The sequence below is a fragment of the Coregonus lavaretus genome (genome assembly GCF_964263955.1).
Source record: "Coregonus lavaretus genome assembly, chromosome: 2".
In the NCBI taxonomy this organism is placed as follows: Eukaryota; Metazoa; Chordata; class Actinopteri; order Salmoniformes; family Salmonidae; genus Coregonus; species Coregonus lavaretus.
The window spans coordinates 53,503,677-53,575,765 of record NC_139989.1 but is presented as its reverse complement, the minus strand read 5'-3'; the positions used below and the strand labels follow the sequence as shown (position 1 = coordinate 53,575,765).

Here is a 72,089-nt window from a genome sequence, read left to right as displayed (position 1 = left end):
GCTACACACCAGACCGCGCTGACCGGGGGGGAGAGCACAGTGGTCACAGACAGCCCCGAGGAGACAGAGACCACGATCGGGACAGGGAGCACGACCGTCGCTGGTCACGGTCACCCAGCGAGGGCAGAGAGTGCATGACACACAGACAGGTGGGCTTCTATGATGCGTGTCAACATTGAACCACCTTCCTAACTATTTTAGCCTCAGGTTCTCCTTTGAGTTCTGCCTTGAGTGTCTCCCCCATCTCCTTGGCCTAAATACCTTTAGGCGGCTGACTGTCTCTTATGTTTCCCTTTTTGACACTTCCATACATTGTCTATTCATGAACTAACAAAACTTTGAAAGATCAGAAGTTTGTTTATAGGATTCAGCAGTTTAGACACACACTTACACACAGAGGTGATAGGTTTACAACCTAGATTCAGATAAGAGACAGACATGTGTGCTGAACAAGGCAACAACACTGAAAGAGTGCATTGTGGGTATCTTCGCAATCACCGTTTTGATGCCTACTGTGTCAGATCTGATCTCTTCTTTTCTTTTCTCCTGTTGTTTTTGTGTCCTCTCTTTATTCTTCGCGACTCATCGCTTTTCTCTGTTTTCTACGGTGTATGCTGACTCCCATCATTTTCTATATATCTCTTCTCTTTCTTTGTTGCTTTTTATGTCTTTCTTTTCCGCCATCCTTCCTTCCCCTCACACGCTCCTGATTGCTCTTCTTCTTCTTCTTCTTCTTCTTCTTCTTCTTCTTCTTCTTCTTCTTCTTCTTCTTCTTCTTCTTCTTCTTCTTCTTCTTCTTCTTCTTCTTCTTCTTCTTCTTCTTCTCGTTGCTGTTGTTGTTCTTGTTGTTATTGTCTGTTGTTCTTTCTCTCCCTCTCTCTTGATCTATCTCTCCTTGTCTTTATCTCTTTCCCTCTTCTTCTCTCTCCCTTTCTTTCCCCTCCCTCCCCCTCTCTCTCTTCCTACCTATCTCTCTCCCCCCTCCCTCCCTCTCTCTCTTCCTCCCTCTCTCTCTTCCTCCCTCTATCTCTTCTCCCTCTCTCTGTTCGTGTCGTCGTTAATTTTGTGGTTCTTTTTTTATTTGCCTTCAATGTTCGTGTAGGGCAGTAGTTCGGTGAGCGAAAGTCCCGCCCCCTCCACCTCGGGGACCAGTACCCCGAGACGAGGCCGTCGGCAACTCCCCCAGACCCCGGCAACGCCCCGCCCACATGTCACCTACTCTCCCGTTGTCCGTAAAGCTATGGCCACACCTCCCGGAGCCCAGCCCCAGGGGCGCAATCCCGCCCCCGCCCCCGCCCCTCACCGCTTTTCCCCCGAGCCCCCCCAAGGACCTCCCCCGCCACACCATGGCTCACCCCGCCAGGCCCGCCACCCCCCTCCCCGCTGGGGGGATGGAGGAGGAGGAGGAGAGAGTGGGTCGCTGGAGGGCGACGGCTGCTTCTACAACCAGGACTACCAGGATTACGACCGTGAGCACCACGAACCGCCTGCCTACGAGCAGAGCCCCACGCAGGGCAACCCTCACAACCCTCACCCCCTCAACCACCCCACTCTGCCCCCGCAAAACCATCCCCCAACCCCACAGCAGCACCCTATCAACCCGCACCCCAACAACCCCCACCCCAACAACCCCCACTCCCGCACCTCGCCGAGGACTTCACACCACGCGCCCCCACCCAACACCACCCCCATCCCCCAAGGGCAGCAGCCTCCTCCCCCTCGACGCCTCCCCAACGGGTACCGCGCCTCCTCCCCCTCCTCGCAACATCACCACGGCCCCACCCACCCCGGGCCCCACAAGGTCCCCCCTCCCCAGCCCAGAGGGCCCCGCACGAAAGGCCTGCACGAACCCTACAACAACACGGATGACAACAGATGCTAGCCTCTGGGGACCATGGAGGGATGGATGGAGGGAGGGCTCAACCACACTGTCTGAGTTATCAGTCCCTACCTCCCAGCCCAGGAAAACACACAGCCAGAGCACTGACCGCCATGAGACAGGGGAAACCAAGGCATGATTCTTTCTTTCTTTCTTTCTTTCCTTCTTTCTGTTTGTTTTTCTTTTTGTTTCCTCTGCTGCTCAGTGTTTCCCAGGGATGGAGGGAGTGAGAAAGGGTTTTTTGGGATAGAGGGATGAGGAGGAGGACCACTGAAGGAGGAGTGGAAACTAGTAAACGGGGTATGGAGGACAAACCAATTCCTCCTCCAAAAACTATGGAACCCAGCTCACCGGATGCAAGGAGACAAAAATTCAAAATGTTAAGGGGGGGTGATGCTACTGGATGCTACTGGAAACAAAATTAAAAACCGCCACAACGACCAAGACATCATCACATAATCAACGCAAAAAACGTTGATATTGCGGAGAACAACCACGTTTTTTGCTTTTCAGAACTAAGTGGGGTTGCGTTAGTTGCAGAAACCACCACCAACCCCAATGACGGGGAGATATTGATGAGTTTTATCATCTGTGTTTACTGTTAATAATGACATCAGTGACGATGAGCCTTCCACCTGAGTGTGTGTGGGGGACACGGGGGGACACACCCTAACTCTGAAGGAGAGAGGGGGTTATGTAGGAGGAATCTATCCATTACAACCCCCCAACCCAAACAAAAGATTCCGCCCCAACCCAGTAGAGAAGAAACAGTAAAAAGTGGATGATACTAAAAAACAAACATTTTCTTCAGTATTTCTTCTTCTACTCCTGCGGCTGCTTCCTCTTCCGCTTCTTCTTCTTCTTATTTTTCCTCTTCCTCTTCTTCTTCGAAACATTGAAGCTTGATTCTTCTGTTGCACCCGCTCAGCTTCGTTGGAACTTGCAGAGTTTAAAAACCTGTGGAATCCTGCATGATGGATACAAAAAATACTGATAACAAAGAGAAACTAGTGTAATGTGGGGGGAAACTATTCCTTGGTCCGTTCTATATTAGTCTGTGGGGTTCTCTCCTTTTCCTGTAATGCCTTTGTTTCTCTTGCTCTTCTCCCTGAGGTGTCCCTCTCTCTCTCTCTTCCTGTTCTGGAGGTATAATCAGGATAGTTAGGATGGATGGAGAGATGTGGCGATGAGGAAGAGAAGAAGAAGGTCCAATACTTTTTTATGTGGAGGGACAGGATGATCTATTTCCCACTTTGTTCTTATTGAAATGCTCTGTGCCAAATTATAACTGTTGATGTGGCTGAGATTGCACAATCATTTTCAAGGAAGTAGATATTTTGTTACTAGGCCTACTTTTATTTCATGGAAGGAAAGAAGGCAGGAAAGTAAGAAAACGCAGACCCCACATATTCTGGGTTCATATTAACAGGGAGTTGAAATTGGGGGAGGAAGTTACAAGCAAGCTCCATGATCCTTATAGGCTCTTCATCAGCTGACACATAGCCTCATTCAAACCAGAGATACGTCTCTAGTCTTCCAGTGTTAGTGTTTGAAAGAGCGATAAAGAGAGAGAGAGAGAGAGAGAGAGAGAGAGAGAGAGAGAGAGAGAGAGAGAGAGAGAGAGAGAGAGAGAAAGGCAGATGAAAGGAGGGGACCCTCTTCATCTTTCGTTTATTTGTTATGAATAGTGATAATGGTTCTATAGATACTGATAACAATACTAACAATAATGATGAATATGATTGTGATAATGATGATGATGATGATGATGATGATGACGATGTTCATGCTTGTGAGAGAGAATAATTTTAGTTTTGTATTTGTTTGTTTACTTTCGAATCGGTTGTGCTCGGCGCGTCACCATCTTTGTCTAGTGAGACATTCTGTCCGGCTGGTGGTCCACTGGTTCGGCTGGTGGGCGGAGCTTTGTCAGAGAGGTGCATTGTGGGAACAGGAGTAATCATAGTAATGACTCTGATACAGTGTAATAAGGTGGGGAAGGGGAAAGGAACTTAATAATAAAATAGGCATAGGAGCGTTCTTTGAGTTGACAGCCTTCTAATGTCAAAAGTCATACAGGAAATCATGTATCTGACCTGCATACTTGTTCATCGGACAGTTGTTTACATATGTTAAGCATTTGGGTAACTATAGGGCAGCTAAATGGTCGCTCTTGCTAAGGTAACGGGGTCTACAGACTAAAGCAGCCCAAATTAATCAGTAATAAGAGACAGAGCTCCTCTACCAGTTTGGCCCTCTAGGTGGCACTGTATGCAATACATTACAGCCCTGTCCTATTGCATCATTGTACATTGTATCACCCCTTCTCTTTTGACTGTCTGATTCCAATGTTTTCATATCTTTCTGTAACTGGGAGTATAAGGTTTAAGTGTTGTCTGTCACTGGTGGAGCACCTCCTTTGTGTTCAGGACATGTAACACAGCCAATCAAAAATGCACAGGACATGAAAATGCATGGGAGAAACAATGACTGGGTCTTTTCTGCCAAACCTCTGTGTCCTGTGTCGCCCTATTCTCTTTTTTGTGTGTCTTTGTGTGCCTCAACCTAACATCCACCCTAATACCCACCGCTGTCCATACAGTCTCTCTCTCACAGTTGCCGGACGTTAGGGATTGCCATAGTGAACCATTCATTTATTATAATTATGTCATTATTATTATTATTATTATTATTATTATTATTATTATTATTATTATTATTATTATTATTATTATTATTATTATTATTACACCCCATGTCAAAACCATTCACGTCAGGTAACAGTGTTTGTTCACTGCTGCCATAGATATAGCGCAGTTAGATCTGCACATATCTGTATTCTGATGTACTGTAACGACATATCCCATGATTCTATGTACCACACTTTGACCAGAAAGTGCACAGGCACATTGCCTTTACAGTGTTCATCTAATGTAGGAATGTCATAGATGTGTATAAGTCACATCACAACACAGATAAGATAGAAATACACAGATACACTCTCAGCATGTAGCTCCTGGCTGTAGCAAGTGTGTGTGTGTGTGTGTGTGTGTGTATGGCGTGTGTGTGCGTGTGTGTCTGTGTATGCATGCGTTCTTTTATAGCAAGAATGTGTGTGTATGTTCAATGTGTGTGTACATCAATAGCAGGCTGTTTTCGTTAGATATTTCATTTAATTTGTTTATTTGCTTTGAATATTTTGTCAAAGCACAGTGATGACATTTGAGTTGGTGAGTGTTTGTGTGTGTGTGTGAGTTAGCCTGTGTTTGTGAGCAAGTGTTTGTGTGGCTGTGTGCAAGATGAGATAAGATGTCAACCACCTTCCAAATGAAACTATGAGAGGCCCTAACATTCACTGTCATTGTGTCCTATACTGACCAACCATCCACTAACAACACATATGTTAAATAACCCCACCGTTACTTCAAAAAGCAATGTATGAGCCGCTATGGAAAAAAAAGAGAAATAAAAGCATTTTAAATACCAAAAAAAGACCAAAAAAAGGGAAAATATCTACTTCCATAACTGCATGTGCTATGTGCATGCCACACCGTGGGTGAACAGTCATCTTCAGGAATAAAAAAAAAGAAGAATATGAATTCAGATAAATATATAAATATAGATAGATGTTGTTACTAAGCAACGGTTCCTTTTTCCTTCTATTTTTGAGAACAAAAAAGGTTTTAAAAAATATATTTAAAAAAGAACATGTCAAAAGAGCGACGTGATGACTTTGTTGAGAATCAAAGTTGGTTTGTTTCTTTATGTTGCCAGCTGTTACCTGCAAACATGGAGGTGAGACACTACACAACCATGTTCAGGACACTACAAAAAAAAAGAGAACTCCTGTTTTAAAGAAGAGAATCCAGTAAAAAGACATGGAGAGATATCCCTGCCTACTTTTGGGTGGGGTCAGGAGATAGCCAAATCTGATGATGTAACCCTTAAAACTCTGGCTGTGGGGTCTTTTGTCTCTCGCTCACTCCCTCTCTATTTCTCTCTTACTCTGTCTCTCTCACTCTTATCTCTCACACTCTCAACCTATCTCACCGCTATTTCTACCAGTGCATTTTGTAATTCCAGACAGAATTCTTCATAATGAATAAAAACCAGAGAGAATGCACACTGTTGGTCTGGAGAGACTCTTGTTTATTTTTTCTGTGTGTGTTGGTGCTAGTGTATGCTTGAATGTGTGTGTGTGTTTGACTGATAGAGTGTATTATAGTGAGAATGAGAGTGAGTTTGCGTTGGGGTTATAGATTTGGAGAAGTAGAGGCATTTGATGTGTAACAGAGTGTGTTGTTGTGTGTAAGGTAGTGTGTGTGTATGCGCATTTAGGAGTGTAATTAAGGTGTCTGTTTCTAGTGTTCCCCCTGCCTGCCCTGTCCCACTGGGAACAGATTTCAATTCAACCTCAATTCCAACGTAATTTCATTGAAATGACATGGAAACAAAGTTGATTCAACCAATGTGTGCCCAGTGGGGTGTGTTCTGTTCTGTTTCTAGTGTTCCCCCTGCCTGCCCTGTGTGTTCTGTTCTGTTTCTAGTGTTCCCCCTGCCTGCCCTGTGTGTTCTAGTCTGTTTCTAGTGTTCCCCCTGCCTGCCCTCTGTGTTCTAGTCTGTTTCTAGTGTTCCCCCTGCCTGCCCTCTGTGTTCTAGTCTGTTTCTAGTGTCCCCCCTGCCTGCCCTGTGTGTTCTGTATACTTTGGAGAGGACAGCTTCAGATCAGATTGCTGCCGCATGTCACATTCCACACCTCTCCTCCCCTCCACAACTCCCCCCTTCCCTAAGCCCACCACATTCTTTCCCTCAACCGACCTCTCTCTGCTCCCCCATCGCCCCATATCCTTCCCTCAACCCTTTTCCTGGCGCTGCCTGTTGGCCAGATGTGAGCCAGGCGGATGTGTGTGAGGTGTCCTGTTCTAATGTCTGTTCTATATATAACCCCCCTAATACTTTATCCCACACACACATCCTCTATCCTCCCCCGCATTCTGCTGCCAGCTCCACTTTCTGTACCCTGTCCCCCTCTATTTCCCCCGTTCTCTCCCTCCCCCTCCCTCTCTCCTTCATTTCTCTCCCCTACTCCCTCCATACCCAGGCCAGACCAAACACACAGCTAGGATGGAAGGCAGATGAAACAACATTGTTCACACTTCATGTGCTAGTATAGCCTACTCTCCAAGGGGCCGATTCTGATTTAGGAAATGTATGCCTTTCCTACGCACACCTTTCAAATCAAATCAAATCAACTTTTATTGGTCACGTACACAGTTTTAGCAGATGTTATTGTGGGTGTAGCGAAATGCTTGTTTTCCTAGCTCCAACAGTGCATTTTTATCTAACAATTCACAACAATATACACAAATCTAAAAGTAAAATAATGGAATTAAGAAATATATAACTATTAGGACGAGCAATGTCGGAGTGGCATTGACTAAAATACAGTAGAATAGAACACAGTATATACATATGAGATGAGTAAAGCAGTATGTAAACATTATTAAAGTGACTAGTGTTCCATTATTAAAGTGGCCAGTGATTCCATGTCTATGTACAGTGAGGGAAAAAAGTATTTGATCCCCTGCTGATTTTGTACGTTTGCCCACTGACAAAGAAATGATCAGTCTATAATTTTAATGGTATGTTTATTTGAACAGTGAGAGACAGAATAACAACAAAAAAATCCAGAAAAACGCATGTCAAAAATGTTATAAATTGATTTGCATTTTAATGAGGGAAATAAGTATTTGACCCCTCTGCAAAACATGACTTAGTACTTGGTGGCAAAACCCTTGTTGGCAATCACAGAGGTCAGACGTTTCTTGTAGTTGGCCACCAGGTTTGCACACATCTCAGGAGGGATTTTGTTCCACTCCTCTTTGCAGATCTTCTCCAAGTCATTAAGGTTTCGAGGCTGACGTTTGGCAACTTGAACCTTCAGCTCCCTCCACAGATTTTCTATGGGATTAAGGTCTGGAGACTGGCTAGGCCACTCCAGGACCTTAATGTGCTTCTTCTTGAGCCACTCCTTTGTTGCCTTGGCCGTGTTTTTGGGGTCATTGTCATGCTGGAATACCCATCCACGACCCATTTTCAATGCCCTGGCTGAGGGAAGGAGGTTCTCAACCAAGATTTGACGGTACATGGCCCCGTCCATCGTCCCTTTGATGCGTTAAAGTTGTCCTGTCCCCTTAGAAGAAAAACACCCCCAAAGCATAATGTTTCCACCTCCATGTTTGACGGTGGGGATGGTGTTCTTGGGGTCATAGGCAGCATTCCTCCTCCTCCAAACACGGCGAGTTGAGTTGATGCCAAAGAGCTCCATTTTGGTCTCATCTGACCACAACACTTTCACCCAGTTCTCCTCTGAATCATTCAGATGTTCATTGGCAAACTTCAGACGGGCATGTACAGTGGGGAGAACAAGTATTTGATACACTGCCGATTTTGCAGGTTTTCCTACTTACAAAGCATGTAGAGGTCTGTAATTTTTATCATAGGTACACTTCAACTGTGAGAGACGGAATCTAAAACAAAAATCCAGAAAATCACATTGTATGATTTTTAAGTAATTAATTTGCATTTTATTGCATGACATAAGTATTTGATCACCTACCAACCAGTAAGAATTCCGGCTCTCACAGACGTGTTAGGTTTTCTTTAAGAAGCCCTCCTGTTCTCTACTCATTACCTGTATTAACTGCACCTGTTTGAACTCGTTACCTGTATAAAAGACACCTGTCCACACACTCAATCAAACAGACTCCAACCTCTCCACAATGGCCAAGACCAGAGAGCTGTGTAAGGACATCAGGGATAAAATTGTAGACCTGCACAAGGCTGAGATGGGCTACAGGACAATAGGCAAGCAGCTTGGTGAGAAGGCAACAACTGTTGGCGCAATTATTAGAAAATGGAAGAAGTTCAAGATGACGGTCAATCACCCTTGGTCTGGGGCTCCATGCAAGATCTCACCTCGTGGGGCATCAATGATCATGAGGAAGGTGAGGGATCGGCCCAGAACTACACAGCAGGACCTGGTCAATGACCTGAAGAGAGCTGGGACCACAGTCTCAAAGAAAACCATTATTAACACACTACGCCGTCATGGATTAAAATCCTGCAGCGCACGCAAGGTCCCCCTGCTTAAGCCAGCGCATGTCCAGGCCCGTCTGAAGTTTGCCAATGACCATCTGGATGATCCAGAGGAGGAATGGGATAAGGTCATGTGGTCTGATGAGACAAAAATATAGCTTTTTGGTCTAAACTCCACTCGCCGTGTTTGGAGGAAGAAGAAGGATGAGTACAACCCCAAGAACACCATCACAACCGTGAAGCATGGAGATGGAAACATCATTCTTTGGGGATGCTTTTCTGAAAAGGGGACAGGACGACTGCACCGTATTGAGGGGAGGATGGATGGGGCCATGTATCGCGAGATCTTGGCCAACAACCTCCTTCCCTCAGTAAGAGCATTGAAGATGGGTCGTGGCTGGATCTTCCAGCATGACAACGACCCGAAACACACAGCCAGGGCAACTAAGGAGTGGCTCCGTAAGAAGCATCTCAAGGTCCTGGAGTGGCCTAGCCAGTCTCCAGACCTGAACCCAATAGAACATCTCTGGAGGGAGCTGAAAGTCCGTATTGCCCAGCGACAGCTCCGAAACCTGAAGGATCTGGAGAAGGTCTGTATGGAGGAGTGGGCCAAAATCCCTGCTGCAGTGTGTGCAAACCTGGTCAAGACCTACAGGAAACGTATGATCTCTGTAATTGCAAACAAAGGTTTCTGTACCAAATATTAAGTTCTGCTTTTCTGATGTATCAAATACTTATGTCATGCAATAAAATGCAAATTAATTACTTAAAAATCATACAATGTGATTTTCTGGATTTTTGTTTTAGATTCCGTCTCTCACAGTTGAAGTGTACCTATGATAAAAATTACAGACCTCTACATGCTTTGTAAGTAGGAAAACCTGCAAAATCGGCAGTGTATCAAATACTTGTTCTCCCCACTGTATATGTGCTTTCTTGAGAAGGGGGACCTTGCGGGCACTGCAGGATTTCAGTCCTTCACGGCGTAGTGTGTTACCAATTGTTTTCTTGGTGACTATGGTCCCAGCTGCCTTGAGATCATTGACAAGATCCTCCCGTGTAGTTCTGGGCTGATTCCTCACCGTTCTCATGATCATTGCAACTCCACGAGGTGAGATCTTGCATGGAGCCCCAGGCCGAGGGAGATTTACAGTTATTTTGTGTTTCTTCCATTTGCGAATAATCACACCAACTGTTGTCACCTTCTCACCAAGCTGCTTGGCAATGGTCTTGTAGCCCATTCCAGCCTTGTGTAGGTCTACAATCTTGTCCCTGACATCCTTGGAGAGCTCTTTGGTCTTGGCCATGGTGGAGAGTATGGAATCTGATTGATTGATTGCTTCTGTGGACAGGTGTCTTTTATACAGGTAACAAACTGAGATAAGGAGCACTCCCTTTAAGAGCATGCTCCTAATCTCAGCTCGTTACCTGTATAAAAGACACCTGGGAGCCAGAAATCTTTCTGATTGAGAGGGGGTCAAACACTTATTATTATAAATACTTAATTTATAACATTTTTGACATGCATTTTTCTGGATTTTTTTGTTGTTATTCTGTCTCTTACTGTTCAAATAAACCTACCATTAAAATTATAGACTGATCATTTCTTTGTCAGTTGGCAAACTTACAAAATCAGCAGGGGATCAAATACTTTTTTCCCTCACTGTATATATGGCAGCAGCCTCTAAGGTACAGGGTTGAGTAACCGGGTGGTATGAAAAATTTATGCACTCACTAAAACTGTAAGTCGCTCTGGATAAGAGTGTCTGCTAAATGACTAAAAATGTAAAATGTATCCGGCTAACGATGGCTATTTAACAGTCTGATGGCCTTGAGATAGAAGCTGTTTTTCAGTCTCTCTGTCCCAGCTTTGATGCACCTGTACTGACCTCGCCTTCTGGAAGATAGCGGGGTGAACAGGCCGTGGCTTGGGTGGTTGATGCCCTTGATGATCTTTTTGGCCTTCCTGTGACATCGGGTTCTGTAGGTGTTCTGGAGGGCAGGCAGTGTGCCCCCGGTGATATGTTGGGCAGACCGCACCAACCTCTGGAGAGCCCTGTGGATGCCGGCGGTGCAGTTGTCGTACCAGGTGGTGATACAGCCCGACAGAATGCTCTCAATTGTGCATCTGTAAAGGTTTGTGAGGATCTTAGGGGCTAAGCCCCTTCTTGAACACTAAAGTGACAGTTATAAATGTATGTGGGTATTACTGAAGGTGGCTCCCGATAGTGGCTAATATTTAACATGATAAAATTGTAAAATAAAACAGAGAAAAGCCCAGGCATATAATTAAAACATTCTAAAGCGCATACATCAACTGGGCTGGTTTGGCCCTACAGAAGCCTATAGTTTGGTTCTCCAAATTTAATCCATTAAAAAAAATGTATGATGGTACAGCTATTTATAGCCTACTTAACTGTGGAAAAGGGGCAGCAATACATGTCATGTTGATATGATTTTCAGTTTGCTTCCACATGACTGGTTTCACATTCGTCTCCAGGGATCATAAGGAAAAATCATATATTTTTTTATTACAATCCCTTCTCCAAATGGATTCCTCATTTACCTAGCTTTTATCAACAGCTCTTACAGTGCATTCGGGAAGTATTCAGACCCTTTCCCTTTTCCCACATTTTTTCCCCTCATCAATCTACACACAATACCCCATAATGACAAAGCGATAACAGGTTTTTAGAAATGTTTGCAAATGTATTACAAATAAAAAACAGAAATACCTTATTTACATAAGTATTCAGACACTTTGCTCTGAGACTCTAAATTGAGCTCAGGTGCATCCTGCTTCCATTGATCATCATTGAGATGTTTGTACAACTTGATTGGAGTCTACCTGTGGTAACTTCAATTGATTGGACATGCTTTGGAAAGGCACAAACCTGTCTATATAAGGTCCCACAGTTGACAGTGCATGTCAGTGCAAAAACCAAGCCATGAGGTCGAATGAATTGTCCGTAGACAGCCGAGACAGGATTGTGTCGAGGCACAGATCTGGGGAAGGGTACCAAAATATTTATGCAGCATTGAAGGTCCCCAAGAACACAGTGGCCTCCATCATTCTTAAATGGAATCAGTTTAGAACCACCAAGACTCTTCCTAGAGCTGGCCGCCGGGCCAAACTGAGCAATCGGGGGAGAAGGGCCTTGGACAGGGAGGGGACCAAGAACCTGATGGTCACTCTGACAGAGCTCTAGAGTTCCTCTGTGGAGATGGGAGAACCTTCCAGAAGGACAAGCATCTCTGCAGCAATCTACCAATCAGGCCTTTATGGTAGAGTGGCCGGACAGAAGCCACTCCTCAGTAAAAGGCACATGAAAGCCCGCTTGGAGTTTGCTAAAAGGCACCTAAAGGACTCTCAGACCATGAGAAACAAGATTCTCTGATCTGATGAAACCAAGATTGAACTCTTTGGGCTGAATGCCAAGCGTCACGTCTGGAGGAACCTGGCACCATCCCTAAGGTGAAGCATGGTGGTGGCAGCATCATGCTGTCGGGATGTTTTTCAGTGGTAGGGACTGGGAGACTAGTCAGGATTGAGGGAAAGATTAACTGAGAAAAGTACAGAGAGATCCTTGATGAAAACCTGCTCCAAAGCGCTCAGGACTTCAGACTGGGGCGAAGGTTCACCTTCCAACAGGACAAGTCTCTGAATGTCCTTGAGTGGCCCAGCCAGAGCCCGGACTTGAACCCGATCTAACATCTCTGGAGAGACCTGAAAATAGCTGTGCAGCAACGCTCCTCATCCAACCTGACAGAGCTTGAGAGGATCTGCAGAGAATGGGAGAAACTCCCCAAATATAGGTGTGCCAAGCTTGTAGCATCATCCCCAAGAAGGCTCGAGGCTGTAATCGCTGCTGAAGGTGCTTCAACAAGTACTGAGTAAAGGGTCTGAATACTTATGTAAATGAGGGGGGGGGGGGGGGGGGGGGGGTATACATTTGCAAACATAAAAAAAAAAAAAAAGCTGTTATTGCTTTGTCATTATGTGGTAATGTGTGTAGATTGATGAGGAATTAAAAAAAAACATCCATTTTAGAATAAGGATGCCAGCATAACAAAATGTGAACAAAGTCAAGGGGTCTGAATACATATCGAATATACTGTATCGATTAATAAATTACAGTGCATGGATAATGCTGATATTTCTATAGGAAAAAGAAAGTAGACGTTTTTTCCACTTGGAACCGGCAGGTTCGCTCGAGCTTATTTATGGTTTCCTCGCACATAAAGGTGGTGGAATTATGAGGGAATTAAGTTAAGGTCATAATACAGCATATCTGCAAACACACCTCCACCACACCTTAGTTTATTAGATCTCCATGCTATTCTCCTGCTTAAATTCAAGGTCAGAATAAGCATAGAGAAAAAAGTGCATACGTAGGGAATTACTTTCCATTTACACGTGCTTAACTTGGTTCGGAATCGGCCCCCAGCAGTGCACACACAAACACCAATTTGTAAACACTCATGAAGGTGAGAAAGGGAAAGCAGCCCCTTAATGCCATTTCAAAACAAAACTTGAGCTCAGTGGCCCACAGTTGTTCACGCTGTATTTTGTCTGGTTATCTGACCAGATTCTTGGTCCAGAAGCAGGGGCCAGTCGTGCAGAGACATGCCCAGAGTGACCTGCATGCCACTGGGAGAACAGTGCCCCATGTCTGACCCTACTCCACAGCTGCCAGGGTGGCACAATAGACCCTCTCTCTCAATTTTTCAGAGGGCAACAACAAAAGTGTGTGTGTGTGTGAGAGAGAGCAAGAGCGAGAGAATAGCAATGACACAGCGGGCTTCCGACTCATCACACCCATCAACGTTTCCTCCATGGGACAATATTCTTATTACCCTTGTTTCTTTAGTGGCGTGGACTCCATACCACACCCACATCCGCCCAACCACTGGGTAGACGTCAGTTCAATATTTAGTTTTTATTTACATTTGGTTGAGTTGTCAACTAATGTGAATTCAACAAAAATGTCACCATGTCATCAGGATTTAAGTTAAAAGTTGGGTGAAAAAAGAATCCAATCAGTTTTCCACGTAGATTCAATATAAACACAGATTTTTCAAGGTTGAAATGAAGTGGAAACAACGTTGATTCAACCAGTTTGTGCCCAGTGGGCACCCATGTCATGATGAATAGTTTCCACAAGGCTACAACAAGTTAAAAGGAAACGAGACAAAGTTCAAGTTCATTATAAAACGTTTTAATAAATACAACTGAGGTAGTGTCATTGGAATGGTTTGTTTCACAGTTTTGGTTATCAGTGTCGATACAATTCATTGTGGGTTCGTATGCAAGAAAAGTTCCACAGTTTTATCCAATTAACATACAATTCCAAATTAACAAAATATAAATTTGAATGCATCACATTCAGAACAGTTCACGGATCAGTTTATGTTTATGTAATAGACCAAATGTTTGGATTACTGGGACCCACAACAGTGATTAATAGCAAATAGTAGGTATTTTCAGCACCATGGCGCACGTGTAGGCTATACAAGTCCGTGTAACCAGCACTATTCCGTCGGTTTAGGCTTGTGCCGTGTATTGTATTCAGTCCTTTTCGAACAGGCCCAACCCTAGAAAGTATTAGACCAAACAATGTTCTCCTGTCTCCCGTCCGCCAGCGGGGAAAGCCACATCGGGAAAACAGGAACTCTTTTACGTTAACGATCAGTCCCATCTTTCACAAAACAAGCTCCAAGTTTCGGGAGAAATCTCCACTGAGTTCCCGGGACAGACCCGTTTCCAACATTAGAGACCACAGCGTTGTATAGTGTCTTAACGCATATGCGGCCTCCTCTCGCTCTTCCCAGCTCATACCTGGATAGTTTTGCGCATTGCGCATTCCTTCTGCTCGGTCACAAAAGTTTAGTTATGAACCCAAATCAAAGCAAACTCTTCATTGTCGCTTCAAAATGCTGAAATTGCTCTTAATATGGGTACCGATGAGACGAGGGAGTCCCCACCGACACCGTAGCAATTCACAGAGCTCAATATGAACGTATTTCTCCCTTGCTCCATTTTCGCTTTCTTGCAGGGGAGGAAGTCGGGCTCCGCGGCGGCTTTGCCCCGTCTCTTCCTGGCGTTACGGTCAGGCCTCGACGGGCCCCGGTTCTCCTTGTCTTCTCGACCTGCTGTTACACTGGAGTGCAGCGGGTGTGAGTTCGTTTCGTCCTCGGAGGATACTGCACTCTCCTGGGGCTGGGGGGTCGCGGGTAGTCCAGAAGGAGACGAGGAAACCTCCCTCTCCAAACGGTCTCCAGTTGTTTCCTCCATCGGTGACTCTTGCTGGACCAGCTCAGCTGCTGTCGTGGTTTCACAACTGACCTGCGATGCGTGGTAGATATCCCGGGCGGACTGCATCACGAGCGTCAGCAGCAGGCTCCGATGGAGACGGTGTCCCCCGCGCTGGGCGCGCGAGCTGTACAGTTTGCCTAGAGCTTGGACCATAATCCTCTTGGCCTCAGCGCTGACCTCCATATTGTTGCTTATTGTTGATCTTAAAACGTTTAAAGACTCGTTAATTTGATTGCCAAAACTTTTGACTTTTCTTTACCGTTAGGGCCTAGCTTCTCTGAACTTCACACACATAAAGACATAAAGGTGCCTGTACAAGCCGCTTTATTATAACTTCTCTGACGTCAGTGGCTCTTTGTCATATGAGAGGTGTAAGTTCCTCCATGAGCTCCACCTACTTCCCCTATGCCAAAAGCCCCACAAGACCTGCGGAAAACGTGTAGCCTCCTACACTATATTTAGACAACTATTTATGACTAGACAAATGTTTAAGCTGTGTTTATTTGTACCACATTTATGTTTGCATAATTTGTCATTTGAACAACCGAATATCAATGCAATTCTGACTACTGTCAACAGTCCATACACTGTATAGGCTAATGAGAAACCAGAAACCTGAGAAACCAATTACATTCATAAAATATTGGTGCTATTTAATTTTTGCATCGTCTCAGTATCACTAGGCTAATTGTGTGTGTGTGTGTTCGGTGTGTGGCATCTATTGTTAAGTGGTTTGGAATTGCATTTAGTTCTCTTGTGTAAGTGGACTGCTGCTATCTTGAACATGTCTCTCTTGCAAAATAGATTAGCCTATAGGCTAATGAAAGTTTAAATGAAAAATTAACATTTGTGACTGTTCCAATGTTTTTAATTAATCCTTTTAACAAAAATGATATGGCTCTAAGGCTAACAGCCATGCCTCAACAGCCTTATATTTAGCTGCTGGTATCAGGTCAAGACCACCAATCAAAACCATTATATAATGATTTTCTTCTGGGAAAAGCTGTGTTGATAACTTACTCTTGAATCTTCATGTTTTTCTTGTGCCACATTACTATAATATTACTCCCATGGATGATGTTTCTCAGGGGGGTTATCGACAGATGCCCATATAAAGCACATCCGACAGGTAACAGAGGCGCGCGCGCTGCAGTGGAAAACCCGTGAAGCGCGTGGGAGACCCTTGCTCCCGGTGGCCATATAAAGTGCGAACCATTAGGGATTGCGTCAGAATACATCTCCTTATATGGTGTTGTCACAACTGTGCTCTCTGTTTCCCTGAGCCCAAATATGGGCTTCGGGAGCGCGCTTAATCCAGTGGTAGCGCGCTTGGGGTCAACTCAACTCGTCTATTTTGGAATGCACATCTGGCAGCAAGGATGCCGCTAGAAATCTGACATTATTGATGAAAGGAGCAATCAAACTATCAGTCAACTGTCTCTGGATCAATCTTTTATTGGCCAAGAAAACTTTCTCCCTCAGCAAGCTTTCATTTTGCATCACTTTTATATGGTTTCCTCAAGACCTAATACTTTATATTACATGAAACGTAAACCAAACACTATGTGAAATATAAAAGGTGAGATAATGCAGTTTCATATATGTTGATCCATGACAACGACAGGCCTATGCCTTGTTTTATTAATACAGAAAGAGGGTTTCAGATTGTGTTATTGTAATTAGCGATTTTTTTGTATTCCATCCATCAAAATCACACCTCTAGTATTTCCCCCGTCCTATCCTCCATCAGAACTCTTTGGTTCAATGTGTCCCTGTCTAATATCATTTGTATGCATAATTTCTAAGTCAAGGTCCATATGGAACCAAAAAGCATTACTTTTATGAGCTGTGATTTGATTCACTTACTATGCACACCCTTGACCACATTCCATTTGGTGCTCTCACTTTAAATTGTCCATCTTCATTACTGCAAAACTCTCCACAACAGAGTGAACAGACCTTTGATAATGTCAAATTACAGCAGGTAGCAAACCTATAATTTACCAGTCAATCTAGTCAGTGGTACAAATATTTGGAAAAAAAGGAGCAAAGCCACAAATAATTTGTTACAAACCTTTTATTAAGAGTTTTTTTTAAATCCATGTTGACATTTATCTTAATGATTTTTCTTTACAGTAGTTAATGTGCAATTACTTTGAATAATATTGGGTCACAGTTAAGGGGTTTCACAAAGTTATTGGCACTTGGAACACAGAGAGAACAGAATGAGCAGTAGAGCACTGGCGCTACAGGGTCACAGAGGGCAAGGAGCAGGGACAGAGACATGGGGGACGCTACTGCACTGGTTTCAATAAGCGGTTTGTGGGTATATACCTCATGCTGAGAGTGCACAACTAACAATCCGACTTCTTTAGTGCCTCTATGTATAATATACAGTATATATCTATACATATATTCATATTTATATATGTATATGTGAAAAAAGGTCCTTCGCCAAGCCTATACCACACTGGACACTGCCTTTGTTTGTCCATTCTCTTGAGGTGTGTGTGTGTGTGTTGGGGGAGGAGGGACATCTACCTGTAGGGATGGGGGGAGAATCAGCTTGAACTGTCCTGTCTCACACACACACGCAAACTTTATTTTCTGTTCCTCTGAAGCGCAAGACTAGAGCGCAGACAAGTAACCCTCTCCAAAACACACAAAACTGAACTTTGATCACTTAGTAGCCAACTATGTCATTGACTATGATCTGTGGGGGAAATACTGTCATCAGGTGGTGGCTCCAGGCAGTGCACTGGTCTGCAGTACCACATGTGATTAACAGGTGGTGAATAAGAGAGGATCTGACAGTGTCCATAATATCATGGGGTCTGTTCAGCAGGGTGAAAATCAGACCTTGGTGAACAGGTTTAATAACAGGTGCAAAGTTTGGAATTCGAAACCTCTATAGCTCCGCACACCCACTACTACCCCCCCCCCCCCCCCCCACCTACCCAAAATCATTCCCCCCAATAGACAAGAGACAGTACAGTACCCTAGTCTGTCCCATCATCCTCCCCCTGGAAGAACCTCTCATGGAACCCTCATCACAAAAAAATAGAAAAATATACGGTGCTCTGTCTAGCTATCGGTGCTCTGTCTAGCTGTCGTAAAGTTATCTTTCTTTCCTTTTCCTGTTTTTTCTTCAGCAAGAAGTTGGCAAATCGTTCACCACCTTCAATTAGTAGCATTTATTTTAGGTCTCTACAGTACATGTTTCTTTAGAGAAAAGAGAAAACATAAGCAATACAAAAAACTGTTTTTAAAATGACTATTTTTTTCTGTACAACATTCTGATGGAGAGAAGAGTCTGTAGCATGACACCTCTCTCCCTAAACAACATCACCCCTCTTCCCTCCCCTTCAGTCACTAACTCAGCAGCACATTAGGCCAGTACTTTAAGACCAAAGCAACCATCATCCTCATTCTCCTCCGACCTCTGATCTCTAGGTCAAATGCATGCTGGGAGCTCACACACACAACACGAGAGACCGAGTAAAAAAGAACAACAAAAAAATATAAAAACGGTCCTCTTTCATCCCTTCCACACTTTTACACAATCACAAACATCCTACATAGGAAATCACTATCCTAGACGAGCGTAGAAGAGTCAGCTCAACGGTCTTCTCAATATTTACAACTGGAGTCATCCCAGTGCATCCCACATCCACAGATCTGAGACGCAGGCTATGTTCCAATACTCTCTAAATGCACCCTTCCTTTATTCTCTTCCCTGAAGTGCTTACATCAAGGAAAGGGAGGAAGGATGCCGCTTAGAAGTATTTGAACAAGGCCATACCTTTGCATGACCCTAGGGTTGATTCTCCACACGACCCATCAAAACCCTTTATCAAAGGTGCAGGAACCATGGGTTCATCTCATATAAAAAGGTGCTTCACCTCCACTTTAACATCTCCAGGAAGGTGCTTTGACTTCCCCTTTCAAGGAAAGTGCAGAACCATGTCAAACCACAAAAAACACCATTGTCCATTTCGGATTTTCTAAACATGAGAGGGAGTAGTTATACAACAGCAATCAGGACATAGAAATGTAATGCATAGAGTGGCCCTGCTTCTCTGCCGTATGGATAAAAGTGAATTGTGTCCGCGCTATACATCACATTTCTATCTGAAGGCGTCTCACTGACACCTGTGAAGATATCTTTTTGATTGCAAAGGTGTATGGAAGATGGTGTAGGTCATCGTCCACATAGACAAGTGTCCCAGCAGAGGGAGTCTTAAACCAATCCAAAACACTACCAGGTGGAGGACACACACACTTAAAGCACACTCACCTACACATCAATCACACAGGAACAAATATGCTTTTCAGTCACATTCAAGGAATGAACACAAATGCTTGCTCTCGCACATATAAAGACTGTTAAAAACACACCCACACACTCCACCGGAATGCCAATCCCCCTGACCTCACCCCATCTCTCTTTGGGACACGTGTGTTACACCTCTGTCTCCAGCAGAACGACCTACCACCTTTTACCACCCGTTCTACCCCCTCCTTCCCAACATCAACATAAGCAGGACCCACCCCTGCATATCCCATGTCGATAAAAAAGGCACATTCCATTATTCTAAATGTTTTCCGGTTGTTGAATCACCACCTCATGATGTGTAATGATGTCAGTAGTTTGCGTCGGAGCACGTCACTAACCAACACGGAGGAGGGGTTAGCTAGCTAGCCCGATAGCTGCAGCAGTCGATTCAAGCTGTGCATTTCTACATTTAGCCGTGATTTTTGAGTAAGCAGTTTAGCTAGCATAGTAGTGTCGCTAGCTCGCTAGCAAGCATAACATAGTCAGTCAGTCATCGTCGTCAACAGTCCAGCCACATAGATAGGCTTCTTGACCATTTCCATAGAGAAAAGATGATAAGATAATAAGCTATATTGGATTGCCGCAGGTAGAAAGTGCCCAGTTCTGTCTTAAAAACAGATATTTTTCAGTTCAATAGTTTGTCAAAACAAAAAACCCAAAAGGCCCTACTTTAAGACTTTTCTGACCACTTGATCAACACCATATTTTTATGCAAAAATAGCACTTTTCCTTATTTGCTTTTAAATCTTATTTTTTGGAGCAGGACTTTCTTTGCAAAAACAGCTGTTCAAAATAAATAAAACAACAGAAATGTAAAACCAATACCTTTCTTTCTGTACACACCCACAGTTGTATAAATACATATTCAAAAGATATGACCGTCTTTTTCTGTTCCCCTTGGATTTCTTTACAATCATGGTACAACCTGTAGTCCCCATCTCTGGCTCCATAGCATGTTACAAACAGAGAAACGGGCTGTGATAATAAAAGATACAAGAGAGACAGTACATTAAAACTGAGGGCATGATCATTTTGTTCTGGTCAGAGGAGGACTGGTGGGGTAGGGGTCTCTATCACTCCCTCCCTCCCCTTTTCTCTTTCTTTCATTCTAGAGAGAAACTACAGTCTCTCTCATATCCATAGAGTAAGTTATCTTTCTGTCGGTTTGTTTATCCTCAAGAGGTTGGTTTACAATCGTTCAGACTGACATTGTGCGATGCTGCCGACATCTACATTCAAAACCAGGGGAATGTGTTTTGATATGGAGAGGGAGGAATTTGGTTCAAAAACCTAAACAGATAATCTAAAAAATTGGGAACAAAAAAAAATAACACCCCATCCCCACAAACCCATCACCCTCTCTCTACCCCCATACCAACATACAGTAGAAACCATCTTGGAAGTTACGATTGCTTGGACTCTCGCTTTCAAAATTAAAGCATAACTTCCTGGTTAACATCCTGGTAACAACCCCGGTTTCCCCTAGCAACGTTTTAGAGTCGCATGTCGGGGGTGGAGGATCAAAAGGCTAAAGGGTCAGGGGGGTGGGCCACACCACCAGAGGAGAAGAAAGAGGGGAGTACAGGGAAATATAGGTATTCATCATCGTCGTCTTCTAAACACTTCTGTACTCCACCTCCCCATCTAAAACAAAGTGCCTCCGTCGCTGCCCACCCCCTGCAGCGATTCGCCGGACGAGCCGCCCGTCTCGGCGCCCTCCAGGGAGTTGGGTTCAAAGCCTGGCTCTGCCCCTAGGGCGTCAGCCTCCATCTTGGCGTCAGGGAGGAAGGCGGAGTACGCGTCGCCCTCGGCCATGAGCAGCTTCAGCTTGGGGATCCAGCTCTTGCGGACGACGCGGCGGGCGTTGGTGCACATGTCTGCCGCGATGGCGTTCATCTCGCTCTCCTTGAAGCTCGTGGCGAAGTTCTGGCTGTAGACTGATGGAGGGAAGGAGGAGAGAGAGGGGAGAAAGGAATGAGGGATGGAGGGAAGGAGGGGAATAGAGAGAGAATAAGGGAGGAAAGAGGGAAAGACCAGAGAGTTAGGATTGATAAACCCAATCCTAAATCAGCCGTCAACTTGTACTAACCAAAGGCACTTGTGTTTAAGTGAAACACTCACATTTGACTGCGTGCAACACTCTGTTGTCCAGGGGCTTGCGGCTGGGGTCGTTAGTGGAGGAGCGGATTCCTGTTCCACAGCTGTTAGCCAGAGTGTTCCTGACAGGGGAAAGAGTATAATGATACCTTTATAAACATAGACATCCATCAACCGTTAATACACACACAGAGGCAGGTAGGCACATACACATCAGACATAAACACACACACACACACACCAGACATATAAAACACACACACAGAAACGTCAGACGTATAAACACACAGAAACGTCAGACGTATAAACACACAGAAACGTCAGACGTATAAACACACAGAAACGTCAGACGTATAAACACACAGAAACGTCAGACGTATAAACACACAGAAACGTCAGACGTATAAACACACAGAAACGTCAGACGTATAAACACACAGAAACGTCAGACGTATAAACACACAGAAACGTCAGACGTATAAACACACAGAAACGTCAGACGTATAAACACACAGAAACGTCAGACGTATAAACACACAGAAACGTCAGACGTATAAACACACAGAAACGTCAGACGTATAAACACACAGAAACGTCAGCCGTATAAACACACAGAAACGTCAGCCGTATAAACACACACACGTCAGATGTGCGAGAGAGAGAGAGACACACACACACACACTAACCTGTCGAAGAAGGCAGCCAGCAGCCTCCTGAGCAACACCTTGTGTCTGGTCCCTGCACTCACATGACAGTTCATCAGCTGGGCTCGAGATATGAACACACACGTACCTGCAGACACAGACACAGACACACATTAGTGAGAATCAACAACAAAAGCAAACACACAGAACAGTGTTACCATGGACTACTCCAGACACTACTCCTATTGAGTTTCAACACACACACCTGGATATACTCCCATACACCACACACACCATCCGTTAAACACACACAGACAAGTCCTGTTTACACACACACAACATCAAAGAAGAACACACTAACACAGACACTGAAACATAGACCCAAACACACACATCCTGGGTCTGACTGCATGACAAACAAGCAGCAGGCCAAACACATGGGAATACTTGACTGTGGTCCACATTTAGACTGACAGTACACTCCAGGACAACGTGGCAGTGTAATGTAACATAGGCATGCTCCCAGAGAGGCTTTCACGTGGCTAATATTAACCACACTGTCCCATGCCTCATCTCTTACATACGGTCATCTCACAGTATGGACCACCCTCATAGTGTAGTGTAGAACCAGGCCACGTCCCATTTCACTACTCATGTAAGGACCACCCTCAAAGTGTAGTGTTGAACCAGGCCACGTCCCATTTCACTACTCATGTAAGGACCACCCTCATAGTGTAGTGTAGAACCAGGCCACGTCCCATTTCACTACTCATGTAAGGACCACTCTCATAGTGTAGCGTAGAACCAGGCCACGTCCCATTTCACTACTCATGTAAGGACCACTCTCATAGTGTAGCGTAGAACCAGGCCACGTCCCATTTCACTACTCATGTAAGGACCACTCTCATAGTGTAGCGTAGAACCAGGCCACGTCCCATTTCACTACTCATGTAAGGACCACTCTCATAGTGTAGCGTAGAACCAGGCCACGTCCCATTTCACTAGTCATTTAGGACAACTACCACAGTAGACTATACAGTGTGTGTATAGTATACACTGAGTGTACCATTAAGAACACCTTCCTAATATGGAGTCGCAACCCCCCTTTTGCCCTCAGAACAGCCTCAATTAATCAGGGCATGGACACTACAAGGTGTCGAAAGCATTTCAAAGGGATGCTGGCCCATGTTGACTCCAATGCTTCCCACAGTTGTGTCAAGTTGGCTGGATGTCCTTTGGGTGGTGGACCATTCTTGATACACATGGGAAACTGTTGAGCATGAAAAACCGAGCAGTGTTGCAGTTCTTGACACAAACCGTATCCCATTCCAAGGCACTTATATATGTTGTCTTGCCCATTCACCCTCTGAATGGCACATATACACAATCCATGTCTCAATTGTCTCAAGGCTTAAAGATCCTTCTTTAACCTGTCTCCTCCCCTTCATCTACACTGATTGAAGTGATTTTAACAAGTGACATCAATAAGGGATCATAATTTTCACCTGGATTCACCTGGTCAGTCTGTCATGGAAAGAGCAGGTGTTCTTAATGTTTTGTACACTCAGTGTGTACTATCTTAATTTGATCACTCTGTTGTCGCAGACAATTTCCCTGCGTAGCAGAAAATGCAAACTATCCAACATTCCACTTCGGTCCCTAGACCCTTCTCTGACCCTTCTCCTACTCCAGTTCTGAAATGACTAAATAGATCCACACACACATACTGACCTGAGACGAGCTCTAGTTTCTCTGCGGGGTCACCCTCCTCGTACAGTTTGGGGTGGCAGCGGTTGCCTATCTGTGTGATGAGCTCAGCGGGGAGAGACGACAGGTCTTGGCGACCCCGCATACGACCCCGGGTCTCTGAGTGGTCCGGCAGGGCCTCCACACGCTCACCAGCTACCAAAGGGAGAAAGACAGAGACACACACAACATCAGTACACGTGTCAGATCTGTCTGGTCTGACCTTTACACACACACACACAGGTCGGTACCTGCGGCGCCCACGTTGAGCATGCTGTACATGGTGTACATGTTACAGATCTGCCTGTACTGCTCCTCTGTCTGGTCCTCCGTCACCTCCTCCTCTTCCTCCTCATCATGGTAACTGATAGGTGAGTCACTGGTGTAGGCGCTCATCGTGCCCGGGCTGGCGCCCTCCGATGCCACGTTGCCCATGGAGACCACACTCCCGTTGGACCCGCTGCCGTGACCCCCGACCCCTGATCCTTGCCCCGCCCCGCTGGCGCCCATCCCCATGGCCAGTGCCAGCGCCCCCGAGCTCTGGATGGCACTCCCTCGCACGGACTCCTGGGAAAAGCGGGCGGCTTTCCTGGACCCGCCTCCCCCTGAGCCCCCTCCGCCCCCGTCTCGGCTGCTGCCGCCCTCCCACAAGCGCTTGGCCACAGGGGTGCACACCACCGAGTAGGGCGAGGCTTCTGATTGGTTGCCCTGCTGCTCCGTCTTCACCCGCGACACGAGGGGGAGGGGCGTAAGGCAGGAGGCGGGCCGACTGCTGGTCCCCGCGGCAACGGTTTGAGTGACGGGGCTCTGGGGTTCGGAGGGCGGAGCCTCCTCGGCCTGCAGGCCCTGGGAGTCACAGCTGGGCGAGGAAACCTGGAGGAGGAATATGGAGAGAATACATTTATCAATAGGTTATTATGTAAATATAAATATACACCGTATATGTAAATACTTGCAATGATTGTGATAAGTGGTTGTTTACGCATCTTAGTTGAATGAAAGTCACTCTGGGAACGTCTGCTAGTGTTCCGCTAAAAGTGTTCAAATGTATGTATCAGGGTTTATGAAAATGTGGCGCCGGACATTTGACCAGCAACATTTAAATTTACTGGACATTTGAGAAATCTACCGGACCCATTTGCATTTGGTGCATAGCATGATTAGGGCGTCCACCCATGGTGCTCAGAATGACAGAAAGCACATTTAGAATATGATCTTTCATATTAACAGAACATGCAAGTCGAGGATGCAACGATGTCCTTCTTAACAAATTCTGATGTGCACTTTGAACATGTTAGAATAACTGTCCACATTTACTTTTCCTCAGCCAACAAGATGAGTAACCAACAGAAAAATCACTAACCTATGTCAATCTACTATAGTAGAAAAGTTTAGGCTACCTATTCTATTGGTCAGCTTGTTGAGAAAGAAATACCCTATTGCAAACAGACTCTGGGACAGTTGTGGGATGATAGATCCTAAATTCATCCAACCAGTAGGCCTAAGCTACATAAAACAACTTTAAAAAGCAATGAGTCTGATGCAACAGATCAGAACATTTTGCTTAAAATGTTTTTCACATTAAAAGCGCAGCAATGTGTACAAGGTAGTAGGCTACGCACGTATGTCCGTTCCATAACGCAATTAGCAGGAAAACACCATTGTCAAAAGGGCACTGCACAGGCGAGCGGTTTCATGTAACAGATGAAAATATATGTTAGAAATTTTGAAAGAGAGGAGATCCAATATGCTACTTTGAAGCAAGATAAGACACACCTCATAATATGTATTAAAAAATTCAGGTTTCAAACAATTAAGTATATGTTTTCTAAATGCATTCTGCCTCCAGCTCATTGCAAAGTGGTGTGTGACGTGGTGATGAAGCCTGCCTTCCGTTGCCGTTTGATGCCGCGTTCAAAGCAACTGGGAACTCAGAAATCTCTGACTTCTGACTTCAGTGCGTCAAAGCAACTGGGCACTGGGAAGAAAACAAGCTCAGACTGGGAAAAATAGTTTTGAACGGTCATCCAACTCGGAATTCCAACTCGGGAACTCAGGCCTCTTTCTAGAGCTCCGACTTTCCGACCTGAAGATCACTGACGTCATCATTTGACCTCGTATTTTTAAGATACTGTACACACGAATATACTGTACACGCGCCAATTTACTTCCACTAAATTATGCAGATTACCCTATAGACCGATAAGCATGACCAGTCAAATGTATTTCCATTGACTGGTAATACCATCAATGAATAGGCAAAAAAGCATTATTTCGCAATGGGATCATTTCTTCTCTCGGGCAGTTGGCTGGCACAAATTAAAATATTTGGCGGACTAAAGCCGGCTATTACAGGCTAACGGAAACCCTGGTATGTGTCTGTATTATTCTAAGACCTCTGAATAAACACAGCATAATGACACAACCTGTGGTCACTGTGTGTGATTGTGATGCAGGCCAAGACTCCCTTTTGAAGGAGGCCTCCTGTCCACCTCAACCTTAAAGGAAAACTCCACCCAAAAACGATCTTTTGGTATTTGTTTCATTAGTCGATTGTTGATATAGTCTCAACATGTTTTGCAGCCGGTATCATATGATGCAAAATGCATCATAAAGGCTGCATTTCTGTATTTTGAAAGTTATATATCTTGAAAACGTGATTGCTGACATGCAAAACATTGGACTATATCAACAATGGACAAATGAAACAAATATCAAAAGATTGTTTTTGGGTGTAGTTTTCCTTTAAGCATGCTTGGGTCGTTAAAAAGGCTACATAAAACCCATGTATTATTACCTTGAGGAAGAACTCAGTGCCCTTCTCCATGATCTGCTGGATCTGCAGGAAGCCTGCGGTGTACATGAGGAGGAACTGGTCCCCCACCGTCATGCTGAGGCGGCCTGTGTAGCAGAAGGCCAGGATCTGCTGGAAGCTCTGGGGCTGGACGGCAGGGGGTAGCTCCACCACCGTGGGGGTCTTGGAGCCACTGCCTCCCCCAGTGCTGAACAGGTCCCGGAAGTAAGAGCTGCTGGCCGCAAGCACGGCACGGTGAGCCTGGAGGAGAGGGAGGGAGGAGTAAGAAGATACTATAGAGTTAAGAGTTATATAAGGAATGTTTACTTTATTTGAATGATACATTTATTTTAAAACTGGGTGGTTGACCAATAATGGCAAGTCATGAAGGGCAATGGGATAATAAACTCATAACAATCAAGCTGTTACCACCGGGATAGATTGATTGATGCATAATTGGTCTAGTACACAATTCACACAGTAATATCCCACCTTGAAGGCGTGTCCCTTGACGACCACGGAGACGTCACAGTAGAGCCCCTGGAGACGCTGCTCGTTCAGACACTCCAGGACGTTGTTGCCAAAGTTAGGAATCGCCATCTGAAGGGTCTGGGCCATGGTGCGCTACGCACACCACCACAGGGTCTGGAGGGAGAGGGATAGAGAGGGAAAGAGATATCAGCAACATATTTTAAAAGAGCCAACTAAATCATTTACCAATCACTGCATGAGGCTGACCCGTTTTCCCCAACCTAATGAAGCAACAAACAGTAATGCCCTGTACTTAGCCAATATGATGGATTCCAACACCATTGGTAACTACACTGAACAAAAATATAGCCGTGGCCTCTTGCTCGCCAGTGCTGTAGCAGCCCACGAACTACCTCCGAACTCTCCTATTGCTGTTCACCGGACCTTATGATAACTCAGCTATACAGCTGATGCCTGCTGGACTGTTCCTTTATACGGTACCGCATCCTGTTTATGTTTAGCCTCAGCCCAAACTTTGTCACCATTACCAGCTGTTGTCTTAGCTCTCTCGAATAACACCTGTGATTGCTTTTTGCCTCTCTCCCATGTCAATATGCCTTGCTTATTGCTGTTTCGGTTATTTCTTAATGTACTATTTCACTGTAGATCCCCCAGCCCAGCTCAACCTGACTTAGATAGCTCCACGCGGAGACCGACTCAAATCGGTGCCTCCAGTGATGCTCTCTTTCATCGTTACCCAACGCTTAGGTTTACCTCCACTGAACTCATATCCTTCCATATCCTTGTCTGTACATAATGCCCTGAATCTATTCTACAACGCCTGTAAATCTGCCCCTTTTTTTCTCTGTACCCAACGCACTGGAAGCCTTTAGCTGTATCCTTATTCTACTCCTCCTCTGTTCCTCTGGTGATGTAGAGGATAACACAGGCCCTGTAGCCCCCAGTATCACTCCTACTCCCCAGGCGCTATCATTTGTTGACTTCTGTAACCGTAAAAGCCATGGTTTCTTGCACGTTAACATCCGAAGCCTCCTCCCTAAGTTTGAGTTATTCACTGCGTTAGCACACTCCGCCAACCCTGATGTTCTAGCAGTGTCTGAATCCTGGCTTAGGAAGGCCACCAAAAATTCTGAAATGTCCATCCCCAACTACAACATTTTCCGTCTCGATAGAACTGCCAAAGGGGGTGGGGTTGCAATCTACTGTAGAGCTCTATCGTACTATCCAGGTCTGTGCCCAAACAGTTTGAGCTTCTACTTCTAAAAATCCACCTTTCCAGAAATAAGTCTCTCACTGTTGCCGCTTGCTACAGACCCCCCTCTGCCCAGAGCTGCGCCCTGGACACCATATGTGAACTGATTGCCCCCCATCTATCATCAGAGTTCGTACTGCTTGGTGACCTAAACTGGGATATGCTTAACAACCCGGCCAACCTACAATCTAAACTAGATGCCCTCAATCTCACACAAATTATCAACGAACCTACCAGGTACAACCCTAAATCTGAAACATAGGCACCCTCATAGATATCATCCTGACAAATGTACCCTCTAAATACACCTCCGCTGCCTTCAACCAGGATCTCAGCGATCACTGCCTTATTGCCTGTGTCCGTAATGGGTCCGCGGACAAACGACCACCCCTCATCACTGTCAAACGCTCCCTAAAACACTTTAGCGAGCAGGCCTTTCTAATTGACCTGGCCCGGGTATCCTGGATGGATATTGACCTAATTCCGTCAGTAGAGGATGCCTGGTTGTTCTTTAAAAGTGTTTTCCTCTCAATCTTAAATAAGCATGCCCCATTCAAAAAATTAAGAACTAAGAACAGATATAGCCCCTGGTTCTCCTCAGACTTGACTGCCCTTGACCAGCACAAAAACATCCTGTGGCGTACTGCATTAGCATCGATCAGCCCCCGCGATATGCAACTTTTCAGGGAAGTCAGGAACCAATATACACAATCAGTTAGGAAAGCAAAGGCTAGCTTTTTCAAACAGAAATTTGCATCCTGTAGCACTAACTCCAAAAAGTTTTGGGACACTAAAGCTAGGAAACACTGTCACCACCGATAAATCTACAATAATCGAGAATTTCAACAAGCATTTTGCTACGGCTGGCCATGCTTTCCACCTGGCTACCGCTACCCCGGCCACCAGCTCTGCAACCTCCGCTGCAACTTGCCCATGCCCAACCCTTGCTTCTCCTTCACACAAATTCAGACAGCTGATGTTCTGAAAGAGCTGAAAAATCTGGACCCCTACAAATCAGCTGGGCTAGACAATCTGGACCCTTTCTTTCTAAAATTAGCCGCCGTAATTGTCACAACCCCTATTACTAGCCTGTTCAACCTCTCTTTCGTAACGTCTGAGATCCCCAGAGATTGGAAAGCTGCCGCGGTCATCCCCCTCTTCAAAGGGGGTGACACTCTAGATCCAAACTGTTACAGACCTATATCCATCCTGCCCTGCCTTTCGAAAGTATTTGAAAGCCAAGTTAACAAACAGATCACCGACCATTTCAAATCCCATCGTACCTTCTCCGCTATGCAATCCGGTTTCCGAGCTGGTCATGGGTGCACCTCAGCCACGCTCAAGGTCCTAAACGATATTATAACCGCGATCGATAAAAGACAGTACTGCGCAGCCGTCTTCATCGACCTGGCCAAGGCTTTCGACTCTGTCAACCACCGCATTCTTATTGGCAGACTATATAGCCTTGGTTTCTCTAATGACTGCCTCGCCTGGTTCACCAACTACTTCTCAGATAGAGTTCAATGTGTCAAATCGGAGGGCCTGTTGTCTGGACCTCTGGCCGTCTCTCTGGGGGTGTCACAGGGTTCAATTCTCGGGCCGACTCTATTCTCTGTGTATATCAATGATGTCGCTCTTGCTGCTGGTGACGCTCGGATCCACCTCTATGCGGACGACACCATTTTGTATACATCTGGCCCTTCATTGTGTTAACAAACCTCCAAACGAGCTTCAACGCCATACAACACTCCTTCCGTAGCCTCCAAGTGCTCTTAAACACTAGTAAAACTAAATGAATGCTCTTCAACCGAATGCTGCTTGCACCCGCCCACCCGACTAGAATCACTACTCTCGGCGGGTCTGACCTAGAGTATGTGGACAACTACAAATGCCTAGGTGTCTGGTTAGACTGTAAACTCTCCTTCCAGACTCACATTAAGCATCTCCAATCAAAAGTTAGATCTAGAATCGGCTTCCTATTTCGCAACAAAGCGTCCTTCACTCATGCTGCCAAACATGCCCTCGTAAAACTGACTATCCTACCGATCCTTGACTTCGGCAATGTCATTTACAAAATAGCTTCAAACCCTCTACTCAGCAAATTGGATGTAGTCTTTCACAGTGCCATCCGTTTTGTCACCAAAGCCCCATATACTACCCACCATTGTGACCTGTACGCTCTTGTTGGCTGGCCCTCACTACATATTTGTCGCCAAACTCACTGGCTCCAGGTCATCTATAAATCACTGCTTGGCAAATCCCTGTCTTATCTTAGCTCACTGGTCACCATAGCAACACCCACCCGTAGTCTGCGCTCCAGCAGGTATATCTCACTGGTCATCCCCAAAGCCAACACCTCCTTTGGCCGCCATTCCTTCCAGTTCTCTGTTGCCAATGACTGGAACGAAATGCAAAAATCTCTGAAGCTGGAGACTCTTATCTCCCTCACTAACTTTAAGCGTCAGTTGTCAGAGCAGCTTACCGATCACTGCACCTGTACACAGCCATTCTGAAATTAGCCCACCCAACTACCTCATCCCCATATTGTTATTTATTTTGCTATTTTGCACCCCAGTATCTCTATTTGCACATCATCTCTTGCACATCTATCATTCCAGTGTTAATACGAAATTGTAACTATTTTGCACTATGGCCTATTTATTGCCTTACCTCCATAACTTACTACATTCGCACACACTGTATATATATTTTCTGTTGTATTTTTGACTTTGTTTTGTTTACCCCATATGTAACTCTGTGTTGTTGTTTTTAATCGCACTGCTTTGCTTTATATTGGCCAGGTCGCAGTTGTAAATGAGAACTTGTTCTCAACTGGCTTACCTGGTTAAATAAAGGTTAAATATTATTTTTTTATAAAAATAAATAAATTGTAACATGTAAAGTGTTGGTCCCTCAGACTTGACTGCCCGAAAAACTCATTCTGATTGGCTGGGCCTGGCTCCCCAGTGGGTGGGCCTATGCCCTCTAAGGCCCACCCATGGTTGCACCCCTGCCCAGTCATGTGAAATCCATAGATGAGGGCCTAATGAATTTATTTCTATTGACTGATTTCCTTATATGAACTGTAACTCAGTAAAATCTTTGAAATTGCTGAGTTTATATTTTTGCTCAGTATAACTAGTAACATGGTACTAGCGGTGCATGTTACAATCAATAAATGAGAAACCACTAGGAAGGAAGGCCTAATTATCGAGTAATTTAACTATTATTACCATCTAATTTCTAAGGAAACAGGTAAATAGAGGTCTGTAAAATAAAGCCCAACCATAGCTTCCATCATACAGAGAGGAAATCCTATCAGTTCAACTCTAACCTGAACAGTAGTAGACAGCACCCTCCAATGGACTAAACATTTTTAGTGATGATACCCATTTTGGAAGCAACTAAAGTGAACCCAATTTTTTCATATTGGTCATTCAGACAAAGTGAACCATTTTACAGTGTGTTTTGAACAGAAAGGAGACCCTTAAAATACTATTTGAAAAAGCCTACTTATCCATATGTAGCAAATTTCACTGCCCATGCACACACACACACGTCTTATTCTGAAAACTGAAAAACTTCTATCTGCTATTTACATAGGCCTAAAACTGTCTAAACCCCATTCAGAGATGTTATTTGATTGTAAAATATGTGTTTACATCCGACTGCGTAAATAGCCTACTCCTACAGTACTACAATGTGGTTTTGTTTGAATTGCCCATAACCTATTCTCTCAAAAATAGAACAACCTAAACTCGCAGCCCTCTACTATTTGATAGGCCTATGCTCAAAGGTCAACAGAAATGAAAGGTATGTCATTCCTCTTGACAACAGCATATGGAATAACCTACATCTCAATACTATAAAATGGCGTCCTTTCCTTATGTCCCCTCTTTCACCTGCAATGATATGTAAAGACATGTGAGGATGAAGGAGGAGACAAAGACAGTGAGCCACTCTGGACTATTAAGATGCACCCTTAAAGGTTCAGTGTAAGCGCCTCCCCTCCCACTATCTCTGCAGCTCAGCAAAGACATCCACCTCAGTAACCCCACAACGACCATAAACAGCACAGACATCCACCTCAGTAACCCCATAATGACCATAAACAGCACAGACATCCACCTCAGCTAACCCCACAACGACCATAAACAGCACAGACATCCACCTCAGCTAAACCCACAACGACCATAAACAGCACAGACAACCGAGAAGCAGTCCTGTCACATCAACTTTTTATTGTTTATGAATCAGTACCCAAAGCCAAATTCCAGCTATCCGCTTGTAAGCACTGTCACATATAGTGGTTCCACTGCATGGTGCTGGCTACACCAGCATTGTTGGGGGGGTTTGATTCCTACACGGGCAGCGGGCCACCCATACTGAATGCGTCACTGTCAACTAGTCACTTTTCATAAAAGCATCTGCTTTGCTAACTGATGCTATAGGCTATTATTGCATACATTACACATGCATGTTCAAGCATGCATCTATGCACCTACGCGCGCAGTCACCCGCATATAGACTACTCCATAAACTACACACACAAAAGCTGCCATTGACGGGGGTGGATACTATGTGGCAGCATTAACAGACAGTTAGAATCTTCTCACCCAGTGAAACGCAAGATTACCCAAGTCTGACTAATACATTAAGGGTGAAGTAAGCAGCCCATCATATAACTCCTTGATTTGGGATCCAGTCAGCCACACTGGTAAAACAAACACTCTCTTTGTCTCTATCCCTCTCGCAAAAACACAGATGAGCACACACACACCATCGCAAACAAACACACACACACAGACACACTAAACAATACTGCCTGTTTACAGTTTGGCAGGACAAACACACATAGAATAGAATGAAGCCTGGGTGTGTTTGCGGAGTTTGCACTGAGAGAGAGACCAAGGAGGGTAGGAGAGGGGCCTGAACAAGGGCTGTCCCCAGCAAAGGGGTCATGCCAGGCACAGCAGCCAGGTTAGAGGGCAGAGGAGGAGAAGTTCAGTTCACCCACTGCCTCACATTTCATACCAGGCAGCGGAGTCAGTAACAAAACTAGGTCACACAGTGTCAACATAAGAGCCAGTCTTTTCATAGGAGCCTCAAGAATGTTTTGCCAGCATTTCAATGCAGCCACAGCTTATGTGATGTTGTGATGGGCCCAGGGCCAACATATTTGTGATCTTATAGAAAATAACATTTTCCAGTTTATCCACCCTCCTAGACTATAGTCTGTGAAAACACCAACTGCTAAATTAATTTAGACTGCCTTACAGATTATTAGAGAGGATTGCATGGGTAGTGGCCAGCATCATACCACCCTGCATCCCACTGCTGGCTTGCCTCTTAAGCGAAGCAGGGTCCTGGTCGGTCCCTGGATGGGAATAGGGGGCACTATTTCCTCTGGTCTAAGGAGATCCCAATGCCCCAGGGCAGTGATTGGGGACATTGCCCTGCGTAGGGTGCCGTTTTTCAGACAGGACGTTAAGCGGGTGTCCTGACTCTCTGTGGTCATTAAAGATCCCATGGCACTTATTGTAAGAGTATGGGTGTTATGTTAACCCCTGTGTCCTGGCTAATTTTCCAAACTGGCTAAATTTCCAAAACTGGCCCTCACATCATCATTGAAACCTAATCATCCCCAGCTTTCAATTGGCTCATTCATCCCCCCTCTTCTCCCCTTTAATAATATCCAGGTCGTTGCTTTAAATTAGAATGTGTTCTCAGTAAATGTACCTGGTAAAATAAGGGTTAAAAAAAAATAAGGTGCTGGCACAACTATTTTATAGGCATTTCCTGGTTTCAAACCCCATGTCTACTGTAAGGATAGAGCTTGCCTGCTATGCTGTAGCCTACACACAATGCAACTATCAATTCAATTATTACTTTTCTTCTTGAAGGGCTACTGACCATCATTGAAATACATTGTTCATCGTTTCAATGAACTCGAGTAGCATGCAAATTGAGATTGGCATGCTCATATTGATCACATCGAAAACTGTTCCCGAACCACATGAATTAAATACCAATTAAATTAAACAGTTCAATGCAAACCTCTTAAGTGATAGCTAGCTGTTACTAGCTACAAATTGTATCTCCCGTGAGTTGCGTTTTAACCAGGATGCAATATCAAACGGCGGCGATAGCTGTCTGTGTACGGAGATGACCGCCGCGCCGTGTGCCAGTCTGCCCGCTCGGAGTGCTCCACTGGCACGGGCCGGGGGGCGGCAGAGAATGGCAGTGAATGCAACAACACGCGATCCAGGAGCGCCACGGCGTTTGCCAGCTTTCAAAAAAGTATATCGATATAATAACGGATTTTAATCAGTTTGAAAAAGTCCACATCTGTCGCTTTTAGTCCCGTCTTTCATTGCAATATACGCATCCCATCCGCAGGCCTGTGAATCGGGTGCCTGTCAGGACTAGCTAAGCTAGCTAAACTAGCAAGCTAACATAGCACTGCTAAAATATTTTGGGTTCGCCCCAGCGCACCATCCACCTCATGCACTCAGACAACCGCACAGTATCCGCTGCTTCCGCGATTTACGAATAATTAAAGACAACCGATTGTCACAAACTGTATCGATGAGGTTGACAGTTGTCCCACGGTGTCCGCTATCAATTCCAAATCGTATTTATTTAAATATTTTTGGGATGGGGAAATGACTCCCACTGCTATACTCCATTTTACCGACATCAACAGGTCATCTCAGGACACGCAGCAACTGAGGGCGAGCCAGACCGAACCAGTGCGGCACAGAATAAGGGGGGTTCCAAGTCGATGGACAAGACATCAATTTAACCACTTCTCACCAATGTGATAGATGGCCCAACTCTTTGTGTCTGAAACGTACAATTATTTTAATCGTTTAGCTCACGTTAATTTTCTTAAATTTGACGGTACATTAAAATAATTGATCGTGCACAGGAAAAAGTTTTCGATCATATGCCGAGGAGAAAGTAGTCACAAAGAGGCATGTGGGGCTCGGAAGTCGCAAGCCGGTGAGGTGTTTAAAGTTTATGATTGTGACATCCTCTTACCAACCCATCCCCCATCGCACACCTTTCCCAAAACAATAGTTTACCCCCACGAAACATTCCGAACCTATCTGAAATCTGCCCCAAACCGCGGTGCCAACTAGGGACACCGGTCTAGCCCCGGCGTCATCGCCCCCCCCCCCCCCCCCCCCCCCCCCCCCCCAGCATCCTCGTACGACCCCGACAGACTACCACATTCTCCAACAGACACTCACCCCCTAACTGGGAAACTGATGCAAAGCGTTTCAATGGAGGATTCGAATGCCCTCTCCCCGCTCTCTCTTGCTACAGGCAGCCATTCGTTGTGAGCAATGGCGAGACGCCGATCGCAGAGCTATCGAGTGTGGAGAGCCGAGTCACGGATCGCGCAGAACAGAAAGACACGCATGACGCGCTCATCATTCAATCGCATGATCGTCTCAAGCGCAGCCTCAATTTAGGGAGACCTATCCCACGGCGTGATGTGTTTTGCGCATTGGCACAGCAGCGAGCAGAAACCGCCTCTATCCCTTCTCCCTATGCTGTGTGTGAGATAGAAATGGGAAAGTAGGCCGTGTGCGCGTGTGTCTAGACTACATTAACTAAGGTGAACCCAGTGCGTGCACAGAATAAATAATTATGCCTGCAAATAACGGGGAATCAAATAAAACGAATAAATAATATTTTGCTTAGAGAGAGATGGAGCCCTGTGTTCTACCACTGCATGGCTGAGTTGGACCTGCTTTATAGCCTATGTAGGCTATTTTATGGGGATTTTTGGGGGGTTGTTTTCTTTGTATCATTCATCCCCAATAGTTGTATTGGCAGTCAATCATATTCAGGCTACCTACACTGTAAAAAGTAACTTCCTAACTCATTAAAGAAATTGAGTAGTGGCTACTCAAACATCTCCAACTGTCAGTAGAACTCAAATCATAAAAGTGGTACTAACTCATATGTCAATAAGTTTTCATAGCATTTAATATTTTTGAGTACTGTTAAAATATATTAGGTTATTGAGTAAATAACTTTATTTATTTGAGTTTGGCTAATGTAAAGTTATTGAGTTTTTACAAGTAATGATTATATAATATTTTTAAGTCAATCTAACATTTATGAAATAAGTTGTTCTTACTTGATTCTATTATGTTTTGTATCTTTACTTAAATGATAAGAGGTCGTCTGCACTCTTTTAAGGTCCTTACCACTGAATATTCTCTATTCCAGGTGTGTAGGAGTCAAAATAAGAATACTGTCGAAAAAATGAATAAACGTATTTACTTAAAATAATAAAGTAGTAGTCAGACACATTGTGCTGATATAGAATTATTCAGTTTTTGCAAGTTATGTATTTTTTTAAACTTTATGATACCTTTACACAATGTTGTATTTATGTTTGAAGAAAGAAAAAATATATTTCTAAAATAGTATTAAGCAGTTTGTTGTGCTATGAGGTGTATTTGATCATGATGAACTGATATCAAAACCGCTGGGCAAATTGACGTTCAATAATGAGACAAGCCATTCCCACCATCAAAAAGGTAATGTGCCCCACTCTTAATGAGGCTAATGAAGTATCCTTTAATGCTTACAGCTCTACCTCCAGTTACTGCTAGAGGAAGGAGCAATGTGCTCAACAATTCCTGCTAAAGTGGGTTAAAAAGACAAATTGTCAAATACATAAAAACAATGTTCAACATTAAGACACGACCACTGAAAGTTACTAATCAGAACTACTTACTACTACACTTGAAAAAAAATAGTAATGAAGGTTAACATTTTAAGTAGAAGGGACCCTACATTTTTATGTTCACTACAACAAATATTCATGTTCAAGTAACTTCCATCGTTATAGTTCAGAATACATCATGCAATTTAGTGTAAAAAAGTTAATAGAACACAAAACAGTTAAGTATTTACAACTTAAAAAGATAACCATATGGGTGGTGATGTCACTTTTTACTTTAAGTATTGAACACTGCAATACTTTGAGTTGGGTTACCACAATGCGTTTCCACAAAACAATGTTGTTAGCTGAACTAATTACTTTTTACAGTGTAGGACATATGCCTTAGTCTATACCAGCATTTCCCAAACTCGGTCTTCGGGACCCCAAGGGATGCACATTTTGTTTTTTGCCCTAACACTACACAGCTGATTTAAATTATCAAAGCTTGATGATTAGTTAATTATTTAAATCAGCTGTGTAGTGCTAGGGCAAAAAACAAAATGTGCACCCCTTGGGGTCCCGAGGACCGAGTTTGGGAAACCCTGGCCTCCCCCAACATGATCAATAGAGCACTACAGACCTCATAAAATGTAAATGCTTTTACTAATATAGAAGCAATCAGTATGAAGGGCATAATGTACAAAATGATTCACAGCACCAGATATACAGTGGGGCGAACAAGTATTTGATACACTGCCGGTTTTGCAGGTTTTCCTACTTACAAAGCATGTAGTGGTCTGTAATTTTTATCATAGGTACACTTCAACTGTGAGAGACGGAATGTAAAACAAAAATCCAGGAAATCACATTGTATGATTTTAAAGTAATTAATTTGCATTTTATTGCATGACATAAGTATTTGATCACCTACCAACCAGTAAGAATTCCGGCTCTCACAGACCTGTTAGTTTTTCTTTAAGAAGCCCTCCTGTTCTCCACTCATTACCTGTATTAACTGCACCTGTTTGAACTCGTTAACTGTATAAAAGACACCTGTCCACACACTCAGTCAAACAGACTCCAACCTCTCCACAATGGCCAAGACCAGAGAGCTGTGTAAGGACATCAGGGATAAAATTGTAGACCTGCACAAGGCTGGGATGGGCTACAGGACAATAGGCAAGCAGCTTGGTGAGAATGCAACAACTGTTTGTGGAATTATTAGAAAATGGAAGAAGTTCAAGATGACGGTCAATCACCCTCGGTCTGGGGCTCCATGCAAGATCTCACCTCGTGGGGCATCAATGATCATGAGGAAGGTGAAGGATCAGCCCAGAACTACACGACAGGACCTGGTCAATGACCTGAAGAGAGCTGGGACCACAGTCTCAAAGAAAACCATTAGGAACACACTACGCCGTCATGGATTAAAATCCTGCAGCGCACGCAAGGTCCCCCTGCTCAAGCCAGCGCATGTCCAGGCTCGTCTGAAGTTTGCCAATGACCATCTGGATGATCCAGAGGAGGAATGGGAGAAGGTCATGTGGTCTGATGAGACAAAAATTGAGCTTTTTGGTCTAAACTCCACTCGCTGTGTTTGGAGGAAGAAGAAGGATGAGTACAATCCCAAGAACACCATCCCAACCGTGAAGCATGGAGGTGGAAACATCATTCTTTGGGGATGCTTTTCTGCAAAGGGGACAGGACGACTGCACCGTATTGAGGGGAGGATGGATGGGGCCATGTATCGCGAGATCTTGGCCAACAACCTCCTTCCCTCAGTAAGAGCATTGAAGATGGGTTGTGGCTGGGTCTTCCAGCATGACAACCCGAAACACACAGCCAGGGCAACTAAGGAGTGGCTCCGTAAGAAGCATCTCAAGGTCCTGGAGTGGCCTAGCCAGTCTCCAGACCTGAACCCAATAGAACATCTTTGGAGGGAGCTGAAAGTCCGTATTGCCCAGAGACAGCCCCGAAACCTGAAGGATCTGGAGAAGGTCTGTATGGAGGAGTGGGCCAAAATCCCTGCTGCAGTGTGTGCAAACCTGCTCAAGACCTACAGGAAACGTATGATCTCTGTAATTGCAAACAAAGGTTTCTGTACCAAATATTAAGTTCTGCTTTTCTGATGTATCAAATACTTATGTCATGCAATAAAATGCAAATTAATTACTTAAAAATCATACAATGTGATTTTCTGGATTTTTGTTTTAGATTCGGTCTCTCACAGTTGAAGTGTACCTATGATCAAAATTACAGACCTCTACATTCTTTCTAAGTAGGAAAACCTGCAAAATCGGCAGTGTATCAAATACTTGTTCTCCCCACTGTACACCTGTTCTTTCCATGACATAGATTGACCAGGATAATCCAGGTGAAAGCTACAGTGGCTTGCGAAAGTATTCACCCCCCTTGGCATTTTTCCTATTTTGTTGCCTTACAACCTGGAATTAAAATGGATTTTTTTTGGGGGGGTTTGTATCATTTGATTTACACAACATGCCTACCACTTTGAAGATGCAAAATATGTTTTATTGTGAAACAAACAAGAAATAAGACAAAAATACAGAAAACTTGAGCGTGCATAACTATTCACCCCCCCCCCCCCCCCCCCAAAGTCAATACTTTGTAGAGCCACCTTTTGCAGCAATTACAGCTGCAAGTCTGTTGGGGTTTGTATCTATTAGCTTGGCAAATCTAGCCACTGGGATTTCTGCCCATTCTTCAAGGCAAAACTGCTCCAGCTCCTTCAAGTTGGATGGGTTCCGTTGGTGTACAGCAATCTTTAAGTCATACCACAGATTCTCAATTGGATTGAGGTCTGGGCTTTGACTAAGCCATTCCAAGACATTTAAATGTTTCCCCTTTAACCACTTGAGTGTTGCTTTAGCAGTATGCTTAGGGACATTGTCCTGTTGGAAGGTGAACCTCCGTCCCAGTCTCAAATCTCTGGAAGACTGAAACAGGTTTCCCTCAAGAATTTCCCTGGATTTAGCACCATCCATCATTCCTTCAATTCTGACCCATTTCCCAGTCCCTGCCGATGAAAAACATCCCCACAGCATGATGCTGCCACCACCATACTTCTCGGGGTGATGAGAGGTGTTGGGTTTGCACCAGACATAGCGTTTTCTTGATGGCCAAAAAGCTCAATTTTAGTCTCATCTGACCAGAGTACCTTCTTCCATATGTTTGGGGAGTCTCCCACATGCCTTTTGGCGAACACCTTGGTTATTTTTTTCTTTAAGCAATGGCTTTTTTCTGGCCACTCTTCCGTAAAGCCCAGCTCTGTGGAGTGTACGGCTTAAAGTGGTCCTATGGACAGATACTCCAATCTCCGCTGTTGAGCTTTGCAGCTCCTTCAGGGTTATCTTTGGTCTCTTTGTTGCCTCTCTGATTAATGCCATCCTTGCCTGGTCCGTGAGTTTTGGTGGGCGGCCCTCTCTTGGCAGGTTTGTTGGGGTGCCATATTCTTTCAATTTTTTTATAATGGATTTTATGGTGCTCCGTGGGATGTTCAAAGTTTCTGATATTTTTTTATAACCCAACCCTGACCTGTACTTCTCCACATCTTTGTCCCTGACCTGTTAGGAGAGCTCCTTGGTCTTTATGGTGCCGCTTGCTTGGTGGTGCCCCTTGCTTAGTGGTTTTGCAGACTCTGGGGCCTTTCAGAACAGGTGTATATATACTGAGATCATGTGACAGATCATGTGACACCTAGATTGCACCCAGGTGGACTTTATTTAACTAATTATGTGACTTCTGAAGGTAAGTGGTTGCACCAGATCTTATTTAGGGGCTTCATAGCAAAGCGGGTGAATACATATGCACGCACCACTTTACGTTATTTATTTTTTAGAATTTTTTGGAACAAGTTATTTTTTTCATTTCACTTCACCAATTTTGACTATTTTGTGTATGTCCATTGCATGAAATCCAAATAAAAATCCATTTAAATTATAGGTTGCAATGCAACAAAATAGGAAAAGTGCCAAGGGGGATGAATAGTTTTGCAAGGCACTGTATGATCCCTTACTGATGTCACCTGTTAAATCCACTTCAATCAGTGTAGATGAAGGGGAGGAGACAGGTTAAAGAAGGACTTTTAAGCCTTGAGACAAATTGAGACATGGATTGTGTATGTGCGCCATTCCGAGGGTGAATGGGAAAGACAAAATATTTAAAAGCCTTTGAACGGGGTGTGGTAGTAGGTGCCAGGTGCACAGGTTTGAGTGTGTCAAGAACTGCAACGTTGTTGGGGTTTTCACGCTCAACAGTTTCCCCTGTGTATCATGAATGGTGCACCACCCAAAGGACATCCAGCCAACTTCACACAACTGTGGGAGGCATTAGAGTCAACATGGGCCAGCATCCCTATGAAACACTTTCGACACCTTGTAGAGTCCATGTCCCGACAAATTGAGGCTGTCTGAGGGCAAATGGGGTGCAACTCAATATTAGAATGGTGTTCCTAATGTTTTGTACACTCAATGTAGAATATGGATATTCAATATTAAATAACTGAGAAAATAGATTGATATTCCAGCAGGGCTACATGGAATTGGCTGAGCATTTTTGCCATCAATACTTTTGTGGTTACTAAAAGAAACACTTTTGCTGGTCCATGCTTGTGATGATAAGAAGATCCGCCGACACTATACTTGGATTATAAAGGTTTATTATAACAAAGAGTTTACAGCATCGAATTTTGACAGACACCTGCAGATGTCTGGAAAACAGCCCGAGCCAATCTGATTAGCTATTCTTTCTATTCTATTGTTCAAGACATGGTTTTATATCCTTTGTGACGTATTATGGTGTGATTCTAAAAAAAACAATCCCTGGCCATTACATATCCTCTTTTCCAGGAATTTAGTAATGCTTTCCAGATGTTTTCCAGCACAGTAGAGTACACCATTTTGCCACATCAGCAAAATCTTAGGGCCAAGTTCCCTCTATCACACTTTCTGCAACAATCAGCATTTCTAGACTGTTTAAGATACTACATATTCCCCCCTTCGAGACTAATTAAGTCTCGAAAACAAAAAGAATAGGATTATGACAAATAACAATTGTTGCTCTTGAGTAACTTTAACAATAAACCAAAATTAATGGAGATTAAACACATGTTTATATAGACACATTTTTGTATGTAGTGTAAATACATTATTATGGAGTGTAAATAAATTGTCATGGAGTGTAAGTGAATTGTCATGGAGTGTAAGTGAATTGTCATGGAGTGTAAGAGCGAAAAACCTGTCTGGCAGCTTTCATTCCAAATATCCATCAGTCAGTCAAGACAGGAAAATTCTCTCACGGCCCCTCTGCCCTAGGCGACCACCTAAGTACTCCAGATCAATTCACACATCTTCATGAATACATTTTAAGCTATGATGCAATTGAATACATATGAAAACCCCAGCAAACAAAATACAATCAAAATGTCCACATTCAGGCTGGTCGACCCATCGGACCCTCCTGTGGATTCTCTCTGTCCTTGCCTAGACCCCATATCCCTAAACTTCAACGAAATAAACAAAAACATCTGAGGTCCCCACATGTACCCAACACAGAAAACACAATTGTTCAAAAATTAATACAGAAAGAATATAACACTGGAATGTAGTCCACTACACTTCATCTCCTCCACAGTGTCGTCTTTCAATGCGACGTTGATGATGGAATCGGAACATTTCCACTCCTTCCTTGTTCCACTTCCTCCAGTCCATTCATATTGTCCATGTTTGAGTATTTGAGTCCCTCTACATATTCCCCCATATGCTTCTGGAAGAAAAGAAAATATCAAACAGTATCTTTTGCAAAACAACACATGCAAATTAAAACATCAATGTCAGCTAAAAATATAAGAATGTATATTTAAGATTATATATAAAATGAATCACATTCCATTTCCCCCCTTTGATACATCACAATAATATAATCATCCCACAATCAGATATTCCAAATTTCCTAGAGTTATTTAAACCCTAGTTTTCATAACATTTTAGTCTGACTTTTTCAAATTTTTATTTTTCTCTAATTTTTCAAAAACCCATTTCACTGATTTATTCACAAAACTCTTTCCCATTTTCTGAGGATATTAAATCGGGAAATTCCCACCTGCTTATGACTTCTTTACACAAGAACTCTGCAACCGACTGAGCATCTTTTAGCTTAGTTGAACATCTTATGAACCTCTTGGTATATGAATGTAACCAAGAATAACAGTCACACATTATTTTTCAAACAGATTGTGCATCTGCCTATGACATAGTCAATCTATTCAAGAAAATATGGTTCCCAAAAAAAAACTCTACTCCTTTGTGATTTTTATCCTAATCTCCCATTTACAACATAAGCTAACCCATAGCTTACTAAATCATCATGGTTTCTCCAAAACAATAATTGATTGCTACTCTAAGGATTTTTCTTTCATTGTCTTCAAAACACTTGCTTTTGAAAGTCCTTCAATTTCTGATTCAATTCCTTGGATTGCTTCATCTTTCAATGGATACTGATTCTTCCAAGGAGGTCTGGCTCCTCAACTTTCACCTCAATTGGGCTGATTTCACAAATCCAATATCAGTACTACTTTGATATCTCAAACATTCTTGAACTTTTTCAACATCTCTTCTTCCATAGATTCTCAATCCATCTTCACACTTCAAATAGATTCGTGTGTTATCCGTACAGCTTATGACTCTCCTTGTCCTTGAGGCAAAATCATCATTTTCAGAAATCGTGATCTTCACTCCTCCAAATCCTTCTCCTAATTTAGTTGATTTGACATAGTGAGATGTGTAACCTCTTCAGGCTGAACACAGATAAAAACCTTTCTGCTATCCATCATCACTTCCCATAATCCATTGTTTATTTTCACTTCAATTGTTGGATCTTTTTCTCTTCTTCTCTAATCGGTGCTATCAGCTGAAACTCCTCCTTTTCGGATCTTCTAGGCACCTCTAGAGTTCTTTCTCCTTTCTCCTATAGGGTTCACCTGGAGGACAGGTGATCTTCACTTGCTCCTGTATCTTCCTCTGAAATTCTTTCTTTCCAGAAACTATCTATGGATATGAAACAATTGGTACCGCTATTGGTGTCTGGTACGATTGTATTTGACCTTGTTCAGTTGAAACTGTAGCAGTGATTGTTGATTTGGTTTACACTGATTCTGCATAACCAAAGCTTCTTTTCTCCTTCTTCTTCTCCAGTTGTATTTGATTGAGTTTTCTGAGAGTTTCTTGGTCCTGTTCTTTCTGGTTGTGTTCCTTTTTCCGGTACAGATCCACTTGATGGGCTATATGATCTGTATAGACGCCTTTTGTCATGCTTCCAAGTCCAACCACTTCTGCCAGTTTGCTCCTTACCGGTAAGGGCAGTCCCATCTGTAGTTTAGCTCTCAAGATTGACTGCTCAATTTGACTCACATCTGGATCATTTCCGGTAATATTTCTCCACACTTGATGAACTCTTGACACGTAGGCTCTCGGATTTTCTTGTTGTCCTAGTGGGTCAATCAGAATGTTGTCAGGATGCACATTTGTTGGAAACGTATCTTTCAGTGCTCTCCACAGCCGATTCCTGCTTGCAGCCAACAATTCAGGATCATTCACAGCAGTTCCCACGTATCTATGAAGTCCAGCTCTCTGAAAAATTTCTTCCATGCCTGGAATCCCAAGGAGATTAGCCAAAAGTCTCTTAATGTCTCCTATGGCAGACTGTGTTCCCACCGTAATTTCTTCCAACTTTGAAATCCAAGGATATGCTCCATCTTGAAGAGTAGGCAGCTTCTCAAGTATATCTGACATATCGGTATTCTGCAAAGGCTTATATTCTAGGTTTTGTCCTCGAATGATCACCGGCATAATTTTCTTACTAGTGCCATCTTTCCTTGGCCTCAATGTATATCTCTTCTCAGATTCTTGGGATTCTTTCCTCAGCAGCTTCTTCTCCTTTGTCTTCAGCTTTTTGAGTCGTTCTTCCAGTTCTTTTACTTCTTCTAAATCATTGGCCTTATACAGGTATGATACGCATCGGTCTATATCTCTTTCTATTTCTTCTGTGTTAGTCATTGGAGGATAAAATCCTCTTGAACATGAAGCACCTTTAGTCTCCAAATCTTCATCGCTGTCTCCATCTTCATTTTCATCAGGGCTTGAATCGCTTGTATTCTTCTTTTTCCAACTTCCATCACCCCTTCTTTCCGCTCTGGCCAACCTCTGTCTGATGACAGGGTCATATCCACCCATGATCTCTTCTGAATCACTCTGATCATCATCATCATCATCATCATCATCATCATCAGGTTCCATCCTCCTTGATCTCACTCTACCCTTAGTCTCCAGACGTCTCGTTGTCTTCCTGCCTTTGGAGTTTGGATTCATCTTTATGGTCGTTTCTGCTTGTCCCCTCTCTATTATTTGTTCATCCTCATCTCTGATGCAATAATCACCTTCCTGAATGATCACTGGAAGCTGAGGATAAACGTCCTTAAACTTGGCTTCTTTCTCATAAGGTGGGGGTGTTTTTGCTGAATCCATATATGAGAAAGGTGTATTGACTTCTGCAATCAGTTTTTCTGTCACCTTCACCTCTTTTGCCATTTTCTCTGCACCTCTGTCTCTCTTATCTTTTGTGTCTTTTATCAGTTTTTGTCCTTCATTTTCAAAAAGCTTAAGAACACCCAGCTCTCTTTGTCTTTTTTCTTTACGAAGTTTTCCTTTCTTCCCCTTCTTTTGATCTGTCTTATACGTGGATACAAGCACTTGCATTATCTTGATGACGTCTGGATTAAGCGTGCCTTCCAATGGCCATGGTTGTTCAATGTCAGGCCAACGTTTATTCCATTTTTCAGATAATTTTGCTATACCATTAACTAGTGGATTACTATTCTGTACTACATGAAGAGGAGTAATTGCTTTTGTAGTTTTGATGTCCTTTTTCCCCATTGTAATGCACTTGTTATGTGTTACCCTCTAGTTTTCCCCTTTTTTTTTTTTTTTTTTTTTTTTAATTAAAAAATAATTAATCAATTAATCCAATCAATCAATTAACCAATTCAAATCAATACATCAATCAACCAATTCAATCAATCAATCAATCAATCAATCAATTCAATCAATCAATGAAATCAAATCAATCAGTCAATCAATTACTAATGAAATCAATCAATCAATTAATCCAACCAATGAACTAACTAAATCAATCAATCAATAAATCAAATTAATCAATCAATCAACTAATGAACCAATCAATCAATCAATCAATCAATTACCAATGAAATCAATCAATCAATTAATCCAACCAATGAACTAACTAAATCAAATCAAATGAATCAATCAAATAATCAATCAACAAATCAAATCAATAAATCAATCAACTAACTTAATCAAATCAATGAATCAATTAACTAATCCAATCAAGTCAATCAATCAATCACTAATCAAATCAATCAATCAACTAATCAATCAATCAATCAACTAATCAATCAAATCAATCAACGAATTACAAATCAATCAATCAATCCGATCCATCAACAAATTTAGCCAATCAATCAATCTGATCAATTAAACAAGCAATCAATAAATTAACCAAATCAATCAATCAATCAATTAATCAAATCAATCAATGAATCAACCATTAATCAAATCAATCATTGAATTACTAATCAATCAAATCAATCAATTACTAATTATTCTGTGAATTTTATTTTACCAAATTATTGATTAGTGGCAATCTTACCACATCCGATGAGGAAGAGTAAAGGAAAGTAGTCAACTCCAGAGCAATTCAAAAATAAAATACCTGTACCAGCAACACTACCCAATTGCTTGATAAGCAATTAATTACCTTAATTTTACAGAATAATTTCAATGCTGGAATTCCAACACAACTCTAATCAAAACAAGTCATTGACAAAAACTGTAATGTGCAATTATCAATTACATAAATTCATCAGTCTGTTGCCAAGCTCTTGCGAAATGGTCACAACATGAAATATTCTATGTAAACACAATGTATCAATTATATCCTGTGAGGGAAAGTAGATTTGTGAATAATAACAGCACTGGCCTTAATTTGGACTGGGTTGCCGTCTCTGATGTCAGTTGATGTCAGCCCCTCCTCTCTCTCTCTCTCTCTCTGTCTCCTCCTTCTCGTCTCTCGTATGACAGAAGGACAAAAGGACAAAGAAGAGTTTAGTTTATACTTTTTCCACATTCACGCTAAGAAATAAGCAAACAGCTTAACTCAGGAATATTATAAATAGCTCAATAACATTTTATTTTATTCATTTATTTTAGTATTATTATTTTTAATCCGTCAATATATCTCTCATTCACCAACTCAACCGATTATCAACCAAACAGTTTTACAGTCAAGCAATAGTTAATTCAAAAGAAGATTTCACTTGTGTGCAAAATTCCCCCTCCCGTTTTCTTTTTTGGCTGCACTGAAGTGGACTCTCCCAATCAGTTCAGTGCAGGGGAGTGGCTAAAGTCATAAATCCTACGCGTGCGCAGTTCAGTCACCGATGTGATTTCAGAGTGGAAGGAGCGAACAGAGCAGACTGTTGCTCCGTTCTCTCCTCCCATAGACAATAACACTTAAGACTTTAACAGAGCTCACAAACTGAACACATAGAACATACAAGACATACAATAAGACTTAAGACATTAACAGAGCTCACAAACTGAACACATAGAACATACAAGACATATCCAACTTCGAAGTTTGTTATCACTTATCTGCAGATTTATAGTAATGATGTTATCAAATATAAAACATCTCTATACAATCTTAAAAAGTCCTCCCTGTAGGTTCATGCTATTCTAATAGTTAATGAACATTCTCCTTTTATAGAGAATCATAAGGTTTGACCTTAACTAACATATTTCCTAACAAAAGAGTATAGCCCTGTATTCGACACACATCTGGAAGTAATCAGAGAAGCAGCCACACACACTCTGTTTCACACACACACACGCTGACAGAGAAATTTGCTTTTCCTCCTCTGACATACACAGAGAGAGAAATTGTCACACACACACACAGAGAGAAATTGGATCCATCTAAACAAAGCAAGCTTGTCTTATCGCCGTTCCTTTGTCTTTTATATTCCTTTTGCTAAATTTCTGCTACCTTCCGGTTTTAGACATTCAAAAGAGAGGATTACTTCAGACAGATGTTTCGTCAAACAAATTCAGAGCGGTAAACTTACAATTGAATATATTGTCTTAAACCAGCAGTCCCGAGAACTGACTTGAGAGTCAATCTAATAACTATCAAGATTTATGGCCCATCTCTAATGATCGCCTCGTTTGAGGGCTTCCTTAAATTAACGGCGCCCTAAAAGTATACTCATTTACTTATTCCTGGCCTTATTTCTTCATAATGTTCCTGGACACTCTCTCACACACTTTTTTCCCAAGCCAAAATATGTGTGCCCAGTGTCAATAATGTCTATAGACTCTCCCCCCTTTCTGCGTTGTTCTCAACGCAAACTAATTTAGAAAATTTAGAACGGAATTCCTATCACACAGCAAAAAGAACCAGCAAAATGCACGCATAAGTAATTTAACGGTACATCTTGAACGCACACACTCTGGACTCACAAAACGGCCAACGCCCAATATTAGTGAAAAATCTCACCTTTTTAGCCGGCTTCTTTGAGCGGGAGTCACTTTGTAGCCCAGGAGTGGAATGCAAAGAAAAGACGTAACACGCCCCAAAAAGAATAAAAAATAAAATAAAACTACCTCGTCGCCATTAAATGTGGTTACTAAAAGAAACACTTTTGCTGGTCCATGCTTGTGATGATAAGAAGATCCGCCGACACTATACTTTGATTATAAAGGTTTATTATAACAAAGAGTTTACAGCATCGAATTTTGACAGACACCTGCAGATGTCTGGAAAACAGCCCGAGCCAATCTGATTAGCTATTCTTTCTATTCTATTGTTCAAGACATGGTTTTATATCCTTTGTGACGTATTATGGTGTGATTCTAAAAAAAACAATCCCTGGCCATTACATATCCTCTTTTCCAGGAATTTAGTAATGCTTTCCAGATGTTTTCCAGCACAGTAGAGTACACCATTTTGCCACATCAGCAAAATCTTAGGGCCAAGTTCCCTCTATCACACTTTCTGCAACAATCAGCATTTCTAGACTGTTTAAGATACTACACTTTCACAGCTGTTGTCTGCATATTTCATGGATAAGTCATTTTGGTGGCATTTTAGTTAATGTCGTGTAGCTCAGTTGGTAGAGCATGGCGTTTGCAATGCCAGGGTTGTGTGTTCGATTCCCAAGCATGCTCTATAGCAGGGAGATTTCAGAATGGTTTGTTTTACTGTAATATCTGTGTTTATGCATGTACACTGAACACAAATATAAACGCAACATGCAACAATTTCAAAGATTTTACTGAGTTACAGTACATATAAGGAAATCACTCAATTTAAATAAATAAATTAGGCCCTAATCTATGGATTTCACATGACTGGGAATACAGATATGCATCTGTTGGTCACAAATACCTTTAAAAAAAGGTAAGGGATTGGATCAGAAAACCAGTCAGTATCTGGTGTGACCACCATTTGCCTCATGCAGCGCGACACATCTCCTTCGGATAGAGTTGATCAGGCAGTTGATTGTGGCCTGTGGAATGTTGTCCCACTCCTCTTCAATGGCTGTGCGAAGTTGCTGGATATGCTGGATAACTGGAACATGCTGTAGTACACATCGATCTAGAGCATCCAAAACATGCTCAATGGGTGACATGTCTGAGTATGCAGGCCATGAAAGAACTGGGACATTTTCAGAGTACAGATCCTTGCGACATTGGGCTGTGCATTATCATGCTGAAACATGAGATGATGGCGGCGGATGAATGGCATGACAATGGGCCTCAGGATCTCGTCACCGTATCTCTGTGCATTCAAATAGCCATCGATAAAATGCAATTGTGTTCGTTGTCCGTAGCTTATGCCTGCCCATACCATAACCCCAGTGGTCATCGAAAGTGAGCATTTGCCCACTGAAGTCAGTTACCATGCCGAACTTCAGTCAGGTCAAGACCCTGGTGAGGACGACGAGCACGCAGATGAGCTTCCCTGAGACGGTTTGTGCCAAAATTATTCTATTGTGCAAATCCACAGTTTCATCAGCTGTCCGGATGGCTGGTCTCAGACGATCCCGCAGGTGAAGAAGCCGGATGTGTAGGTCCTGGGCTGGCGTGATTACATGTGGTCTGTGGTTATGAGGCTGGTTGGATGTACTGCCGAATTCTCTAAAATGACGTTGGAGGCGGCTTATGGTAGAGAAATTAACATTCAATTATCTGGCAACAGCTCTGGTGGACATTCCTGTAGTCAGCAGGCTAATTGCACGCTCCCTCAAAACTTGAGACATATGTGGCATTGTATTGTGTGACAAAACTGCACATTTTAGAGTGACCTTTTATTGTCCGCAGCAGAATGTGCACCTGTGTAAGGATCATGCTGTTTAATCAGCTTCTTGATATGCCACACCTGTCAGGTGGATGGATTATCTTGGCAAAGGAGAAATGGTCATAACAGGGATGTAAAGACATTTGTGCATAAAATCTGAAATAAGCTTTTTGTGCGTATGGAACATTTCTTGGATCTTATATTTCAACTCATGAAACATGGGACCAAAACTTTACTTTTCTATTTCTGTTCAGTATTCATTGATTGGTTGATTCATTTTATGCTACACAAAAATAAATAACATATCGTTTACTAAACTAATCCAATCTGTTAGTAATTGGATTTAGTGCACCAGTTACTGAGATGGTTGTTCCAGTTTATATGATTGAGGTAGTCTCATTATTCAATCTTCCCTACCCTAGCAGTCATTTTAAATGCAGGTTGCAGGTGATTAACAATTCCACTTGTTGGATATCCTAACTCTGGCTGCATTCCAATAGGAATTACATGTCACTTTGCAAGCCAGTATAATGTGACTTGCAGGCCTGATGTGGCCTGTAAACCAGGAGATTCCTAACACAACTGTGTTTGGGTATAGCACTCAAAGAAAGGCCTTATGATATATGTAATGTATTGTCATAATAATTATAATGTAAAGGCTAATAAGGCTGGTGGAACTGTTCATAGAGGCTTCTAGGACGAACCCTCCAAAGATAAAAGGGTTCTCGGTAGAACCCTTCATAGACGGTTCTAGGAAGAAGCATATACAGGGGGTCCTTTGAAGAACCCTTCATAAAGGGTTCTAGATAGAACCCTCTACAAAGGGTTCTACCCATCACCAAAAAAGGGTTCCCCTATGGCAGGGGTGTCAAAATCATTCCAAGGAGGGCCAAGTGTCTGCAGGTGTTTGGTTTTTACTTTCAATTAAGATCTAGACAACCAGGTGTGGGGAGTTCCTTATTAATTAGTGACCTTAAGTAATCAATCAAGTACAAGGGTGGAGTGAAAACCCGCAGACACTTGGCCTTCCATGGAATGAGTTTGACATATTCAAAGAACCCTGTATGGTTCTACTTAGCACCTTTTTATCCAAGTGTGTATGTAGGTGGTAGTCATTATGGTGATCACTGTGCTTGCCAATGAGATGCTGATGTGGTCGATCATAATGAGGATGAACGGCTGTCATTTGTCTGTGCCCTATTGAGTGAGGATGTTCACTGGTTATTTCTCCATGGTTGGTGATTGAGACTGGGGAGAGGGTCAGATGGAGAGAGAGAGGTGGTCAGACAGGGAGACCCTTCTGGATGGGCAGCCTGCTGGGCATTGTGCCCTCCTCTCCCCTGTTGCCAGCCCCATGGCACGTCGGTTGGCAACATGCTGTGACTCCGTCCCGGCAACAGCATCAGAGCATTGGTTCTCAGCCATGGCGGTCTAAGCCAATCAGAGCACCGACGATGCCAGATTACACGAGATCCAGCCAATTGGGAGGCTGGGTGAACTCAGTCTCTTCCCTCCCCAATGTGATTTCCTTCAAACCCTCCAGACATACATACACACACACACACTCACATGTCGTAGACATATCAGCAAACACACACTCTCGCAGATTTTCACACTCACACGCTTTAATTTTTTCTTGCAGACATATGCAGACATTTTGAGAATAATGCAACTGTCTCTTCCTCTGTTGTCATGGGGACCTTCCCTGAACGCAGCCAGCTAATATTTCCAGGTGATTTCTGACCTGTGAGCATCTGCATACAGACCAGTGACCATTGCCACACATGACTGGCCTTTCACATGGGAAATGTACCAGCCCACAGTCAGATGTACCACAGTCTTGTGGTGTCCTCTAGTGGGCAACAAATGTGTTGCAGTGCTGAAACAAAAGGTGTATGTCAGCAAAGGTTATTATTTTTTGCTGCTGGTAGAAAATCCTAAGAAATGTTATTTAATTGACACAAGCTTTCTCCAATCAATCAATCAATGAATGTCTGATTGTGCGTGTGTGTTTGGTGGGGGGATCGCCTAAGCCAGGGGAGGCTGATCTACAAATAATTTTCCCTGCCAAATAATAGGCTTTGTGTAATTAAGATTCACAGAGCTAGGTCTCCCCTGGCTTAGGCGAATCCCCCCACCAAACACACAATCACAACACGACTGTGATTGATTGATTGGAGAAAGCGTGTGTCAATGAAAGAACGTTTCCTAGGATTTTCTACCAGAAGCAAACCTAGTGCATCATGCTGGAAATACCAGTAGAAAGTGCCAGAAAAACAACCAAAAAGCATGGTCCTACTTATGTGGTATTTTAATGTTGTTCTCTATATGTATTTATGTCAAATCAGATATGAAACATTATTTATATTCTTACTAATGGTATATATTTTTAAACATGATTTAAAAACTATAAACTCGAAATAACACACAAGAGGGAGGAGGACAAAGTAGGTCATTTGAAATAATGTTTTATTATCAGCAGATAATTCAGCAATAACTGGTGTCTAAACACTTCATCATAGAGAGTAATGGCATGAGTATGTTTTATTTAATAGTGGTTAAACATAAATGTTTATCTCTGCTCGAAGATTCTATAATGCATTAACAAGAGATGAGAGCAAGTAAGCGCACCACAACATTGTCTGTCTTTGTGGGGGAAAAAAACACAAAACACTTCTCTGTCATCAAACCTGCTACCGGAGACCGTAAGTAATTCAATCTATGCAATGTTATAAAGAAATATGTTGTGATTATATAAGAAAAGGTTGAAATAAATGGTTTTATTTCCAGTTGAACTTTCCAGTGTCCTGAAGTCATCATTTTGTCTGAAATAAAAAATTAAAAAGGAAGTAAGTATAAGTTGATGTGAAAACCTTGGAATGCTTGTTTTACATTCAAGATGCTGAATAAGATGTGAGAACACCAAGTGTAAATGTGGCTTATCCAGCAATACAATGAGAGTAAGTGTGATAATGAGATTGCAGTGACAGATACAAAATACAAACAAAAAAAACATATAGCCTCTGGGGAGACCAATTTGATTTATATTCAACATGACGATAATCTGAATACCCTCTGTGTGGGATGACATTAGATATCTGAAACTCAACAGGTGCTTCAACAGGGCGTCAAAGCAGTAAAGACACACAGAGATAAAATAATGCATTCTTCTTAAAAGAAAAAAAGGCAAACCTCACAAACATATCTTTACACTTCAAAGCCAGGCTGTGAAAACCTGTGAGGTGGTTATATCCTCCCTCTCACCTTGACCAGAGTGACTGTGATGCTGTAGAGGAGGGAGATGAGGAAGAGGACCAGGAAGATGCAGGCCATGTTCCAGTTCTCCTCTGCAGTGTCCGCCAGGATGGGATCAGACCTGTTCTCGTCAAAGAACACACCCTCCACCTCAAGGAGCTCTACTCAAAATGAAAGAGCAGATTTTCAGTGAGAAAGAGTTGCAGAAACAGGCTAGCCTGGAATCCAAACTGAAATGCTCTATTACAATGGTGAAACAGAGCATATACGGTTAGAAAGAGGCTAGTACCAGGCAAATGTTATTGTATCAGAAGTGAGTGAACAGACAGACAGACACCTGGTTTGGATATGTTCAGGGCCAGAGTCTGGGTGGTGTGGGTCACCCTGCAGGTGTAAACAGCCCCCGGTGCCCAGTCCTGGGGCGCCAGGCTCAGGTGGCTCCTGATGATGAACTTTCCCCCTGGTGCCCTGTAGGGGGTGCTAGTGTTGTGGTTCCACAGCTCTGTGATGTCGTCCAGCAGCCAGGTGATGTTGATGTGTGAAGGGCTGAAGCCAAACACCAGGCAGACAAGCTCACTGGGACCCTGGAGCAGGGTGGCTGTTGGTGCGGAGTGGGTCACTGAGGCTGGAGAGAGAGAGATAGTGAGAGTCAGGGAGGGAGAGACTGGAGTGGATGAGACTGGGGAGAGTGGGGGCAGCATGACTGATAGTCTGGGAGAGAAACTGGGTGGATGGAGAGGAAGAGAGAAACTGAATGAGGGTGGATGCTGGAGCAGGACAGGAACTGGGGTAATGGTATCTGATTATGGGGAAAAACCTGATGGATGGGAAATGAAACATTGCTCGTTCTGATACGTTTTAATTTTTAACTTTTAGATTATGTATTATTATTGTATTGCTAGATATTGCTGCGTTGTTGTAGCTAGAAACATAAACATTTCGCTGCACCTGCAATAACATAAACAAAACTGTGTACATGACCAATAAACTTTTATTTGATTTGATTTTTATGAGTGATGATGACTGAATTAAGTATGTACATACTTTGAGACATTGTGCTGAAACTCCTTGTACCCTAAAATGCCATTCATTTTTGGGGCAATGTTTGCGTCTTACTGAATTGTATCATTCATAGACTCTCTCTGCAGTCTGCAGCCATAAACTATTATGTTGTAGCTACAGTATATCTACTTTTCGAAACCCTTGTCGACTGCAAATCCAGAATCCGCTCCTTGGCAGCTATTAACGCAGATTATTATTGGTGGTGGTGTTGTATCAGTGTCACTATGGTTTGCATTTGAAATGGTTTGTTCCTGTCTAGACTTTACATTCAGTCCCGCACGGCACTCGACCGCATGTGAGTTTGGTACCAAAACTTTGGAACAATGGAGTTGAGAACTTGCTGAGAAGAAAGGATATATCGGTATGTCCTTTTAACTACTCAAATCAAATAGCATAATTTTTACATGTTTACACTTATGAGTTATAATGATTGGCTAAACGTGGAAATATTTCCATGTTTTGTTTTGCTTGTTAGATAGAAAAAGGAGCAAATTAAAGCACTAGCTAGCATAACAATATAGCTGAGCTAGCTGGGTTAGCTAGCTAGCTATAGCTAAACATAACCAGTGCGCTAATACGATTTTGGTTAGCAAATTTGACTAATTTAGCAATATATTGAGTGAATGTTATTATGTGGTGTTTATACATTTTTTGCTATTGGAAATAGTCTGAGGTTAATTCTATATGCAACTCAAGATTGGTCTGCTGACCTAGCCTACATTTCTGTCATGATGACAATATTATTGACACAGTGAAGGGTTTGTGGGATTGAATAGCCTATCTGTAGACCTACTGTAGGTTAAAGACGATAGAACGACAGACTGGGTGTCACACCCTGGCTCTGGGACTCATTATGTTGAGCCAGGGTGTGTTCTTTCTATGTGTGTATTTCTATGTTGGTATTCTGTTGTGTTGATTTCTATGTTTTGCCTGAGTGACTCCCAATCAGAGGCAACGAGTGTCAGCTGTTGGCTGGTTGTCTCTGATTGGGAGCCATATTTAAACTGTATGTTTTTCCCTTTGGGTTTGTGGGTTTTTGTTCCGTGTTCGGTCATTGATACCGTGGACGTCATGAGTCGTGTTTTGTTTTGTATTTTGACGCTTTAACTCATTAAAGTCATGTTTGTTCATCACGCTGCGCCTTGGTCTACTCCTTACCTCGACCTTGACAGAAAAACCCACCATGCAACGACCAAGCAGCGTGTCCAGGGGCAGCTCTTGGGCTGGACATGGGAGGAAGCGCCGGGAGAAGAGACGGTGGAGGCGCGCCGTAGAGAGGAGCTACGGCGTGATCAGGGTCGTCGTCGGACGGTCGTGAGGCAACCCCAGAAATTTTTTAGGGGGGGGCACACGGCATGGACGACGGGGCTGACGGAGGAGAAAAGGGGGCGGATCCAGAAGGCCACCAGGCCAGGGGTACACCGCCCTGTACGTCCTGTGCGGATGCCTCACACAGAGTGTGTGAGGGTAGGCATTCAGCCAGGACGGGTGGTGGCCGCTCTTCACTCCAGGCCTCCTATCTGTCTCCACAGCCCGGTTCGGCCTGTCCCTGCTCCACGCACCAAGCCTACGGTGTGCGTCGCCAGCCCAGTCCGGCCTGTCCCTGCTCCACGCACCAAGCCTACGGTGTGCGTCGACAGCCCAGCCCGGCCTGTCTCTGCTCCACGCACCAAGCCTATGGTGTGCGTCGACAGCCCAGCCCGGCCTGTCCCTGCTCCACGCACCAAGCCTACGGTGTGCGTCGACAGCCCAGCCCGGCCTGTCCCTGCTCCACGCACCAAGCCTACGGTGTGCGTCGACAGCCCGGCCTGTCCCTGCTCCACGCACCAAGCCTACGGTGTGCGTCAACAGCCCAGCCCGGCCTGTCCCTGCTCCACGCACTAAACCTACGGTGCGCGTCGCCAGCCCGGTCCGGCCTGTTCCTGCCACCCGCACCAAGTCTACGGTGCGCGTCGCCAGCCCGACCCGGCCTGTTCCTGCCAATCGCACCAAACCTACGGTGCGCGTCGCCAGCCCGGTCCGGCCTGTTCCTGCCACCCGCACCAAGTCTACGGTGCGCGTCGCCAGCCCGACCCGGCCTGTTCCTGCCACTCGCACCAAACCTACGGTGCGCGTCGCCAGCCCGGTCTGGCCTGTTCCTGCCACCCGCACCAAGTCTACGGTGCGCGTCGCCAGCCCGACCCGGCCTGTTCCTGCCACTCGCACCAAACCTACGGTGCGCGTCGCCAGCCCGGTCCGGCCTGTTCCTGCCACTCGCACTAAGCCAGGGGTGCGAGAAGTCAGCCTGGTAAGGCCCGTCCCTCTTCCACGCACCAAGCCAGGGGTGCGAGTCGTCAGCCTGGTAAGGCCCGTCCCTCTTCCACGCACCAAGCCAGGGGTGCCAGTCGTCAGCCTGGTAAGGCCCGTTCCTCCTCCACGCACCAAGCCAGGGGTGCGCGTCGTCAGCCTGGTAAGGCCCGTTCCTCCTCCACGCACCAAGCCAGGGGTGCGAGTCGACAGCCTGGTAAGGATCGCTCCTGTTAAGTCCAGTCCTGCTCCAGCCGGCGGGGCCAGACTGGACCAGGGGCACTATGGGGGGTGTATTGGAGGGTGGTGGTCAAGGCCGGAGCCAGAGCCGCCGCCGAGGAGGTACGCCCACCCAGCCCTCCCCTGTTTTGTTTAGTTGAGGCGCGGTCGCAGTCCGCGCCTTTAGGGGGGGGTACTGTCACACCCTGGCTCTGGGACTCATTATGTTGAGCCAGGGTGTGTTCTTTCTATGTGTGTATTTCTATGTTGGTATTCTGTTGTGTTGATTTCTATGTTTTGCCTGAGTGACTCCCAATCAGAGGCAACGAGTGTCAGCTGTTGGCTGGTTGTCTCTGATTGGGAGCCATATTTAAACTGTATGTTTTTCCCTTTGGGTTTGTGGGTTTTTGTTCCGTGTTCGGTCATTGATACCGTGGACGTCACGAGTCGTGTTTTGTTTTGTATTTTGACGCTTTAACTCATTAAAGTCATGTTTGTTCATCACGCTGCGCCTTGGTCTACTCCTTACCTCGACCTTGACACTGGGAGACACACTAACCGCAAATCTCTGTTGTTTTCCTCATCCAAACTCTCCAAGTCATCAGACAACATTATCAACCATCAACCAACATTATTACTATTCATCAGTACATGTTATTACAATCAAATTCATGGCACTGTTCAAATCAACAGTCCACTCACCAAATACATTCGCTATTGTGCTGGTGATAGGTCTCTCGGACGACTCGTGTCTGACAACACAGGAGTAATTGGAGTCCTGATTCCACTCGGACCTGGGCACGATGAGTCTACTGTTCATGGCGTAGGTGCTTCTCCCTGCATAAAGGACTGAAAGACTAGTGGAGTAGTGAGATAAAGGTAGGCGACTGCCAGCCTTCTCCCAATTCACTATTACATCAGAGGGGAAGAACCCAGACACTAAGCAAAGCAGTGTGGCATTATTTGACCCCCATAGATCAGAATCTGATGGTCTCACTATCTTTATAGAGGGTGGCTTGGGATCTGGAGGGACAAAACAAATGAAAATAAAATTGATTAGTTAGTTGATTTTGGGCCTATTCAATAAAATGTAACATAAATATATTGTTTAGTAATATGTCAGATAAGCACTGATGCAATAGCATGCACAAAGATGTATGTATGTATCAACATCAGCATTCTGGGTTATGTGTGCCAATTGAGTGTTGAATTAGCCTACCTCTGCATTTAGTGATATGCTCCTCCTGGGCTTGGCTGGAGCAGCGGTGCTTCACCTCACACAACACACGTTTGTGTGCATGCCAGTCCCTCGCAGACACGTTAAACATTATCTGCACAGTCTGTGTCCCATTGGAATGGTCCTTGGGGGCCCATCTGACCCCACCTTGGGAAGCCACAACCCCATCCACCTTCCAGCTAACAGAAAAGTCCTCAAGGCTGGGACCCACCAGCAGGCAGGTGACAGGCACCTGTCCATCTGTACTCAACTTCCGAAGAGTGGGTCCCTGTAGGTAAACCCCAACTTTCTGAGATGATATTGGAGTCACTGAGAGGAAAGGGAATTGAGTGTTTTAAGCTACGTTCAGATATTGCTCTAAAGAATGCCTACATTACTGAATGATGGTTAGGCTATAGGCCTATATCACTGCTCAAGGATAGTATATGTCATAATACCAAAAACTACCTGCACATCTATTGATGCTCTTCCTGACTTTCTGAAGTTCCTCTTTCTGAAGATACTTGTCGATGACCTCACAGGTGAAGTCCTTCCCCTGGTTCCACTCCTGCTGTGTTACTGTGATATGACTGGTTACTGCCACACGTTCGTCTTCCCCCATCATAATCTCATAGGCTGCTGCAGACCTCTGTTCAAACCCAGAGAGCCACTTGATCTGAGGGTTGAAGCCCCACCCAGAACATATGAGTTTCTGGGTCCCTGAGCCTGACGTCTCCTCACTGGGCACTAGAAGAAGCTCCATGGACGGTTCACCTGGAAACAATACAAACACTTTTCCATTTTAGAACTATTGAGTTCTAAATTAAGACTATGCAACAAACAATGGAAACTTAATTTAATGTTGGTAGGCCTAATTACATAAAAAATTGAGATGGTATCATAAGGTAACGACGAGAGAAGTTCACCCACCAAAAAGCTTTCCTGTGGAGTTAGACACCCAGCTGTTGGAGAAGCCTTGGTTTACTTTACAGGTGAAAGTGCTGTCTGTTTTCCAGTGTGATGTGGGGACAGAGAAGCGTCTGGTGAGTGAATGGTGGTCTTTGGAGGCAGGCAGATCCACATACTGTTTCTCAGGGAAATCAACCCCATTGGCCTGAAAGGTGACGTAGAGGTCACTGGAGGAGAGATGTGTGATGGCACACTCCAGCACAGCACTGTCTCCATTCAGTAAGTCTGGGAGAGACCTCCTGATCAGCACTGTGGGAGTGCTGCTCACTGCAGGTCCTGGAGAAAACACCCACAGAGTAGAGAGATCAACAGGAGAAAGGAACATTAATCTGGCTTCAGTGTCAATAAGGTCTACTTTTTATGTGGTAGGATTGTAAGAAGACTGAATGTTTTGCTGTAGTCCTCTCTGTATAAACTACTGTTCAAAAGTTGGGGTCACTTAGAAATGTCCTTGTTTTCAAAAGAAAAGCAATGTTGTTGTCCATTAAAATAACATCAATCTGATCAGAAATACAGTGTAGACATTATTAATGTTGTAACTGGATATTGTAGCTGGAAATGGTTGATTTATAATGGAATATCTACATAGGCGTACAGAGGCCCATTATCAATAACCATCAGTCTTGTGTTCCAATGGCACGTTGTGTTTGCTAATCCAAGTTGATCATTTTAAAAGGCTAATTGATCATTAGAATCACCTTTTGCAATTATGTTAGCACAGCTGAAAACTGTTGTGCTGATTAAAGAAGCAATAAAACTGGCCTTCTTGAGACTAGTTGAGTATATGGAGCATCAGCAATTGTGGGTTCGATTACAGGCTCAAAATGGCCAGAAACAAAGAACTTCTGAAACTCGGCAGTCTATTCTTGTTCTGAGAAATGAAGTCTATTCCATGCGAGGAATGCCCAAGAAACGGAAGTTCTCGTACAACGCTGTGTGCTACTCCCTTCACAGAACAGCGCAAACTGGCTCTAACCAGAATAGAAAGAGGAGTGGGAGGCCCCGGTGCACAACTGAGCAAGAGGACAAATACATTAGAGCGTCTAGTTTGAGAAACAGACGCCTCACAGGTCCTTTGCTGGCAGCTTCATTAAATAGTACCCGCAAAACACCAGTCTCAACGTCAACAGTGAAGAGGCGACTCCGGGATGCTGACCTTCTAGGCAGAGTTGCAAAGAAAAAGCCATATCCAAGACTGGCCAATAAAAATAAAACTTTAAGATGGTCAAAAGAACACAGACACTGGACAGAGGAAGATTGGAAAAAAGTGTTTTGGACAGACGAATCGAAGTTTGAGATGTTCGGATCACAAAGAAGAACATTTGTGAGACGCAGACCAAATTATAAGATGCTGGAGGAGTGCTTGATGCCATCTGTCTAGCATGGTGGAGGCAATGTGATGGTCTGGGGGTGCTTTGGTGGTGGTAAAGTGGGAGATTTGTACAGGGTAAAAGGGATCTTGAAGAAGGAAGTCTATCGCTCCATTTTGCAACGCCATGCCATACCCTGTGGACGGCGCTTGATTGGAACCAATTTCCTCCTACAACAGGATAATGACCCAAAGCACAACTCCAAACTATGCAAGAACTATTTAGGGAAGAAGCAGTCAGCTGGTATTCTGTCTATAGTGGAGTGGCCAGCACAGTCACCGGATCTCAACCTATTGAGCTGTTGTGGGAGCAGGTTGACCGTATGGTACGTAAGAAGTGCCCACCAAGCCAATCCAACTTGTGGGAGGTGCTTCAGGAAGCATGGGGTGAAATCTCTTCATATTACCTCAACAAATTGACAACTACAATGCCAAAGGTCTGCAAGGCTGTAATTGCTGCAAATGGAGGATTATTTGATGAAAGCAAAGTTTGAATGACACAATTATTATTTCAATTAAAAATCATTATTTCTAACCTTGTCAATGACTACATTTCCTATTCATTTTGCTATATTTCCTATTCAAACTAATTTCATGTATGTTTTCATGGAAAACAAGGACATTTCTAAGTGACCCCAAACTTTTGAACGGTAGTGTATATGATCACAAAGTTCCATTCTAACCTTTAACATTACTGGTCTTCTGTGTGGGCTTGAAGCAGCGATGTTCAGCTCTGCATGTTATTGTGTTCAGGGTTTTCCATTGGCTTGAGGGAAGAGTCAGGTTACTGCTGATACTCTGAGTTGTGCTGCTGGCCTGGTTCACTGGGGTCCTGCTGGTTGGGTCTTTTCCATCCAGAAGCCAGGTCACTTTGGCATCATACGCAGAGTGGACCACACATGTAGCTGTTACCTCAGTCTGTGTCATCACTGTCCTGAATCTGGGGGTCTCCAGGTGGATGGATGGAGTAGACGAGTGAAACGCTGTGAGGAAAACAGATGGAGATGTCACAAGACTTGCAGATTTGGATTGTTACTATGTCTTTCAGTTGTACACTTTTCTATACCCATCCTCTGGACCAATACACGGTGCTGTCACTGAAACCCACCTGAGCAAATGCTTGTGGTCCTGGAGACTGGTGGTCCTGGAGGTGGTCCTTGTGCTGCATTGTGGGTGGCCTTGCATGTGACCTCTGACCCTTGAGTCCATTGGCTCCGGTCCAGCTCCAGCTGGTTGCTCAGGCTGAAAGTTTTCTCCTCACCTTCTACACTCTGCAGCTTCCGCTGGACTGGAGAGTTGGTCAGAGCCTTGCCATCCAGCAGCCACTCCACATTCAGCTCGTCGGGGTAGAACCCACTCAGGATGCAGAGGAGTCCCACCTTCGATCCTCCTTCCACTTCCTCCCAGAGAGGATTTAGGGTGATTTTTGGAGGAATGACCCGCTGCACTAATACAAGGTGGAAGGAGGAGTAAAATTGTAAACCAAAGTCAGATTGTAAACTTTGAATCAAATTCTTCATACCTTTTTATGTGGTAGGATTGTAAGAAGACAATGTTTTGCTGTACTTCTCTCTGTATATACAGTATTACTGTTCAAAAGTTGGGGTCACTTAGAGATATCCTTGTTTTCAAAAGAAAAGCAATTTTTTTGTCCATTAAAGTAACATCAAACTGATCAGAAATACAGTGTAGACATTTTCATGTTGTAAATGGCTATTGTAGCTGGAAATGGCTGATTTGTAATGGAAAATCTACATAGACAGAGAGGCCCATTATCAGCAACCATCAGTCCTGTGTTCCAATGGCACGTTGTGTTTGCTAATCCAAGTTGATCATTTTAAAAGGCTAATTGATCATTAGAAACCCCTTTTGCAATTATGTTAGCACAGCTGAAAACTGTTGTGCTGATTAAAGAAGCAATAAAACTGGCCTTCTTGAGACTAATTGAGTATCTGGAGCATCAGCAATTGTGGGTTCGATTACAGGCTCAAAATGGCCAGAAACAAAGAACTTCTGAAACTCGGCAGTCTATTCTTGTTCTGAGAAATGAAGTCTATTCCATGCGAGGAATGGCCAAGAAACTGAAGTTCTCGTACAACGCTGTGTACTACTCCCTCTACAGAACAGCGCGAACTGGCTCTAACCAGAATAGAAAGAGGAGTGGGAGGCCCCGGTGCACAACTGAGCAAGAGGACAAATACATTAGAGTGTCTAGTTTGAGAAACAGACGCCTCACAGGTCCTCTGCTGGCAGCTTCATTAAATAGTACCCGCAAAACACCAGTCTCAATGTCAACAGTGAAGAGGCGACTCCGGGATGCTGACCTTCTAGGCAGAGTTGCAAAGAAAAAGCCATATCTCAGACTGGCCAATAAAAATAAAAGTTTAAGATGGTCAAAAGAACACAGACACTGGACAGAGGAAGATTGGAAAAAAGTGTTAAAGGTTAAAGACGATAGAACAACAGACTGGGAGACACACTAACCGCAAATCTCTGTTGTTTTCCTCATCCAAACTCTCCAAGTCATCAGACAACATTATCAACCATCAACCAACATTATTACTATTCATCAGTACATGTTATTACAATCAAATTCATGGCACTGTTCAAATCAACAGTCCACTCACCAAATACATTCGCTATTGTGCTGGTGATAGGTCTCTCGGACGACTCGTGTCTGACAACACAGGAGTAATTGGAGTCCTGATTCCACTCGGACCTGGGCACGATGAGTCTACTGTTCATGGCGTAGGTGCTTCTCCCTGCATAAAGGACTGAAGGACTAGTGGAGTAGTGAGATAAAGGTAGGCGACTGCCAGCCTTCTCCCAATTCACTATTACATCAGAGGGGAAGAACCCAGACACTAAGCAAAGCAGTGTGGCATTATTTGACCCCCATAGATCAGAATCTGATGGTCTCACTATCTTTATAGAGGGTGGCTTGGGATCTGGAGGGACAAAACAAATGAAAATAAAACTGATTAGTTAGTTGATTTTGGGCCTATTCAATAAAATGTAACATAAATATATTGTTTAGTAATATGTCAGATAAGCACTGATGCAATAGCATGCACAAAGATGTATGTATGTATCAACATCAGCATTCTGGGTTATGTGTGCCAATTGAGTGTTGAATTAGCCTACCTCTGCATTTAGTGATATGCTCCTCCTGGGCTTGGCTGGAGCAGCGGTGCTTCACCTCACACAACACACGTTTGTGTGCATGCCAGTCCCTCGCAGACACGTTAAACATTATCTGCACAGTCTGTGTCCCATTGGAATGGTCCTTGGGGGCCCATCTGACCCCACCTTGGGAAGCCACAACCCCATCCACCTTCCAGCTAACAGAAAAGTCCTCAAGGCTGGGACCCACCAGCAGGCAGGTGACAGGCACCTGTCCATCTGTACTCAACTTCCGAAGAGTGGGTCCCTGTAGGTAAACCCCAACTTTCTGAGATGATATTGGAGTCACTGAGAGGAAAGGGAATTTAGTGTTTTAAGCTACGTTCAGATATTGCTCTAAAGAATGCCTACATTACTGAAGGATGGTTAGGCTATAGGCCTATATCACTGCTCAAGGATAGTATATGTCATAATACCAAAAACTACCTGCACATCTATTGATGCTCTTCCTGACTTTCTGAAGTTCCTCTTTCTGAAGATACTTGTCGATGACCTCACAGGTGAAGTCCTTCCCCTGGTTCCACTCCTGCTGTGTTACTGTGATATGACTGGTTACTGCCACACGTTCGTCTTCCCCCATCATAATCTCATAGGCTGCTGCAGACCTCTGTTCAAACCCAGAGAGCCACTTGATCTGAGGGTTGAAGCCCCACCCAGAACATATGAGTTTCTGGGTCCCTGAGCCTGACGTCTCCTCACTGGGCACTAGAAGAAGCTCCATGGACGGTTCACCTGGAAACAATACAAACACTTTTCCATTTTAGAACTATTGAGTTCTAAATTAAGACTATGCAACAAACAATGGAAACTTAATTTAATGTTGGTAGGCCTAATTACATAAAAAATTGAGATGGTATCATAAGGTAACGACGAGAGAAGTTCACCCACCAAAAACCTTTCCTGTGGAGTTAGACACCCAGCTGTTGGAGAAGCCTTGGTTTACTTTACAGGTGAAAGTGCTGTCTGTTTTCCAGTGTGATGTGGGGACAGAGAAGCGTCTGGTGAGTGAATGGTGGTCTTTGGAGGCAGGCAGATCCACATACTGTTTCTCAGGGAAATCAACCCCATTGGCCTGAAAGGTGACGTAGAGGTCACTGGAGGAGAGATGTGTGATGGCACACTCCAGCACAGCACTGTCTCCATTCAGTAAGTCTGGGAGAGACCTCCTGATCAGCACTGTGGGAGTGCTGCTCACTGCAGGTCCTGGAGAAAACACCCACAGAGTAGAGAGATCAACAGGAGAAAGGAACATTAATCTGGCTTCAGTGTCAATAAGGTCTACTTTTTATGTGGTAGGATTGTAAGAAGACTGAATGTTTTGCTGTAGTCCTCTCTGTATAAACTACTGTTCAAAAGTTGGGGTCACTTAGAAATGTCCTTGTTTTCAAAAGAAAAGCAATGTTGTTGTCCATTAAAATAACATCAATCTGATCAGAAATACAGTGTAGACATTATTAATGTTGTAACTGGATATTGTAGCTGGAAATGGTTGATTTATAATGGAATATCTACATAGGCGTACAGAGGCCCATTATCAATAACCATCAGTCTTGTGTTCCAATGGCACGTTGTGTTTGCTAATCCAAGTTGATCATTTTAAAAGGCTAATTGATCATTAGAATCACCTTTTGCAATTATGTTAGCACAGCTGAAAACTGTTGTGCTGATTAAAGAAGCAATAAAACTGGCCTTCTTGAGACTATTTGAGTATATGGAGCATCAGCAATTGTGGGTTCGATTACAGGCTCAAAATGGCCAGAAACAAAGAACTTCTGAAACTCGGCAGTCTATTCTTGTTCTGAGAAATGAAGTCTATTCCATGCGAGGAATGCCCAAGAAACGGAAGTTCTCGTACAACGCTGTGTGCTACTCCCTTCACAGAACAGCGCAAACTGGCTCTAACCAGAATAGAAAGAGGAGTGGGAGGCCCCGGTGCACAACTGAGCAAGAGGACAAATACATTAGAGTGTCTAGTTTGAGAAACAGACGCCTCACAGGTCCTCTGCTGGCAGCTTCATTAAATAGTACCCGCAAAACACCAGTCTCAACGTCAACAGTGAAGAGGCGACTCCGGGATGCTGACCTTCTAGGCAGAGTTGCAAAGGAAAAGCCATATCTCAGACTGGCCAATAAAAATAAAAGTTTAAGATGGTCAAAAGAACACAGACACTGGACAGAGGAAGATTGGAAAAAAGTGTTATGGACAGACTAATCGAAGTTTGAGATGTTCGTATAATAAAGAAGAACATTTGTGAGACGCAGACCAAATGATAAGATGCTGGAGGAGTGCTTGATGCCATCTTGTCAAGCATAGTGGAGGCAATGTGTTGGTCTGGGGGTGCTTTGGTGGTGGTAAAGTCCTCGTTCGATCCTCCTTCCACTTCCTCCCAGAGAGGATTTAGGGTGATTTTTGGAGGAATGACCCGCTGCACTAATACAAGGTGGAAGGAGGAGTAAAATTGTAAACCAAAGTCAGATTGTAAACTTTGAATCAAATTCTTCATACCTTTTTATGTGGTAGGATTGTAAGAAGACAATGTTTTGCTGTACTTCTCTCTGTATATACAGTATTACTGTTCAAAAGTTGGGGTCACTTAGAGATATCCTTGTTTTCAAAAGAAAATAAAAAAACGTGTCCATTAAAGTAACATCAAACTGATCAGAAATACAGTGTAGACATTATTAATGTTGTAAATGGCTATTGTAGCTGGAAATGGCTGATTTGTAATGGAATATCTACATAGACTGGCCAATAAAAATAAAAGTTTAAGATGGTCAAAAGAACACAGACACTGGACAGAGGAAGATTGGAAAAAAGTGTTTTGGACAGACGAATCGAAGTTTGAGATGTTCGGATCACAAAGAAGAACATTTGTGAGACGCAGACCAAATTATAAGATGCTGGAGGAGTGCTTGATGCCATCTGTCTAGCATGGTGGAGGCAATGTGATGGTCTGGGGGTGCTTTGGTGGTGGTAAAGTGGGAGATTTGTACAGGGTAAAAGGGATCTTGAAGAAGGAAGTCTATCGCTCCATTTTGCAACGCCATGCCATACCCTGTGGACGGCGCTTGATTGGAACCAATTTCCTCCTACAACAGGATAATGACCCAAAGCACAACTCCAAACTATGCAAGAACTATTTAGGGAAGAAGCAGTCAGCTGGTATTCTGTCTATAGTGGAGTGGCCAGCACAGTCACCGGATCTCAACCTATTGAGCTGTTGTGGGAGCAGGTTGACCGTATGGTACGTAAGAAGTGCCCACCAAGCCAATCCAACTTGTGGGAGGTGCTTCAGGAAGCATGGGGTGAAATCTCTTCATATTACCTCAACAAATTGACAACTACAATGCCAAAGGTCTGCAAGGCTGTAATTGCTGCAAATGGAGGATTATTTGATGAAAGCAAAGTTTGAAGGACACAATTATTATTTCAATTAAAAATCATTATTTCTAACCTCGTCAATGACTACATATCCTATTCATTTTGCTATATTTCCTATTCAAACTAATTTCATGTATGTTTTCATGGAAAACAAGGACATTTCTAAGTGACCCCAAACTTTTGAACGGTAGTGTATATGATCACAAAGTTCCATTCTAACCTTTAACATTACTGGTCTTCTGTGTGGGCTTGAAGCAGCGATGTTCAGCTCTGCATGTTATTGTGTTCAGGGTTTTCCATTGGCTTGAGGGAAGAGTCAGGTTACTGCTGATACTCTGAGTTGTGCTGCTGGCCTGGTTCACTGGGGTCCTGCTGGTTGGGTCTTTTCCATCCAGAAGCCAGGTCACTTTGGCATCATACGCAGAGTGGACCACACATGTAGCTGTTACCTCAGTCTGTGTCATCACTGTCCTGAATCTGGGGGTCTCCAGGTGGATGGATGGAGTAGACGAGTGAAACGCTGTGAGGAAAACAGATGGAGATGTCACAAGACTTGCAGATTTGGATTGTTACTATGTCTTTCAATTGTACACTTTTCTATACCCATCCTCTGGACACATACACGGTGCTGTCACTGAAACCCACCTGAGCAAATGCTTGTGGTCCTGGAGACTGGTGGTCCTGGAGGTGGTCCTTGTGCTGCATTGTGGGTGGCCTTGCATGTGACCTCTGACCCTTGAGTCCATTGGCTCCGGTCCAGCTCCAGCTGGCTGCTCAGGCTGAAAGTTTTCTCCTCAACTTCTACACTCTGCAGCTTCCGCTGGACTGGAGAGTTGGTCAGAGCCTTGCCATCCAGCAGCCACTCCACACTCAGCTCATCGGGGTAGAACCCACTCAGGATGCAGAGGAGTCCCACCTTCAATCCTCCCTCCACTTCCTCCCAGAGAGGATTTAGGGTGATTTTTGGAGGAATGACCCGTTGCACTAATGCAAGGTGGAAGGAGGAGTAAAATTGTAAACCAAAGTCAGATTGTAAACTGTGAATCAAATTCTTCATACCTTTGTTTCTGCAGTTTTAAGTAACCCAATGTATTAAATCCAGGCCTGGGCTCAGTGTAATGAATTGTAACATAGCCTAGATGGAGCTATGGACCTATTAAGTAGCTGGGTGGCTGGGCCCTGAGAGCTGGTAGTGGTAGTGGTCAGATGTGGAGTTGGAGGGTTGTGAAACGCAGGTGTTAGAGCAGAACAGGCCTCAGCGAACAGGGAATGCAGCAGGCAGAAGCGTGGGGAAACACCCTGGTCCCAAAAAAAGCATCCAAAAAAACAGAAGTGAAACATGTTGCTGAGCAACCGTGTGTATCAGAAGCCAGGTGTGAGGTCTGGTTCTGCTTAAGGAAATCGGTTTCCATTTGCATGTTTCCGAGCTATTTAAATAAGAGTTCTCTTCTCTACTTCTGTTATGTAACTTCTTACCACTTGGTGTTACATTTTTGTTTTCTTGACAACCCATCAAGCTATTTCAGAATATTTTGCATACCAAGTGTAGCAAGGCCCACTGATTCCAGATGTGTTCATGCAGAACCCAATACGCAGCATCCAGCAAATAGAAAACGTAGATTAGTTACTGTAGATTCAGCCACACATCACAACAGCCACACAGTTCTAAAATAACTTTTAAACAACAAGTATACTAATTAAACCGTAAATAAGAAATGTGTTTCTTCAATATTTATAAAACATTATAATACAACCTTTCAGCTGCATTGTATTTCTCAAATCAAATCAAATTTGTATCTACTACAGGTGTAGGCCTTACCGTGAAATGCTTACTTACAAGCCCTTAACCAACAATGCAGAATTGTTTTTATAGTAAGACAATAAATCATGTACAAATTGAGGTAATATGTACATGTAGGTAGGGGTAAAGTGACTGACTATGCATAGATAATAAACAGCGAGTACCAGCAGCGTAAAAAGGGGGTCAATACAAATAGTCTGGGTAGCCATTTGATGAACTGTTTAGCAGTCTTATGGCTTGGGGGTAGAAGGTAATGGATGGAGCAATGGTAAAGGAAGAACAATACACTGTAGTTTACTTCAGTTCAACTTTTATTATCTTAATAGGGTAAAAAGGCACCATGAAATATTTACAAATCTAACCTCTACAGTTGAACTATTCAAACCAAAGCAACAACGAAGACAAGCAGGAAAACAGTTACAATATATGTATGGATAAAATAAATGGAAGTATGAAAAGTTATACGTTTTTCAAATACTTCAAACACAGTTTCTTCATTTCACCTGAAAAAAGAAGCAAACATTTGTTCACTAAAATTACTTACAATAATTGTGACATCTATTTCGATGCAATTATACATTTTTATTACCTGACACTTCAAAAATATAGCCTGTAAAATAATATTGTTAAAATGTAAGTTATATATAGTATATTTAGCTTATTACTGTATTCTCTCTCACTATTATGCCTCTTGCAGAGAATTGCATCAAGTAAAGAATGTATACATTCTAATCTTGCTAGAATCTGTTCACGTTGTTACTGAAAGTTCTAACCACTTATAAATGGACTGTATGTTTGAATGTGGAACCATACATAAACATAACAATGCAACCACACAGACTATGGAACTTTCAAAAACAAAATGTCTTCCTTTCACACTACCCTTCCCACACTCCGGTCATGGCTAGAAGGAATACTGCTTTTGTCAAATTAACTTCAAACGTTTTTTTTTTGCATTTTAGCTAACCCTAATCTCTTTCCTTTCCTTAACCTAATTCTCCTAACCTGCTGCCTAAGTTCCCCTAACCTGCTACAAAAAGTCAAATCTGACAAAAGCTTATCCCATTTAGTCAAAACCCCACGTCCCCAACAAGGCATTACCTTGATGGCAGTTGCTCCAACGCCATACAGCAGAGTGATGAGGAAGAGTATGATAAAGGTGAAGGCTGTTTTCCCCATGCTGTCCCTGTCAGTTTCCATGGTGTTGCTGCATGGACAGTCAGTCAACACGAGACACTCTGCATGTGGATATGAGAACAGTGTCAGTAGGCAGTCAAGACGGTCACTCTTTACTCTGGTGCCCAGTCCCAAGCCCAATCCCAAGTCCCAACTTCTGGACACTTCTTGATGGCTCCTAAAAAATTTGCTATAGATCTTAGTTCTAATAATAGTTTCTCCATAGCTCCATTCATATTGTTACCTAGGGGGAGTATTGCATGTAGCCTTCATGTACAAGTGAGAGCTAAGTTCCCATGACACTTTCAAGAAGTGTCATAGGTTTGGGGCTAGGGGCTGATTTTGGAATTGGCATACTTTTAACTGTTTTATGGGAAACCTTGCATAGTACAGCTGTCTCCGGTATCAATCATAGTTGTGTTTCAGATAATACTGTGATATTTTGTAGGATGTGAGAAAGAAATCTAAAGCATGCATTGTGTATTTATTGGACTTGTGCATGCCTCACCTCCAATGACTAAGTTATAACTGAAAGCATGCAACACATTGAAAATCTAAAATGTGAGGATATCAAACCAGCAGTGAAGGTGACCCTAACTTGCTTTGGCCAAACGACACACTTGCCGATCAATGGGAACTTCCAACATCTTCTTGGCTTGGCTTGCTTCTTGTGAACGAACCCTAATCATATCTCATCTGTCTCCAAACCCATGGTGGGAGAATTTGAATCAATAGAACATACATATAGCATTTCTACAGGTGAGACACAGTAGAGGGAACAGAAGCACACAAAGCCAAACAACAAGAAGACAGGAACACCTGAACAAGTTCAATGCACTACATCTGATTACACCATAGACACGAGGAGAATATCTGAATCAGCAGTCAACTGTGTTGCTAATGCTAACGCTACACTTCCATAGCTCATTCCTGTCATCAGGGTAACATTTTAAGAATGTGAGTGGATATCACTTGCGTGCTAGATTACAGCTAGGTGTGCAAAATAAGCTTTATACTATTACATTATTCAGTGTCCACCATTACTGTATTCCAGATATACTTATATTGCATGATAATCATGACCTCATTGTAAATGTAATGCATTAAGACTATGCCTGACTTGTATTGTCTCTTTACCGCTAGTTCTACTTGTGTGAGAGCTGACATTTCCCCCAAAGAGAGATACTGAAGCTCTAACTAACCATCTGCTTTGCACAAAAGTGGGGGGACGGGACAGACATGAGTAGGAACTGCACAGGACATACATCAACAGGTTTATTGATTCAATCTTTTTATTTGGATTTTGATTCTGCACTTAAAAGACACACATCATGTCATGTCACAAACACAAACACAAACAACCATATAGGGTCAAC

General features: G+C 43.5%; 3 protein-coding genes, 1 pseudogene and 1 gene segment (V, D, J or C); 1 reads left to right on the top strand and 4 right to left on the bottom strand.

The window, feature by feature from the left end:
- The window catches only part of LOC311139668 (voltage-dependent P/Q-type calcium channel subunit alpha-1A-like), a 45,004-nt pseudogene extending 43,122 nt beyond the window's left edge, over positions 1–1,882 (top strand). The window contains exons 11-12 of the transcript in view: positions 1–149; positions 1,103–1,882. The exon at positions 1–149 is cut by the window's left edge and continues 153 nt beyond it. The product of the transcript in view is annotated as a voltage-dependent P/Q-type calcium channel subunit alpha-1A-like (transcript). The remainder of the gene's footprint in view (positions 150–1,102) is intronic.
- A 12,298-nt stretch (positions 1,883–14,180) lies between these two features.
- LOC311142949 (immediate early response gene 2 protein-like) lies at positions 14,181–15,582 on the bottom strand. The gene has a single exon (XM_084178715.1). The coding sequence runs from the start codon at positions 15,474–15,476 to the stop codon at positions 14,907–14,909; it is 570 nt and encodes a 189-aa protein (XP_084034841.1). The 5' UTR covers positions 15,477–15,582; the 3' UTR covers positions 14,181–14,906.
- A 2,866-nt stretch (positions 15,583–18,448) lies between these two features.
- On the bottom strand, positions 18,449–36,001 carry LOC311146249 (nucleus accumbens-associated protein 1-like). Of its 2 annotated transcripts, none has more exons than XM_084182750.1 (8): positions 35,911–36,001; positions 27,403–27,555; positions 26,914–27,171; positions 24,368–24,989; positions 24,102–24,272; positions 22,413–22,518; positions 21,751–21,848; positions 18,449–21,566 (listed from the first exon to the last, which is right to left on the bottom strand). In XM_084182750.1, the coding sequence occupies exons 2-8, from the start codon at positions 27,526–27,528 to the stop codon at positions 21,274–21,276; spliced, it is 1,674 nt and encodes a 557-aa protein (XP_084038876.1). In that variant the 5' UTR covers positions 27,529–27,555; positions 35,911–36,001; the 3' UTR covers positions 18,449–21,273. The 2 variants fall into 2 exon arrangements, with proteins under 2 accessions (XP_084038876.1, XP_084038875.1); XM_084182749.1 differs by lacking the exon at positions 35,911–36,001 and adding an exon at positions 34,712–35,360.
- A 17,246-nt stretch (positions 36,002–53,247) lies between these two features.
- Positions 53,248–69,154, bottom strand: LOC311139660 (uncharacterized protein; the record flags this gene model as incomplete). Its single annotated transcript, XM_084174576.1, has 16 exons — positions 53,248–53,620; positions 54,060–54,211; positions 54,388–54,675; positions 58,320–58,640; positions 58,837–59,163; positions 59,302–59,607; positions 59,764–60,078; positions 61,855–62,154; positions 62,280–62,618; positions 63,799–64,119; positions 64,316–64,642; positions 64,781–65,086; positions 65,243–65,557; positions 67,957–68,256; positions 68,382–68,720; positions 69,091–69,154. The coding sequence occupies 16 exons, from the start codon at positions 69,152–69,154 to the stop codon at positions 53,612–53,614; spliced, it is 4,329 nt and encodes a 1,442-aa protein (XP_084030702.1). The 3' UTR covers positions 53,248–53,611.
- Positions 69,155–71,981: 2,827 nt separating this feature from the next.
- Positions 71,982–72,089, bottom strand: part of LOC311144527 (Ig mu chain C region membrane-bound form-like) — a 5,609-nt gene continuing 5,501 nt past the window's right edge. Inside the window, exon 5 of the C gene segment in view lies at positions 71,982–72,089. This exon is cut by the window's right edge and continues 430 nt beyond it.

Excerpts from the sequence above, each read along its gene's own strand:
- LOC311142949 (XM_084178715.1), bottom strand. The coding sequence starts at position 15,476 with ATGGAGGTCAGCGCTGAGGCCAAGAGGATTATGGTCCAAGCTCTAGGC.
- LOC311146249 (XM_084182750.1), bottom strand. The coding sequence starts at position 27,528 with ATGGCCCAGACCCTTCAGATGGCGATTCCTAACTTTGGCAACAACGTC. Across the intron at positions 24,273-24,367 it reads GCTCAACGTGGGCGCCGCAG|CTGGTGAGCGTGTGGAGGCC; the intron begins GTACCGACCTGT and ends TCCCTTTGGTAG. Across the intron at positions 21,567-21,750 it reads AGTGTTGCACGCAGTCAAAT|TCTACAGCCAGAACTTCGCC; the intron begins GTGAGTGTTTCA and ends TCCCTCCATCAG.